This window comes from Thunnus albacares, chromosome 16, assembly GCF_914725855.1.
Source record: "Thunnus albacares chromosome 16, fThuAlb1.1, whole genome shotgun sequence".
NCBI lineage: Eukaryota > Metazoa > Chordata > Actinopteri > Scombriformes > Scombridae > Thunnus > Thunnus albacares.
In genome coordinates, this window is record NC_058121.1 from 1,194,385 (window position 1) to 1,266,473 (window position 72,089).

The 72,089-nt window shown below is 39.3% G+C and overlaps 1 protein-coding gene and 4 long non-coding RNA genes across 6 annotated transcripts in view; 3 read left to right on the plus strand and 2 right to left on the minus strand.

The window, feature by feature from the left end:
* The window catches only part of LOC123000063, a 4,124-nt gene extending 2,868 nt beyond the window's left edge, over window positions 1–1,256 (plus strand). The window contains exon 3 of the long non-coding RNA XR_006407887.1: window positions 859–1,256. This is a non-coding gene — a long non-coding RNA (uncharacterized LOC123000063). The remainder of the gene's footprint in view (window positions 1–858) is intronic.
* A 12,600-nt stretch (window positions 1,257–13,856) lies between these two features.
* Window positions 13,857–19,792, plus strand: LOC122999967. Of its 2 annotated transcripts, none has more exons than XM_044377367.1 (4): window positions 13,857–14,090; window positions 16,414–17,042; window positions 17,161–18,115; window positions 19,237–19,792. In XM_044377367.1, exons 1-4 carry the CDS (start codon window positions 14,073–14,075, stop codon window positions 19,372–19,374), a joined length of 1,740 nt encoding a protein of 579 aa, XP_044233302.1. In that variant the 5' UTR covers window positions 13,857–14,072; the 3' UTR covers window positions 19,375–19,792. The 2 variants fall into 2 exon arrangements, with proteins under 2 accessions (XP_044233302.1, XP_044233301.1); XM_044377366.1 differs by having other exon boundaries at window positions 13,858–14,090; window positions 16,411–17,042.
* On the minus strand, window positions 14,162–16,875 carry LOC122999968. Its single transcript, XR_006407862.1, has 3 exons — window positions 16,789–16,875; window positions 16,386–16,528; window positions 14,162–16,202 (listed from the first exon to the last, which is right to left on the minus strand). It is a non-coding gene; the product is annotated as an uncharacterized LOC122999968 (long non-coding RNA).
* A 7,315-nt stretch (window positions 19,793–27,107) lies between the features above and the next one.
* LOC122999995 lies at window positions 27,108–37,607 on the plus strand. The gene is made up of 3 exons (XR_006407867.1): window positions 27,108–27,637; window positions 31,437–31,439; window positions 37,596–37,607. It is a non-coding gene; the product is annotated as an uncharacterized LOC122999995 (long non-coding RNA).
* On the minus strand, window positions 28,343–30,359 carry LOC122999994. The gene is made up of 4 exons (XR_006407866.1): window positions 30,240–30,359; window positions 30,102–30,134; window positions 29,602–29,666; window positions 28,343–29,301 (listed from the first exon to the last, which is right to left on the minus strand). It is a non-coding gene; the product is annotated as an uncharacterized LOC122999994 (long non-coding RNA).
* Window positions 37,608–72,089: the final 34,482 nt, after the last annotated feature.

Sequence of the window (72,089 nt, forward strand, 5' to 3'; positions counted from 1 at the left end):
TGGCGATACTTCCCCCATCAAACAACATGCTTACCGGTGTCCTTTACCAAAGAGGGAATTGATGAAGAAAGAGGTGGAATACTTGCTTGAAAATAGCCTAGTCAAGCCCAGTCATAGCTCCTGGAGTTCTCCCTGTCTGTTGTCACCTAAGTCAGATGGTTCTCCTTATTTCTGCACTGATTTTTGCAAAGTGAATGCAGTCACTGTGCCAGACTCGTTTCCTTTGCCTCACATGGAGGACTGTGTGGATAGTATAGGTGCTGCTACCCACATTACTAAGTTGGACTTGTTGAAAGGATACTGGTAGGTTCCTCTTACTCCTAGAGCTTCTGATATCTCCGCCTTTGTCACCCCTGATCACTTCCTCCAGTATACTGTGATGGCTTTTGGGATGCGCAATGTGCCAGCCACTTTTCAACGGCTTATTAACTTAGTGTTGAGTAACATTCCTAACTGTAATGTCTACCTGGACGATGTTGTAGTGTACTCCCCCTGCTGGTCTGATCACATAACCACTCTAACAACTGTGTTTACCTGTTTAGCTCAAACCTCTCTGACCTTGAACTTGGCAAAATGTGAGTTTGGGAAGGCTGTCGTGACCTATCTGCGGACGTAAGTTGGCCATAGGCAAGCGCGCCCTGTAACCGCAAAGGTGGATGCCATTCTGTCCTACCCTGTGCCCACCACCAGATGTGAGCTTTGCCATTTCCAAGGGATGGCTGGGTATTATTGGTGTCTCTGCCAAAATTTCTCTGTGGTGGTAGCCCCCTTCACTCAGTTGTGTAGCCCAAGCCAACCTTTTTAGTGGACCAGTGATTGTCAACATGCCTTTGAATGTGCTAAGTCTCTTCTCTGTAGTGCTCCTGTGCTGGCTGCCCCTGACTTCAACAAGCCCTTCAAGGTCAAGGTGGATGCGAGTGCTACTGGAGCTGGCGCGGTGCTGCTTCAAGATGGATTGGATGACATCAGCCATCCTGTTTCCTACTTTTCAGTTAAGTTTAAGCGCCACCAGCTCAATTATTCCACCATTGAGAAAGAAACCTTAGCTATGCTCCTTGCCTTACAGCATTTTGAAGTTTATGTGGGTTCCAGTATCCCTGCTGTAGTAGTGTGCACTGACCACAACCCCTTGGTGTTCCTCAACAGAATGTACAACCACAATTAGAGGCTGATGCACTGGGCCTTACTGGTCCAGAAATATAGCCTTAACTTCAGACACAAGAAAGGTGTTGACAGGTGTTGTCATCACTGACACTTTGTCCAGGGTCCAGGGTGACCCTGATGCCTAAGTTGCTTCCTTTTTTTACTCTATCAGTCGGTTTATCTGTTAATGATCGTTTTTGTTAATAAATAGTTCTCCCTGTTACACTTTGCAATTGTTTTAGTGGCCTTTTTCTTACCATCAAAACCTAATTATATTTTCTCCTAATTGTGTTACTCCTTGTGTTCCCCCCTAGACATTAGAGGTCATAACAATGCCCATAAACGGCTGTCTGTTCCATAGCCTTTGTTGATAACATTTTTCCATGTGTTTGTGTTGTTGGCTCATCAGGAAGGTAGTCCTTAGAGACAGGTGCTAAAACATCCTGTTTCAGACAGAGGCTGAACTGAGGGGCTGCATATAGGGCCAGTATAATTTAAATATAATATAATATGTATAATAAAATATAGACCTGTAAATGTACAGAATATGTCCTCTTTAAGGATAAAAGAAATTCCTCTCAGCCAAAAACTGTACCTCACTCACTGCTAGTTGGAGGCCCTTCCCAACTGTTCTCTCATCTGAAACCATGCTGAGTCACTCCATTAACTCATGTCCTCCCCTGTTTCTCCAAACTGAAATATAAGTTATAGCTTTGATGTGAGAGTGTGTATCTTTACACACATCAACAAGCAAAGAAGTGGACATGAGGGATTGAGAAATGCCAAGACCTCCCTAAACCCACACTTCCACATATCACCAGGGCTCATCATACAGCTGTCTTAGCCCTCAGCCTCTGAACCATTGCTTCCCCACGCTGGTTTCCCATTCTCACATCAAACTTTAAAGCCAGGCGCTGAGAGGGCCACAACAGCAATCACTCCTGACTGGACTTCAGTCTGATGGCATATTTGGAACTCCCCAGGAGGTAATCTTGGCTGGGGTCACATCATATTCAGAGACACAGCAGACAGTCTGTGCTCAAACTGTGGGTCTTCTGGAATGGGCCTACAGGTCTGCTGGGCTTTTGAATGACTGATTGTAACTTACTTATAATCAGGGTTTTGGTGTAGTGGCTGAGGAGATTGCCCCGGCCACATCCTGTCGCACCTCTTGTATCCAGTGTGTGCTGGATCTGTCCCCGGGTCCCCTCTCAGTTGGACATCAGAATCCTTTCACAGCAAGGCATCCACAGTGCATCCTGATCATATGCCCAAACTAACTCAATCGGCTTTCTTTACGCTATACTCACACCCCATCCCCACAGGTGAACCCAACATAGGAAACTCATTTCATCCACATGTAAATGTACAGATCTCATGACGATAGGTGAGGTTTGGGACATCAACTGGGAAAACTGGGATCTTCAGTGTCCCTTTTCACTACCACTTACTGAGTTAATCCTGTTTGTCCCCTGTGGAATATAAAGCCAAGCATGCACACAGCACTCAGGGAAGGAGGCTGAGAGTGGTGCTAATAATGCCACCCCATCAAAAATGTATGTTCCTGAAATTTCAGCACAACAGTTAGGTACAATGCTTATCATTGAACTGTCATATGTAAGGTGGCCAGACACGTTTCGTAATGAATGCCAATGTTACTCTGTCTGCTGGATCTTTAAGCAGGCAATTGTTAGCTAGATTAGCCATATCAAATTTATAAGTCTGTGGTATGTCATTTTGTTTTGATGTTTGTTCTGACTCAAGTGGCTAAAACTTGATTAATTAATCTTTAAAGTCTAGGAAGCCTTAACTTGAGACTTTTCCTACTTGATTTGGCTCTTATTTTTGTCTTTATTGACATTAACCTTATACTTGTGAAATACATTTTCCACCTTCTCCAGTTTGAACAGTGACTTTGTCACCTTTGTGTATAAAGTATTGTGTATAAAGTATCCCACTACTCATTACGTCTCTAACCTTCCCAGGTGTAATATTTATATCTTACATTTTTATGTCAATTTACTGTAATCCATGTAATCAGTAGTGCTGAACAATACAAGCTTCCCTTCATAATATATTAGCTGATGTATACAAATTACAACTACTGATGAATTAAGAATTCATTTCATTTGTTGATTAATTGTTTAGTCTATAACATGTGAATAATGGTAATAGATGTCCTTTGCAAGGCACCAGACCAGAGTTGTCAGGCTGTTTTTTCAAAATTGCAAACTAAAAATATTGCTTGATATGAAGTTTAAATGTGTGTTAGATCAGACTTTTTATATTTGCCACTATGATAACTTTCCAAAATGTGTAAACCACTGTGCAGTGTTTGGTGTCTGATGAGCCTCCAAACCTTGCATCTGTTGCTCAAAATGGATCTGCTTGATACACCAGTGTCTGTAACAACCAATGACTATGAAAACGTGCTACTGGCTTGACAACATACTTGCTTTTTTCCAGAACCTTTAGCTACATGTCACGGTTGAAAAAGCCAGTAAGTGGACCTTGAGTTAGGATTATTTTGTCGAACAACTATTGATGGTTCCACCACACATGATAAAACAGCCCCTAGTGTTCTTGAAAGTAGTGCTACAGTATTTTTGGTCTGAACACCCACCAAAGGTTGCCAACTGTGGTTACATCAACAAATCAACAATCAACAACAAATGGAATTATTTCTGCCATTTTCACACCTGCAGCAATTGGTTCTAATCAGTGTACACAATTCCATTGTTGCATCCTTCAATATGAAGACTTTCTAACAACAGAATGGTCTTTTTTTGTAAATTACAAAACATCAGGGCAGTTGTGCCCTACTGCTTAACACGTCTTAACAAACTTCAGGTAAAAACCAATGAAAAAAACTAAAAAAGCAGGAGCACACAACAGTATGGTCTCTTTAACAAGTTGTTCCAATTTGATCTTATATGAACATTCGACTAAATAGTTAAAAAGCACAGTTGAGTTTGTCAGTCCTGCCCTTGCACTGCGAATGTTCCTCACAGGGTGCTGAGGCTTGGATGTGGTTGAATGTTGCTGTGGAGGAATACAGATTTTTATGCCTTGAGCTACAGAATGCAAAAACAGGTCAGTATGAGTAACCCAAATATTTAATGCTGCACAGTAGTTTACACGAGAGACATTCTGAGATCTTTTAACATCAGTGATCCAGTGATTACTTCAGAAAATACAGATAGCTACATAAAAATGACAGAGATTTGAGTATCTGTGTCTTAAGCAACTTGCTAGAAGTTGAATTTGTATTGAACTTTCACTGCCACACAGACTGATCCCACAAATCCAACAGTTTGTCCCAGTGCACTTCTGCTAAAACTCTGACTCAACTGAAAGCTGGACTACGCCAATATGTGATGAGATGATACTGGGTATAGAACACCTCTGATAAATAGAACATAAGGAGCCAAACTGTAATCCCTAAACAGTGGTAAACATGTGCTCCAAGCACAGACTACTGGTCTGACTAGTATTCACCATTGGCTTGTCTCGTCACAAACTTGAATTTTTAAATTAAGCAATGAGTTTAAACAGCTGAAATCTATTATCTTTTCTTTTTCATAATGCCATCCAAGAGTGCCACTGTGCAAAGTTTGACAACATTGGTCCATCTGTCCATCCATCCAACACTCTGGTCCACATCAAGATACTACAGAACTACTGCATGGTCAGATCAGCAAGACATTTATTATAAATGTTTCTTCTCTAAATAATAATTCCTGGATTTTGCGGTTGTTTGTTGTGGATACTCATATTCATGCTTTCCACCAACACTCCCATCATACGTCTATAAGAAATATGTAAATCATTTCTCACATAACTTATGTCAATATCTTTGATTCTGCTATTCATGCTTACCTGTTTTGTTTATATTATAATACTTTTTGTTCTCTCTTCGTAGCACTTAAACCACACAAACCAAGAACTCCCTCACAGTAACTTAAGCCTACCCAAAAGTTTTAGAACTTGACTCCATCCCCAGGAGAAACTTCAAGTTTTTAGCCCCATTTTGTTTTGTGTTGTTTTATTTTCTTTAATTTGGGTGAAACAGTCCTTTAACAGCACCTCTTGTATGTACACATGCACGATAAATGGCCAAAGCAACTTTATATACAGCCACAGGGACACAAGATATACTGTATGATAGACAGTGGACTATATATATTATGCTGCATATTTAACATTCAATACTTAATAAATATGTACAGCCAAAGCACAGCAACCAATATGAAAAGAAAATTATGTAAATAAATTGAAATAACAATTTCCATGATATATTTTAATTAAAATTTCAAAATCTAATGTTTTAAAATGTATAATTTTGCTAAAATTTTGCTATATTCAACTGACAAATAATAAACACTGAACAAGAATAAATTTCACTGAGTAATTGTGTGTAATGAAAATGTGCATTTTCATAATGGCAGGGTGAATTCTCCCAGGCCTCTTTTGTAAAATCTGCCTAAAAAAAACTGACTATTATGCCAACGAAAAAGGGTATTTCTGTTTCATTTCCATTAGAAAAATCATAGACATAATTTAAATTCAAATGTTAAATTCCAGTTTGCAATTTAATTTTCAACTTTAGGTTGCACATTGTCAATTCGAAAAGTCCATTTCACATTCACTTTTATGAATGATGGCAATATTATGCTTGAAGTTTACCCACAAATAGAATATGAATGAAAATGAACGATTAGTTGATTTCATTGTAATATTGGTAGCCACAAACTTCCACAGTTTGCAGGTTGTAGCTGTTTGATTATCTCACTATAGACAGGAATCACCCATGCTGTCATTATCAAGTAGTTTGTATGTGCTGATGCACACAAGCGCCTCTCTACTCTGAGCTGTAGGAACTTGCATGTCTTTGCACAACTGCATGTTATATTTTGTTAAATATAAATGGTATCTTTGCAGTTATCTTTTGCAGAAGGGGGGGGGGGGGGGCTGTGGCATATTTTGTGCTGGGACACTGCAACATACAGTGTGGATATATTGTATAGTGGGTCTCTCTCATTAAATTGCCTTGTGCTGTGAGCTGCCCTGTGTGGCTAAATTCACAGACTGAGAGCTGTGATAGGCCTGGAGAGCTTAGCATATGTGTTTGTTGCAAAAATTGCAAATTGTTCTCTTACATTCAGAGTTTCTAATAATGAAAGAAATTCAGGCCTGGACAGACCAATGTTTGACATGTCCTTGATTTTTATTTTTATTTTTTCTAATTTCAAGGTTTGCCATTTGTCTTCTGTCTCTGTAAGCTAAAAGCACAAGGGACTGCCTTGCTTGTATACTGCGGGAAATGCATTTCATATTTAGAACAAAATGAGAGCACTCTGGAGGAGTGCAGTAAATGTATCAATAATGAGGAAGAAGCCTTTGTTCTAATGTGATTGCTCTCTGCGAGTGTCTGCTCAATATTGATGGGAGGAAATACAGAGACATCTCATGAATGTTTCTCACTGTGTTAACACTGTAGATATGCGCTGCTCATTTCTTCATGAGACACAACATTGTGCTACATTGTGCTGAGTGAAGAAACTCTGATGAAACCCAGTGTTACACACAGCATACCAGCTATCACTGCTACCAACAAGAACTTTCATAAGCACATCATGGGTGAAAAAAAAGAAAAACTAATATCTCACCACTATATAGACACCTTTAGGGGTGTTAGAGTGTGGATGTGACAGCTCCAAACTGCCTCAACTGCCTTGGGTTTTTTTAATCTTCCCCTTCGAAGTTATTCCTTTAACCATGAAGACAAAGGTTCCCTAACTCTAACAAAGTAGTAATTCCATGATCTATCTCTTATCTAACCAAGTAGTGTGCCAAACTTACAGGAATAAATCAACATACCCAACACCTCTAAAGCTCACTGATTAACACACTGTATTTCTTTTCTCTAATCTTTATTTTTCACACAAATCTTTTAGCACAACATTAGGAGCACATTACAGTGCATTTCACTCCACATATTACTGTATGTAAGAAATAAACCTTTGAATAATACATTAAAAAACAAATGTAAATAAATAATTTGCAAGATTGTGGGGCATAACATATATCAGCTAGTCTAGTCTTGTTTATTGTAACAAGATTGATTCACTACAACCAAACTACAGTACTTTATTGTTTTAAACTGTATTGAAAAGGTCAAAGAGTTCTGGGTTGAGCTGATTGTTCATATGAATTTTTAGCTCTTTGTTTTCATCATCCTAATGCCCCATGAGATCTTGTTTTCCATAGTTGCTCAATTAAAGAACTATGCTGTAAGTTTCACATATTTGCACTTCAATAATATTGCAAAAATCAGGCACATCCTGCCCCAAAAAGATGCAAAAAAACTAGTCCACGCATTTGTTGTGACATGCTGAGGACTTCTAGATAAGGAACAACATTACATATTATTTTATCCTAACCAGTTAGAAAGACATTTGGGGAAAAAACAGACATTATGGACATCTTATTTCATTTTCTATATGTTTTGATTAGATTTTTTGGGGGGAAACTGTGGAAAAAAGGTGTTGGTTGCATTGAACGATGTAATAAACCTGCCAGCTGTTAATTTCACATTATATCTATCTCCATTTTTCATGCTTAATTTTAAGAATCTATAAATTAAACAGCTTCTTTATGGAAATTTTGAATACGGGCAGGGGTTAAATAGGGATTTGTAAAGTCCTTCCACATTAAAATTAATTTTCAACCCTATACTGCACAGCTTTCACAGCGTAGATATTTGAGTGCAGCACTTACGACTACACAAGGCCCTCTTCAAGAATCCACTCTGAGAATTATATCATTAAATTCTCAGATGACACAGCCATCCTTGGCCTAATGCACTGAGACAGCAGTACAACAGCTTACCACTCTGAAATAGAGAGATTTGTGCAATGGTGTGAGACTAACCATCTTGTGCCGAATATGAAGAAGATTGAGGGGATGATGTATAACCTAAAAGCAGTGGGCGACCTTAGGCTGGTGGTTCTCCACAATGTTTCCATCATTCAGGTCTGCTCTTAGAAGTACCTCGAGGTTCATATTGATAATACACTCAGCTGGAGGATCCATGTTGAAAGTCTCTGTTCTAGACTTCAACAGCGGATGTATTTTTTTACACAGAATCTATAGAGTTGATTAGAAGTTCATGTTATTAGTTTACTCTGCAGTATTAAAGAGTATTATATTAGAGATATGCTTTAGATATGGTATTACAGCCTGGTATGGTAACTTGACAGTACAGTTGAAATCACAGATCGCTCGTCTGCTATGAAAATTATGGGGATTAAAAACACTTGTCCCTTCAAACAATTTATGAGCAGTCTATTATCAGACAGATAAGAGTTCCAGCTCTTACCTTCTGGTAGATTTTGCTAGCTAACTTAGACTAGCTAGCATACTCTAGTTCAATCCGTAAATCGATGAGCGTGAACAGTGATGAGAGCAATCCATTAGCCAACATTCCTTTACTACTCAGCAAGAACAATGGTTGGATGTAATGGTAACGGGACAGAGTGCACAGTGAACTCAGCAGTCACACATTTCTCTGTTCTCTATTTCTCTGTTTTGCATCTCCAGGTTAGGCTAACCCATTGTTGCTAACTTTGGAGCTAACCCCCTTCACTTTTCCAGCACTTGGGGAAACAACAGATGTGACTTTTTAGCATTTATTAACTGTTACGCTGTAGTCTGTGCTGTACATTTACTGCCAGACTGACAACTTACTTCTAACCTTTTCCTCTGCTCCGCTCACATCCACCGTCACTTTCCTGCCGCTCACTCTTTCCCACTCGCTACACAAACATACTATGCGATGCCGTATTCCTTAATGGAGTTACCCCAGGACACACTGGATGCGTGAGCAGCGCGGGTGCGTCGCGGAACCTCTTGCTTTTCATTTCGGCGCCCATGTTAACAGGATAGAGCAGCCACACAGCCCACGTGAAACGCGAGGCTGCTGCGTCGCTTCATCTAGAGATTCAAAGTCTTGCCTATTTTCGCCACGTGATGCGTGTGGTTCTCAGCAGAAATAGATAGGGAACACAATAGAAAGATAGGGCTGCCAGTGGCAGAAGCGCCGTAGCAGACATGCTTCCAGTGTGGACGCTACAAGCTTGAGAGACGCAGCAGTTCAGCAACACACAGGCACTGCTGAGGTTCACGCATCCAGTGTGTCCCAGGTATTATACTATTATACTACCAATAGTTTCCCAGGCAACGACACAGAAGTAGACTCACGTAGTGGAACAGCGCCGCACAGAGACACCCAAATGCTATTGATTTCCAAATTAATGTTATTTTTGACTTTAAGAAATATTTTTTGGCCTGGCAGGAGTTCTTGTATAATTACAGAAGATGCACTGATTCAGTAAACGTTCAGTACGTTCAGTAAACGCTCTGTAAACGTTGCGTACAGTTAGACCTTGCAGGCTCCATTAGGTTGGGCAAGTTCAAAGTTCAGAAAACAACTAGGGTGTTTTGAACACACCCCCGTTTTCACAGGTAATTTGTTAGTCTGTCCCTCCGTCGCAGGAAATAATGGATTAATCCCGGAGGGCTGTCGATGTAGCACTTTTCTCCTTATGAAAGTAACACAGCAATTATTTGACCCATGAGAATTTGGTCGGACGAGAGCATATCGACCATCTAATCAACCAGTCGACCAGGAGACTACAGTCCTAGTAACAACCAGCCACGTAACGTGATTCACAGCTGCGGTTACAGGAGCATTAACTTAAACACAACCAAAAGCTCAATTATCAGTTAAGGGAAAACAGTACAACTATTGGCTAATAAAAATTCATGCATAGTTCGTTACGACTGTTAATCAAATTAAGTATCAGCTACATTAGCTGACGTTAGCCGAGTTAATGTTAATTTCACGTTTCTGCAGCAGACAATATAGCACATCCACAAAGAAAAAAAAGCACCAACATGCAGTTAAGTAACACCTCCACACACTGCATCTTGAAAAGCAAAAAGAGCCTGTTATTGGAACAAATTTCATCCTTTATTGCAGTCCAGATGCAGCCTGTAACCTGTAACTTTCACAGTGCATGAGGCAAACATAAGTCTAAAAACAAAGGCGCTGGTCCCTGTGTTACACATAATTCTGTGACCCAATTAGGAATTTCAACTATATTGCCACTGCAAATGGGTTTATTGTACTGTATTACATATTCTAATCCACCAAAATCACAGCTATCAAAATAAAGTATACAATAAGGTTAGATTTTTCAGATACAACTTTATTGTCATTGCACAGAGTACAAGTACTGATGCTGCATTCCAGTGGGAACTCATTTTTCTGATTATTCCACAAGAAAACAAAATGCAGTTATTTATAAAAATATGTCACAAATATTTGCAGTGGCCAAAAAAGAAAAAAAGCTGGTGTTCTTTATCAGGTCACAGATTATGATAGGTTGCAGAATTTGATGTTACACCCGATTGTTACATTGTTAAAGGCCTCTCCATCACCAGACACCAAGTAACAAGACTAAACTGTCTGACCTTTTGAAATAACATTGTTTTGCCCTGATTTAGTTGTTTATGGCTTCTCTTAATGTTTTTACCTTCAGGTGTGTCCTCCTCCTATATCATTGCAAATGTGATGCAGCAAGGTGCAGGAAAGTTTAGCAGACAATTTGTTCTTAATTCATCACATTTCTGAGAATTACATTATTTTACTTTTATTCTTAGTGTTGAAACTCAGTCTCAGATCCCAGAATCATTTAAGAGAGCTCAACAGGTTCCTATCAAGTTGGGAGTCACCAGCAGATGGTGTTACGTGAATAGAGGCAGAGGCTACACACTCTAAGAAATAAAACATATTTTGTAAATGTATTACACATGAAAAAAATCATCCAATCCAAAAAGAAACACAATGACTGTGTTGTATGTAACAGTCATAAAATTTATTTCATTTTATTCATTTCATCAGTGCAGTGCCTATCACATATATATATATATTGTTTCTAGAACGGCAATAGTAAATTTTACCTCAAAGTCATTATAAAAGCTCAATAATACCTCACTGGAAACAAATCTAGTATTCCTTAGTTCAACTGACTCACAATGTTAATACCTAGTTCAATTAAATTTTACAGCAGTCACTCGTTTTCATGGTGAAACAAGTGAACCATTGACTCAAACGGGAAGTTATGTTTCACTTCTTTTATGGAGCAGTACATACCGTATTTTCTCTGATAGTGGCTGGTATTCAATTAAAAATTGGGTCTTCAATAATGGCCAAGGGGGTGTAGTCAACACGAATAAATAAAGGCCAGCCCCAAATACAGGCCGGGGAGGGAAAAAACAAGGGTGGATTAAGGCTGTATTCAGACCAAATCAGGTGTTGCTGTGCTCCGCTGCCGGATGTGTTTATTTGTGCTCAAGAAAGTAACAGCTGTGAAACAATTAGATATTTACTTACACTTTTTCAATTATCCTGGATTTCTGAATTCTGCTTTTGTGCAATAGCCCTCAGGAGAGTTAGCTTGTTTGTCATTGTTGCTAATGATATCAGACTGGTTAACCAGCAGCCATAAAGTTCTGTTAACTAACAAACAAGATGACCAACAGTCACAAATGGATGTTATAACATGAATACTTCATCTCCATGATAGAAAGAAGAAGACGTCAGATAACATGAGTCAGATACGGCTTCTCTCTCTCTGTCTCTTTGGTCGCTAATTTCATCTCTGATGGTTAAATGTCTCTGTGTGGCTGTTGTGTGAATTTATCTCCTTAACAAGAATGCAGCAGAGATCATATAATGTTCTGTAGGTAGTTCGCTTGTTGAAGTTACAGTGAGCTGTCTGGACTCACTCATTCATTTAGAATTGATCCAGTTTTTAATTGAGTGGTTGTTCAGTCACCTGTTGATGTTGTGTGATTAGTGAATGAGTGTGTAGGAGGTCTGGCTGCTTGTTGTGTTTCATCAGTTCATTATTGAGTAATAAGCTTAAAGTAACTAGAATAACAAGTGTTAACATGTCAGCTTTGTAGACTATATATTTGTATGTGGTGCATATAGATATGCACCACACACAGTGTGTAAGTCATGTATTTGATACATGCATTAATACTTTCTGATGTGAACCTACACTTTTAGATCTGTGAATGTTTTTAGTGTTCAGCCTTTCTAGTATTCAGCACTGATCTGAACCTGTATTACATTATAAGCTTTGTGCTACTTTATATATTTCTGTATACTAAGAAAATACATAGGAAACACGTGTAAATCATGTGCCCAATCATTGCCCCCCACCCCTCCGATTTCATCGGGTGGGGGACAATGATATAGTTTGATGTGGTTTGTTGTAAGATTCCATGTTGGTTTTCCTCCTGTCCTCGCCAATTTTTTGAGTCACCAGCCACCACTGATACTGTGGTATTGCAAATGTCTCAGGTTTGATTTCAGCTTGCTACCACTGCTGCAAATCAACACCCCATAACCCCCCTGTGCTCTCGCCATCTGTCCCTTCTATCTCTCCTGTCAACATTCAAATTAAAAAAATATTTTAAAAAAGTGATAATTGTCAAATCACAGCCCAGGATGAGCCCAGGACCTCAGACAGCCAACACTGCTGTCAATTAAACAACATTTATTAATCTTTAAATTAATTTTGACTTCCATGTGGATCTTCACTCAGTTTCTTGCTATGCATGAAAAGGACTAATTATTTTAAGTTTTTATTATTATTATATTTTGGTGTGTGTGTGTGCTTGTCTGTCTATCATTGTATAACCAATTTTAGTTTGAAACCACAATTTTAAGTCTGTGTTAAAACAACAGTCAGGTGCACATTCACAGTTTTTTCTCACTGTAATCATTCCTCCTGTTCATACAAGCTTATATGAGTTAGTCATATCAAGTGGATATCTGACACATTTACAGTCTTTTTAGCATCAAATTCCCTCTTTGTGTTTCCTCGGACAGTGTTTCCCTGTTGAGCTGCGGTGGAAGTATAGTAACAAAAAGAGGGACTTTGGCACTAACAAGACTGTAATGTTGAAAGATATCTACTTGATTTGACTCATTTGGATGCTGAAGCTTCATATTAGCTTCAGATAAACTTTTAAATACATTTTTGCACAGAAGGAGGACTGTGGATTTTGTCCCCCATCACTTACATTGTAAGTGCATTATGAAGGGATCTTCTAATGGTCAGTATGAACAGGAGGAATGATTACAGTAAGAAAAACATGTTTCTCTTTTCATTTGGGCTCCAAACTTGATAAAAATTATGAACTCGTCCTTTAAGGTTATATATGGTTAGGGGCTAAAGAATGCATTATGTCAATGACCGTCCTCACAAGGAACTCTAACCACTGACTCTAAATTTCATCTCATGGTCTTCTCATATAATCTCAAATAATCTTGCTTTTAATTTGACATGCTTACATTATTCATTTTTAGTTGACATTGTGGGTGTATGTGATGTGCTATTGTGTGCAGCTTTGTATTTTGTATAATGTGTCCTGTGTGTTTTTTGCTTTGTACTGTTTGTTATTGTGCTGTTATATGTTTTAATTGTGAGGGACTGCAGATGAGAATTAGCTTTAAAGCTAACTCTGGTGCAGTAAATCAAATGTAAACAATTATGTTTAAAACTGTACATTGTCCCAATAAATACAAATACAAGGACAGAAAATGTAGAATGTATGTGTAGAATAGAACAGAATAGAACTCCTGATGTTCTGTGATGTTCTTGTGATGTCACACACTGTCCCTTGACCCAGTTTGCAAGCAGAGAATCTCCACAGATCACCTCATTTCAGTCCTGGATTCTGAACTGAGTACATTTTAACCACAAGAACATAAGTCATCACGCCAAGACCGAAACAAGAAAGAGAAGAACTTGAAAGAACAAGGAAGGGCAAAGAAAATAGAAGAGAAAATGTCTCAACACAGCAAGGTACTCAATCAATCCTTTAACTAAAGTGGTTGAGCAGTACATTACTTGAGTATTTCCATTTCATGCTACGTCACACTTCTACTCCACTACATTTCAAATTATATTATTGTGCTGTTTCTGTCACTGTGTTTATTGGAAAGCTAAGGTTACTTGTTTCTTTCAGATCAAGATTTTATACACAAAACATACAATCAGTTTATCAAATATGATGCACAGGTATTGATTAAACCACCCAACAGTATATAAAGCAGTAAAACTTAGCTCCACATCGACCATCTAAAACAGATTAGTTAGGATCCAATGATATACACTGACCAGGCCGTTCTGCATAATGAGTACTTTTAATACTTTTGTACTTTTAAGGATAGGTTCCAAGTTTTTCAAGTCTGTCTTAAAACAACAGAAGAGGGAATTTTACATCAAAAAAAAAACTTAAAAACTTAAAGCAGCTCAGTCACCAGAATAAATGTTGGCATTGTATGTTTCTGCAAACCACAGACACATTGAATCTCTACATTTCAATACATTTAATACGTAGCATATCAACATTTCTACAATACGTATCATAGGGAAAGTGACATAGTTCAGATGACATCTATATAAGCTGGCTTCCATGTTAGGAGGACGTGGGTTGGGCACTTGGCTAATTGCATAGCACAAAGTTGCAAAAGCATCAAAGCAGCAGAGACCACTGTTCGAGACCACTGCTCACTTCCTGTTTCAACGGATATTTTTAGCAAGATGTTGGGACATTTGCAGCCATTTTTCTCTTTTCCTAACCCTAACCAAGCGGTTACCAGACCTGCCTGAAATTAAACCAGACCTGAACTACAGTGTTTTCACAACATAAAACATGATTATTCAAATGATAATGGCCATTTAGTGTGTTAAATGACACACAAAAAGCTTAAAACATTGAAATGTAGAGATTCAGCATATCTGTGGTTTGCAGAAATGTACAATGCCAACGTTTTACTCTGGTGATTGGGTTTTTTGAAGATAGCCACTTAATTTGACTAATTTAGTCTGCTGCACATATTAGCTTCATATAAACTTTTGAATATGTCTTCACACAGAATGATGGCTGGATTTTGTCCTTCATTACTTACATTTAAGTGCTTTATGAAGGAATCTTGAACAGGAGGAATGATTACAACAAGAAAAACATGTTTCACTGTTCATTTAGGCTCATGATTGTTGTTTTAATACAGACCAGACTAGAAGAATTGCACAAGACAAGTTTAACTCTCAAATTGTAATTTTAAAAGAAAAATCAGAATATCACAAGATGAATTAGATTTTTCTCCCCATAAAAACAAAATATAACAAGAATAAAGTCATGGTTTTGCAAATGATTAAAGGAAAAAGGAAGGAACTTTTAATCTTCATAGGGGCTCATAGTTTAAAGACGAACTTGAAAAATTATGAACCTATCTTTTAATTAAAATTACATTTCAAATGCAGGAATTTTACTTTTGTTGTGTGGTATTGCTACTTTTACTAAAGTAAAAGTTCTGTATATTTCTCCACCACTGGAGGGTATGAAATAGTTTTGGGTGGCTGTGGCTCAGGAGGTAGAGCGGGTTGTCCATTGGCGGTTTGATTCCAAGCTCCTCCAGTCTGCATGTCGAAGTGTCCTCTGCATGCAAGTGATGGGAGTTGTTGCACCGAACACCAAAGAGACTTTTCTTTCTTTAACAACTGTTTGTTATTACCAGCAATAGTCCAGGTGATATGTGAAAATTATGTTCACTTTTTCATAAAAGCATGAAACTTGGCACACTTGTATAATTTGGGGCCCTGAACATTTTCAGAAATGGAGCCATTACAAAAACACTTTGTGGTGGCCATTTTGCTTTCCACCATAACCGAATTAGTGGTCATTGATAGTAATAATAGTAATGAATGCAATTTAAAGATACACATATGCCAGTTAAAAGCACATTCATATAGGGAAATCAGTTAGTATGGTTTGCTGGAGAATATGAGAAGACAGTGGCAATGTTTTGCGGTTGTTGTTACTCACCTGATGCTTGAGTGAAGCACAAGTCATCTGGTGTTGGCAGCTGTGTACAGATGAATGACTGATGACTGAAAATCTATTGCTACTGCCTAAAAAGTTAAAAACAAAGATCAAACGAGTTGTGAAAAGTACAAGAAAGTAGAGATGAATTGTTACTGCTTTAACAATCCACCAAATTACTAATGTGAAGTCCCCCAGCCATTTATAGTCATACTTAAAACTAGATTATGTATTTTATCACAAGTTCAACAGTAGTAGTAATTGTGTCTTACAATTTTCCCTTGTGTTTTTCTCCAGCAGAATACAGTCAAACAAAGCCCTCTGGATCAAGATATGGAGAATGAGGCAGACCAGATCGCGAACATGGTGGTCTCAGAGACATCCCGCAGTGAGAACATCAGTGACACTGCAGAGGCTGACCGGATACAAAGATTCAGTGAGTCAGACTCAAAAAATGAGAGACAGACAGGCAGAGGTACCAGTGTTCTCAAAAGAAAGAGGATGTTTGCGTACTTCTTCAGAAAGAACAAAGTTCAGCCTATTCTAGAACAGCATGAGGAAGAGGCTGCTGCATCAGGCAGTTGGAGTACACCGAGCTCTTCGCCTCCTCAAGTGGCATCCACTCCCACCTCCGTGCACTCCAGTGAGGACATGAAGACTGCTGTGAAAGCTTACCTGAGCCCTGTCCCTCTGGTACTGGTGGATGTTGACGACAAGGATGTTTCATGGAAACCATCCACCATCAGGTCATTACCACCAATCACAGAGGAAGACCTGGTCATGGACAGGGACTCCACCCCAGGACCCTCAGGCCAAGGCAAACATCCGCAACCTTCCCAGGAGGGCAGTGGGGTAACAGTACAGCTCATTGGCCTGAAAAACACCTTTTACAACATCATTAAAGAATTCTTTAACAGCCTCACTGAAAAGTAAGTTATCTAATTCTCTCACTGAAACTCCTGTTAACACTTGAGTACATATGTGACATTATTGTAAAATTTGATTTTTGTCTTACCATGTCGCCTTGTTTTCTTTTTTCTTTTTCAGACAGCTGGAGGAAATAAAGAGAGGTGTTTACAACATGGATGTGAAGGAGCAGATTATTGACATGGGTATGGAGGTGTTATGGCTTGCCGTAGAGGCCATCACAAACACTCTATCACAGGCCATCAATCAATTTGCTCCCCAGTATGGCACCATGACAAGTCCCACTTGTTCCCAGAAATGCAGTACAGAGCAGGTTGGCCAGAACTTGCCCTCAAAGCTTCTCAGGGAGAGCTTTGACATCACTGACGACGACATCCAGAAAAGTGTGAAAAGTTCCTTTGGCAAGGCTTTTTGTGATGTGATTAGTTCAGACAGGACAATTGAGATACCACCCCAACTCACTACAGTTCTTGTGAAAACGGTCACTGATGAGCTCAACTATATTTTGTCAAAGAGCATACAAGCCTCATTGGACGGAGGATACTCAAGTGTTAGTACCGTCCCCTGCTGCCTCTTTTCAAGTTGCAGAAAATGCAAGGAGATGCTGATGGGAGTTGTCACAACAATGAAATTCTGGCTCACATTTCAAGATATTGCAAGTAATCAAAGAGATTCAGATCCTCAGATTTACAATGACAGATTTGAGGCTGCAAGTAACAGCAAAGACCCCAAGAGGAATTTGCTGTGGTGGAGCTGCTTAATGAGATGGTGGAAGGGTAAAAGCAGGAAGGCTTCAAAGGAACATGTGGAGCAGGATGTCGAATTATCTGGGGATATTCGCCCTTTGACTCCTCAAGCAACATCCACCAGCTGTTCTGATGACAATGAGGACACCATGTCAGAGGAGAGCAGAAACGCCCCATCTCCATACTCCACTGGCTACTTTCCACCAGCTGATAAGCTCAAGGATAAGGCCACTGTCCCAGATTACCAAGAGAGTCCACCTGTGGCTGAAACTCAGTACAGTGACTCCAGTGCTGAGAAGAGCAACAGAATCTGCCAAATCCCCAGCAAGGTATGGATGCGTTCATATTTAAATTGAAATTGAGTAGGCTAGATTGAAACCAAACAGATAAGAACAGATAAAACACAATAAGGTTTTAGAGTTCACAGTTCAGTTATGTTGGATAGACCAGCAAAGCCTCTAAGAAGGCTTCATGGTGAGCTATGTGTTATAATTCTCAATGTAAGTCAAAGGCAACTGGACCTCTTGTTTGGTCTTGATGAAGTTTCCTTCTTCCCTTTCTCTCCTCATATAACTATAAGAATCAGGTCAAAAAGTTTGATTTAATAATTTTGGGCACTGAAGTAGATTTTACTGATAAAACAGATAACTTTTATTCCAAATTTGACTTGCTATAGAGGATTTTCACCATGTACTCCTTATATTAGTTAAAGGGGCTATATCATGCTTTTTGTGTTTTTTTATTCTTTTTATATTATTAAGATGTTGGATGTTAAACATGGTCATACTTCCAAAATGTGAACATATGTAAAAATGCTCCCTGCAATTCAAAAGCCAGGACTTCAACCTTCCTCCTCATGATGACATCAGATTGTTCACAAATGCCCTTAAACGGTTGTCCGTTCAGTAGTTTCTGTTGCTAAGATTGTTCACGTTGTCCACTCTCATATTTTGAATCAGGCTCCAACTTGTACGGATGTATTTGAGAAGTTTCCATTTTGAGTAAATTATGAGACACATAAGTGAAATCTGATTACTACAGTTTGGTTACGTAGCTTCCCAAGCATCCGGATGCCTGCCGAGGGGAAGCTACCTGGAGCAAACCAATCAAAACATAGTGGGCTTATTGGGAGAGGAGACTTAAAGAGACAGGAGCTAAAAATAAGGATTTTTTTTAAACCTGTAAATCATGCAAAGATATTCCAGCAGAGCCCCAGAATAAAAATATACATCTGGAAGTGTACAGAATGTATCCCCTTTAAGGGTCTGAGCACTTTGTGAACCAGAGCTTGTGAGGTGATGGAATTGAGAAACGATTTCATGACCAAACAAATCCACTTGACTTTAACATCTAGACATCTCTAGTTTTCTTTTTCATGAACTGTACAGGCTCATTTTGAAACCCTGAACTCACCGTTTTGTTTTTTTTTTTTCTTTAAATTTCCAAAAAGGGCAAGAACAAGAAAGAGAAAATGGCAGCTTCAGCTCAGGATGACACCGTTCGGACCAAAAAGCCTTCTCTGCTGAAGAGAATCCAGATGTTCTGCTGCCGCCTGAGCTGCTGTTGCCGTAATTATGTTCTAGAATGAATCCTTCTCCCTTTACTCCTCCAAACTGTACCAACCCCAAACCCAACTCTATACCCTCTCTCTACATTCCTACTCTCCCTCTACTCCCCCTCTTCCCTTTCTCCCCTTTTCACCCTATTTCATCACCCAACCCTACTCTTCCTCCCCTCTTTCTACCCCCTTGCTTTCCCTCTACTCCCCCATTCTCTTTCTCCCCCTTTTCACCCTACTTCAACTCTTAACCCCACTCTATCTCCTCTCTTCCTACCCCTTCCTTTCCCTCTTCCCTTTCTCTCCCTTTTCACCCTACTTCCATACCCCAACTCTACTCTATTTCCCAGTTTCTACCCCCCAACTTTCCCTCTACTCCCCCCCTTCACTTTCCTCTCCTCTCCTCTCTTTACTCTTAATTAACTACCTAAATATAATATAGATTGTATTGTTTTTTTCAGTGTTTTGTTTGTCTGGTAAATGAGTGAAGAACTGGAACATGTCTCGGACGAAACAAGATTGATGAGTGTTTATGTGAATCACGTGCTATGGCCTTTTAAATCTCAACTCAACTGAACATCTATGAGAGATTTGGCATGTGAGACAGCCTTCTCCACCACCTTCAGATCATCAAAGGAGGGAATGTTTTGAGGAAGAATGGTGTTCATCCCCCTAGAAGCACCTGAGCCAAGGAGCAGTGAAGCTGTCATGGTGGCTTGAGGGGCTCCATCGCCTCACTGAGACACTTTATGATAGTTTTTCCTTTGTCAGCACACGAAGTATATGCACGTGTTGTATATGCAGATACACGGTGCAACTGTAAGCCACATGTATGGGCAGAAATATGTTACTAGAAACTGAATTTGAATGTATTTGAATTTGAATTGCTAAACTTGAATAATTGCGTTAAAAACTGAATTTGAATCATATAATTTGAATTTGTATTGTTTAATTTGAATAATTGCATTGAAAACTGAATCTGAATAGCGTAAATTGAAATCGAATATATTAGTTCGGAAATGAATTCCAGTAAACTTGAAACTGAATATAATATAATGAAAGTGAATTCAGTTGCTCTGAAACTGTATATGATCCTCACTGAAAATTCAGCTCTCTATATATTTCCACATTCAGTTCTCACAATTCAAACAGCATAATAACAGCTCCGTTTGTTTTTAGTTTAAAGCGAAAAAATACACACAAATACACTTTTCCAAGAGCAGAGTTGATGTAACTGGTTTGAGTACAAGAATGAAATCTTGAGAGAGTCTCCTGTTTTGGACTGAAAGGGTGCTTTTCATTACGCTAACGTGTCTCCTCGCTTCCCTCACTTGCGTCTCTTCCTCACACCTTAACTCTTCCCATCAAGGATGAGAGAGAGAGATGCGAGAACAGAGGGATTTCATTTATCAAACGGGACGTCCTCGCTCACTCCAGCGTCATTTTGAGGAGACGACAAGTTGTCATGACGCACTTCATCCTAAATGTCGAATATGAATAAGTCAGCAGTAGAAATTACTAAGTAACAGTTTAAACTCTAAAGTTTGCATTTAAAATTCATGTACAATTAATGAACACTTCACACTGTTACTTAATACTTTCAACATATTGATAGCTGGAAGGAAAACACCTGATAACTGCTGTTATGTTTATCATTTGATTATAGATCCATAGCAACGTCTGGCTCTCACAGAATAAGACACAAAAAGACAATTTAAATCCGTTAAATCCGAAAGAACAGAACTGACATAAAAGAACAGAAACGTCCGACATGCTTTTCAGGCTCAGGATGATTTTATGGGAGACACGCAGCTGTGCAGCTATATATGTATTTTCCTGAAGGAGCTGAGACGCACTGAAACATTTTGGCACATGAAGAACAATAGTAGACCAATCAATACACACTTTGGATCAAAGGGGTGTTGCCTTCCGTTAAAACGCTTCCGCATAGGATACACCTGTGTATCTATAGAATTAGCATATTGAAAAGCACCCATGCCAGTCTTCTCATTTCTCAGTTTGTACATCCTCGATTCCTTTCCTCACCTCCTCTCTCTGCGTCTTAGTCCCTCCCACATGAGATGTGAGCGGGGGAGGCAAGGAAGAGACATGAGGAGAGAGGAGTCGAGGCAACAGGCATGTAACAAAATGAGACATCCTTGCTTTGGAGCCGTGTCATGTCAATTACATCTAACATGCAATCTGTCCATTGTTTTGTTACAGCCTGCTGCTGTACGTTATGATCTCTGTCAGATGAGCATAACAGTGTTCATGACAACTTATATATTTACTTTTAATTCAAATCACAACGTGGCATAATATGACAAGAATGTACAGATGTCATATATATATATATATATATATATATATATATATATATATATATATATATATATATACACATATATATCCTTTATATATTGTATTGTGTGAAGCACTACAAATGGCTTGTATATTCCAGCTGTGTGTCATGCCTCCCTCATACGTCACGGGTGCCACAAAGGATACACCTGTGCTTCTTAAATCATAGCTCCTCTGGCGAGCCTCCTCTCTCCTCACTCCTCTCTCCTCCAGATGCATTTTAGGAATTGAGACATTATTAAACATGATGCGCTGAGATCGATTTGCGGGTCACGGGCAGGAGGACGGAGGAGAGAGAAGAGGAGGAGGCAGAAAATAGAGAAATGAGAAGAACCCATGGTGTCCTCTGTCCTATGTTATGCTGTCCTCTAGTGGACACATATAGTCACTACACTGCAGAGTGTGACGCGTTTTATCTGAATGTGATGTAAACGAGCCTCCTCAACAGGAAAATCCAGCATCAGAGACTCTTACACTCATCACTGTTCAGATTCATTATTATGAATTATGAATATTTGTTTACAGCTGAAATTGAAATTAAAAACACACTGGTGGAAATTCAATGCACATGGCAATAAAGGGCAGACAAGCTTAAACACATCTAATCTAATATTAGGAAAATATACATTATATATACTACTTTAAATCTTAAATTGTACACATTGTATTTAAAGTTCTGCTTAAGATAAGTTTACATACATTAATATTTTACTTTCACATATTTTGTACTTTAAGCTGTCCAAGTACTACACTATTTCTCAAGAGTACTTCAAATACTTCAACAACCCCAATGTAAGGCAGTTCTGAGGAGCATACAAGCACCTCCTCGTAAGGCACCAGGTGAAAAAGGGCACAGGTTACTGTCTCCTTGTGTTGTCTCAAACAAACTCCAATGTCTGATATACCTATCTGAGATATGATCAATTGTTGAATATTAACTTAGAGCCTGCATAAACGGGGCCTAAGTGTATACTGAAGAAGCACTTGTATATAGACAACCCAACCGATTACCAGGATGATTTTCAGTTGGAGCCTGAGTGAACGGGGCCCAACTGACCAGGAAATCATAGGACACTGAGATGCTACACTAAACAATACATGCAAATATAACATACTAAGCTGCACATAGAGCCTTTACTTATGGAGCCTACCGTAAACCACACAGATATTGCTACTTAATGTCATAGTTTGCATGGGGTTCAATATCTCTTAGAGTCTGCATAAACAGGGCCTAAGGTGATATTGTTAACCATGTATCATGTTAAATTGTATTGTATCTTCAAGTTCAGAAACAATTAAGTGCATATTAAGAAAAAAAAAAAACATCAAAAAACATATTTAATAAAAAGCATAAAAAAAGAGTTAGTGTTTTTCTTATACTGTCATTTACTTCAGTTTCAAGCAAGTTAACGTCCATGGTTCATTTCATTTTATATCATAGATATTTCAGTTAGTAGTAGTGTAAGTAATTACAGTAATTAGTTTTGTAGGTTATGTTATAGATAATTGAGTTCAACAAATAATGGCTGTGAATCCAGTTTTTTTTTTAATTGTTTAAGTGAATTTTTTGTTGTGATTTCTGTTTTTACAGCTGGGCAGGATTACTGTTATAACAATATTGTGATACAACATTATATATCTGTGATATTGCATTAAGTATTATATTATAACACTGCCTTTCTTTCACAATTTATACATTTCTCTATCATGTTCTAGATGATAATCTCACATGGCGCTGTTGATAACAGTAACGTTAACGTAACACATAAATTTCAGTCCCCTTCAGACTTTTATCAGTGTCAAAATCATAAATAGGTGCGCTGTTTGCAATAGCAGTGTGGGTGCTAGGCTATAATCTTTAATGTCAGCCGTTATGCACACTGCGAATCCAACTCGAATTTCTTGTTTGGTATCAATAAAACATTCATGGTAAGAGAGAACACTACCGTTAAATGGCTAACATCTGACTTAACTTATTAACATTATCTTATTCAAAGTATAATCAAGTGACAAACCCAAATAAACAACTAGTAACTAAAGTTAGCTGAAAATCTAAATTAAGGTCAATTGATTTGCTTCAAATTATTCGATAAGATGGCGACGGCCAGAGCCGCCTACTTTGAGCTTCAAAACCACTTCTCAGAAACCTATGGGTGACGTCACGGTGACTACGTCCACATTTTCATGCAGTCTATGGTTAGGATTGGTTTAATTAAGCAATATTACACATGAGAGTGTGCTTTACCATCATTGTTGGCACGACAGTGATGTGGGCAAGAACAAGGCGCTTGCGCCGAGCTCCGTAAGCCGTAAGTTTACGGCTGTAAGCCATAAGCCATATTACACCCTCGAGTGTAATATTGCGATTATACAACATTTACCAACAAAATAAAAGATATAAACAAAATTTATTTATATTGTGAGGCAGTTCGCTCTAAACATAAAAAACTTTTTGCTTGTGTTATCTCCATTTCCATGGAAATACACGGGGTATGACTAATACCTGGAAAAAATCACTCACATCAGTAGAATCCTATGTAATAAAACCTAGTTAACTACTCCAGAAAGTAGGTTGACCCTTGATAACGACCTAGCAACAGAGATGATTTCTAGTCCCTGCTGACTCAGCCAGCCAACTTCAGCTGATGCTTTCTGGAGATCGTGGCATTTCCCAAACTGAATAAATACTTCACATATAAACACAAAACTGCTTTGCTAGCTCAATCTCGTTGTTACAAAAAAAAATAATTTTTCCATGGACAGGTTTAGCCACTTTGTCCACAAACTTCACAGACATTTTTAAGCTAGTTGCGCCGTAGCACCAGCACAGCTGATGGAGGATGTTGGCATGGAAGTTGAGGTATACTGTCAACTGAAGGGAAAATGGCTACGTTTTGCTGTGTATGGGTGTGCCAGGTAACGATGAAGAGTGAAAGGATTTGGGTTTTGTGTGTGTGTGAGTGTGTGCGTGTGTAACTCATCCCACAGTCTCAGAGTTCAGTCCACTCGGCAAAGGGTCTGTTTTGTTCCCCCCCCCCCACAAAACAAAACAAACCAAAGACACTAGCAAAGCAACACAGTACATAAAATAAAGCCAGCAGAAACGTCAGATAGGTCGGACCACCGTGTTTAACTATATATCTTCAAACGTTACAGTTACGGCTGAAAATGACAACAGAAAAAGACAAGTTTGCCAAGTTCACATATCTCCACAATTCAAATCAACCACCAGTTGTCTACCCAGAAATGACTGTTGTTGTCAGTGCAACATCACAGTCTGTAGTTCTAGGTTTAGCATTGTTTCAGACCGAATGCTTTTGTAACACTTTTATAATTTTCAGGGCCAAAGAAATTACATCTTGAACATGAACCAAAACAGTTTTACTAAAATAAACAATATAAAACCATAGGATCTAAGTAAAAAGTCCCAGTGTTTTAAAATCAAATCAATGTCAAAGATATACATTGAAGTACATTACTGACTGAGTACAGTTTTGCTAAAGAATTTGAACATGAACCATTTTTATGCAATAACTCATATGCTCATACCCTTGATCACTACACACACACACACACACACAAATACATGCATAGGATATAATGTATAATATAAATAATATCTATCAATATTAATGTTGTGTGTTGATGTTCAGATTACTGTTATTGTGTCCTGTCCAAATAAATATTTAGACAAATTGTGTTTTCCATTGTTCTTGAAACTTTCATGCCAATAAAGCCCCTTTGAATTGGGAAAAAAATGCTACGCTACAACAGGCAACCACCCACCGCTGTCTGAAATAATCAATAGCAAATGTACTTATAGTTTTAACTAAACTTAACTAACTGCTGGTGTTACTGCAGTTCTGGGTGTGGTTTGTCCAAGTTGTGTTGCCGTACCTAACTGTCCAGGATGCGGACCCGCTCACTCATGTGCGCACATGTACAGAAAGGATCAGGCAGCAGGTACGGACCAGGTAGTGACAACAACCACCTTTGCCATTTTATTTATAGCCTAGGATTCCTTCAGTATTCAGGAGGTTTTTATCGGGAGCCGAATTATCTGCAGAGGTCTCTCCTCCAAAACAAACACACCCGCTAATTAAAACAGGTAATAAAGCAGTTTCATTTTAAAAATAAGTGTTTCTCCGACGTTCGTCAGTAGACACAGGAAGTGAGGAGGGGCTGTGAGCCTAGCCGCCGCTAACGTTAGCTCAGCTTGTTTAGGTGCTCGGCTTGTGTTTATGTTAGGATTCCTTCATTGTTCACAAGATTCACAAGGAAAAATGTTTTTCCATATGTTGTCATATATGAAGAGACCCAAAATGAACACTGTAGGCAGACTAATTGATTTCTATAGGCAACTTATTTAAACAGCACAAATTTTGTATGTGAATGATTCTGTCTCAGAGCAACCACATCTGCCATTTTATTGTTAGCTTAGGATTCCTTCAGTGTTCAGGAGGTTTTTACCGGGAGTCAAATTATCTGCTGAGGTGTCGTCCTCTTTCAAACAAATAGACATGATGATTTAAAAAAAAGAAAGGGTGAGGGGGGGTGATTTAATGTCAGCTGGTGCTTACGGAAAACTCTAGTAGAATGCAACAGAGCTTTTCGTTTTTAATGATCAATAGAGCTGCTGTTGTTTCACAGCTCTTGTAGTCAGTCTGGCAGTGTTTCTGAAAGCAATGTGTTTTGTTTTTTTCTCCCTGGCTGTCTGTTTGTCTACCAGCAGAATCAGGTGCTGCCCCATTTCTGTCTCCACACCTGCTAACCTGTGATTTATGAATTTCTGTTTATCTCTTTCTTTTCTCTGCTGGAGTTCTTTTAAGATCTTGATGACTACATATCCAGTCATTAACTTGTATTGTTTCTCTTCATTATACCCACACACAACATCAGGTAGCTATTTTTGGTGGTCAAGCATATTATTTTTCATTGTCTCTTTATATATTTATGAAATTTCATGTTTATACATGTTAATTTCACACTATTTCTCTTGCTCCTCATACTCTCCTCTTCCTCCTCCTTGTCTTCCTCCACCCAAATACTACTTTCTGTCTAACTACTTATAGGTTTAAAGGTTTATTCCAGACAGACAAACATGTTGTCCTCATCACCCCCACTCCTCTTCCTCTTCTCCTCCTCCTTTGCATCCTTCTCTTCCTACTCATACCCTCTTCTTCCTCCGTCTCCTCTTGTCTCTTCCTCCTCCTCCTCCTCCTCCTTGTCTTCCTCCACCCAAATACTGCTTTCTATCTAGCAACTTATAGCCTGACATATAAAAAACAGGTTTGCTGCTGCCTTAAATTCATTTCAAACAAAAAAAACGTGATAATATATTACGTGGAAAACTAAATAATTAATATAGTACATGTATGTATGATAAGACAGTAGGTTTAATGATTAACTTAATGCCTGTGTCTAACAGACTCATAGACTACAGAACAATTACACTACATAAAACACAATACAGATAATAAATATAACCAGCATAATAAATACAATGAAATATATTTGTCTCCTTTGTTCCATAGAGATTGTTTTTTGTGCCATAAAATTTTAACACAACAGTACACAATAACACAATAAGAAGCCAAGATAATAAATATAATCAGCATAATAAACACAATAAATAGTATGGTGAAGGATGGGCAGGAAAGATGAAAAAATATGCGCTCAAAGAAAAGAAAGAAGTAACAGTAATAAAACACTCATAAAACAAAAGCAAATTTGAATAAATATTACATTTTCAGAAAACAAAGGCAAACAAATCATATCTCCCTACTGACTTGTTGAATGTGGGTGATTGTCTTCCTTTGAACTTTTATTTAAGTCCCCATCAAATAGCTGCCATGCCACCTCATCAATTTCTAATATTACTCCACTTTCCAGGAGAACTTCATGGATTGTCTTGCTGCTGCTGGTGCTTGTGGTCATCTCTGTCACTCCCACAATTACTACACCGCCAGATGTGCCTTTTGGCCTCTGTTGAGAGAAAGTAAACACACCTTGTTACTTAACCAGTGGTGGATGAAGTACTGCCTAGTTTTAACTTTACTTTTACCTCTGTTCAAAATGTTTTGTTCTTTGTTTATGTACTTTTATATTTTGCTGTACTGGTACAATGTTAATAAAGGTAATGAAGTGGAATTACATATATTGCAACATAATCTTCAAGTTTTAAAATCTCGTGGACTCTTCCCTCTATATAGCAAATGCTTACATGTATTGGGAGTGTGGGGAGTGTTTCAGGGAATGCCTTCTGTCAGCAGGAATGATCCGCTGTACATCTTTGGTATCTAAGATGACTATGTCGCCATTTGACAGTGTTCTAATTCCTGTCACCTCAACCTGAAATGAAAATCAGTAATTCAAGTGACAACTGAGCTTCATATTTGGAAAAAAAAAACACACAGGCACTAATGGGCCATTCTGACCCTCATGCATTTCGAATGGTTCAAGCTAAATGTGACAGGGGCAGGACATTTTTTTAAAAATTGAGTCAGCAATCTCTCTGTGGTATAATGTAAATTGAAAATAATAAAAGGTTATTTGGATAGTGTGTTAAGATGTACGTAATGATTTTTAAAATACAGAGATTTGTTCTAATCTTGTAGTCATGTGTTCTCACACAAGCAAGCACCTAAGGCAGAAAACTGCTTGTAGCAGAGCTGTGACCGCAGAGTAGGGATATCCTGATTGTAGTCCGCAACAGAACTGTTCCCTTCAAGCAGAGCCTGAGCAAACTGAAACATAAACTGACATTTATGACATTATTTGTTGAATCTATAATTGCTGAATCTATTAGCATAATATTTTCCCATTAGTGGGAATCAAAATCTACGTTGGCATCTGAAGATCAAAAAATTATCTTTAAAATTACATGGAAACCTTAATGACAACAACAAAGAAGAAGGACGTAACTAATCAGTAGCACATGGATGTGCACAAGGGTGTCCATCCTACTGACATGGTGTACATCACACCATGTCCGTGTCAGGTTGCTTCATTTTTTGTGTAATATAGAAAAATTTTGACATTACTAATACGATTTTCTCCTAATATTTACAGTTCAAGCCCAGTATATTTAAATGGACTCTGTTCACATAATTAAATGTAAAAACCATGAGCAGTAACTTAATTTTGTTATACAGATGAAACATCATATAGTTGTGATATGGCCATAGAGGTAAACAGTTTTTCAAACCTGTCAAAATACTGTCCTGTTCAATGACCAATTAATGGTATAACTTCTACAGGCCATATGTTCACTGAAACTGTATTTTTGCTCTAGTCCCTGCTAAAAGAAGAGGTCTTAAAAGCTTCTCTTTACATTTAAAAAGCTCTCACTAACTTGGCAACAGGCTTCTTAACATATATAAAGGTTTGCAATGAACAGTTGAACAGTCTGGAAAAATGTTAAAAGCACCATATACATTGATCAACCCATAACAAATATCGTGAACATTTCTAACCCCTTCTTCAATTTTATTAACTGTGAATTCACCACTTCCAGTTCAAGATTTCTTTCTTCCTTTCTTCAGTCTCTCCCAATGATTCCATGGAAGTGAGCTGCCTTTTTCATATGTCACAGAACTACAAGAAAAGAATGGTTAGTAGTGCATAATTAATTATCATGCAGGGTGTCTACAGCTATCAGATAATTAAACTTGATGCTTTTTTGGACATTTTTAAGACAAATTTAATGATGACTTTTTGGACAAATCATCTTATTAAAATAGCAGGTAAGTATAAAGATAAGTACTTTACATTTGGTCAAGTGCAGAGGTCAGATTTAGGTATGGATATGGCTGACTTCAGAAACAATTACAAGTGCTGTGGTGGATAATACAAAATAAGGTTTTCACACAATTTTGCATAGGAAAGACTACTCACAAAAAGGGTCCAGTGTTTTCATTTTCTAGGATAGCATCAATCACTGTGAAGTTTCTGAATAGGTTCTTCTCCAATGACAAGAAAGTTCATGGGACCAAAACAGAGAAAATATTAGTTTAAGGCACATTGGGTGGACATAGCTGTTAAAATGATCTTAGGAAACACTGTAATAATTCATATGATTGATACAGTAGTCAGAGTGCAGGATTCATTCTATATCCATTCAATATGGATCATATTCCGTGTACTTCAACTAGCATCAATAAGTCTGATGGGCGAATCAATTGCTTATGACTGCTAGCATTTGTTCTGTTCAATTCCTGGGTGGTATGTTGATATGTTCGGAATAATAAAAATACCCAGACATAATCTTTGTCAGAGACTGGCTACACATTGTATATACATTGGGGTAGTCCTTAGAGGAGACAGAAAGAAAGATTTTCAATACCATAAAAACAAAATAAATAATTTTGACCACGACCATTAAGGTAACTTCATACCTTACAGTTCAGAGCCACCAGTCCATCAATAACCTTTTAAAAAGATCAGTGACATTAGTTGGAATTGGGGGAATTTCAGTTCATTATGAAATGTAATGTTGATAAATATGCTGAAAGTATATCTATACACAAACTTACCACATCTGGTATGGCCTGTGGCTCAAAGAGCGCCTTTAAATCTGAGAGGCCTGCTAGCGTGGTTAGCACGGTGCATCTACAATCTATGGTTAACAGTGATAATACTGATGCTAATGCTAATTTTCGCTAGCGAAAAACAGGCCTAAAACCATTAAAAAAAAAATGTACTCACCGGAAAAACTGACTCATTGATGGGTCTTTTATTACAACCAAACGCTGAATAAGACTGTTTTTAGGCAACCACAATGTTACAATTAACTTCAGTGAACTGAAAACACACTGTGAAATAGCAGCAGCTACGCCTATATGCAATGGGTATGTTACATAGGCAATGTCATCGCCGTGGTAACGACTTGTCAATCACAATGTAGCCATGCCCTAAAGCATACGCTGCCTTATCGCCAAATTTAAATTAAATGGGGCCATAATTTACAAAATGAAAATCATGCTGTATTGAAGAAGACTTGAAACTAGCGATTGAGACCATAAACTCATTAGGAAACAGTTTACTGAGGTAATAAATCAAGAGAGAAGTAGGGTCATTTTCTCATAGACTTCCATACAGTCAGACTTCTTTTTGCAGCCAGTGGAGTTGCCCCCTGCTGGCCATTAGAAAGAATGCAGGTTCTTAGCACTCCCGCACTGGCTTCATTTTTCAGCCCCGGAGGTTGCCGCTTGGTCTGCAAGACAATGCCCATACAATACCAGTCAAAAGTTTGGACACACCCACTCAATGAAGGGTTTTTCTTTATTTTTACTATTTTCTACATTTTAGAAAAATACTGAAGACATCACATCTATAAAATAACACGTGGAATCATGCAGTAAGCAAAAAAGCTTTAAACAAACCAAAATATCTTTCATATTTTAGTTTACTCAAAGTAGCCACTGTTTGCCTTGATGACAGTTTGCACATTATTAGCAATATTTCAACCAGCTTTATGAGGTCATCATCTAGAATGTGTTATTTTGTTTGTTTGTTTGTTTTTAATTAACAGTTGTGCCTTGTCAAAAGTTAATTGGTGAAATTTCTTGCCTTCTCAAGTCAGTCAGTTGTGTTGTGCTGAGGTAGTCTTGGTATACAGCAAATAACGTAATTCCACTACTGTAGTAATCCATATTATGGCCAGAACTGCTCAACTAAGTAAAGAAAAACAACAGTCCATCATTACTTTAAAGACCACCAAGATGGCAAAGCTGGTCAGCAAAAAAAGTGGGAAGATGCATGAGAAGAACAACTCAGTCAATCTTCACATCTCCTCCTCAGTTGATTAATGGACTTTGAATGGCTTTTAGTGCAAGTCATATGCAAAAGATGAGGACTCTTCTGTTCCCCACTATCTGAACGGAAATCGTTATTTAAAAATCTTTTATTTACATCTGTTGCTTATATCTATTCCAGATTTAGGAATACACTGAAAAAATGTCATCTTTTACACAGAGCTACAATTATTGGAATCATTAAAGGCTGATTTAGTTGAGGGTTTTTTGGACTGAACTGTCAAAAAATGTGGAATGAAAATGCAATTTAACGGTTAAATCTGTGCCTGCCCCAACTTGCTATAAATTACAAACACATCCAGCGTTAAAGTGGTAGTTTGGATTCTTACCCCTATAGTGGTATTTGATGGTCCATGCAAGTGTAATACATCCACCAAGTCTGGTCTATTAACTCCTTCCCTGTCGTGAGAACAGACCAAATGGACCAAACTGGGTGGATGTATTACACATCCAAATACCACTATATGAGTAAGAATCTGAACTATCACTTTAAAGTCAGCTGGTTATTGTTTTATGTGATTTTAATTGCAGCTTTACAAAGGGTAAGAAGTCATTGTCGTATTGTTGTTTAATGTGACATTTTGTTAATCAACATGACAATATATGATCAGTATAATTTAAGCATTGAGATGTAGCTTAAATATTCCATTAGTTTCAAATATACATGTTCATCTGTTCAAAGTAATGACATTTTTCTAGTTAATGTCACCTTCTTCCTGCGTAATAGATTTCTACCTCATGTCCTGATATCAGATTGGGCCTCTAAGCCTAGTATATGATTAGTTTTAGTAATGCTTGACTTTGTTGCAACTCTGACTAACTTGAATTCCACTGTCTGACAGATATATATATTCAAGTTAACATCATCTTTCCTGTTAATGTGAGTTTATTCTGAGTAGATCTCTATCTCAGGCTCTGATTTGAGGAGTTGTTCAGAAAAAAAGTCATTTCAGGTTCTGACAGCTATTTATTGTAAAACTGTATTGAGTTTTAATAAAAGTTTTGTTTTGTTGCAGCTCTGACTGGTTTTATAAAAATGTTATTGCTGTAATTTATATACAACAAAAGCCTGTAAAAGCTATCCTGTAATATACTAAAATTGTTTTTACTGTAATTAACAGCAATTTTACAATACTTTACTGTCAACTTTTTTGCCAGGTATTTACTGTAAATTCTAGAGACAATTCTTTACAGTGTGTATGTCTTTAAAAAGCTCAGCGGCAGCAGTGGAAGACCCCAAGTGGAAATAGAGTCAATTTACACTATTACATTTGATTCAGCATAGTGCAATCCTTCATAATTACCATAATTATCATAATCAGACCTGGATCCTGATAAAGATGGTGGAATCAGTCATTAATCAATCAGTCATTAAATCTGTGAGTAAAAGGTTTTTTTTTAGACGTATAATTTACAAATTAATCTTATCTCAACATCATTCAATGAATATATTTTAACCTGTTGTAGATGTAAATAGGCTGCTGTACATGTCATATATTCCAAAGAACATGCTTCTCAACTACATTTAGTCCAGTTTTAAAATCTTACATACCGTACGTACACATGCATAGAATGTATTCTGAGATGAGAGATCATGTCTAATATTTAGAAGGGCAGAAATCACTGATCAGCCACATATAAAAGTAATAATGTTAGCACACAGTCCACAGGGCCTAAAATCTCATATAAATCCCAGCGTGTCTGACAGCTGCTTCAGGCTCGGCAGGAGGATGGAGACAGGCAGAAACTCAGGGTTTGTTAAAGAAAATCTGCCGGTGAGCAGGTTAGGTTCACAGAGTAAGTAACTGATCCACAGTTCAAGTGATTTGGGGCTTCTGGAACAGAAAATTCAGTTTCCTTCAACTCAGGGTTAACAAGCTCACTAAACCTGCTTCCTGGAAGGGACTGCAGATGGTAGGTTCCAGTTACTCCTGCTGATATGCTGCTTTTTCATCAGTATCCTTACAGTACCACACAACAGCTACAGCCCTTTACATAAGGTGGTGGTACTGCATGTGGTGCCAGCAGTGGGATGTTTTGTCTTCATGGACACTGGAGATCAAGCAAGCAGGCCAGGGCCACACACTCATAATGACCCAAGAGTTCCTCCAGGGAGCCACCAGGCTACAGGTGCAGCAGCTGATGGAGGTCCCAGGAGCACTGCTAATGAAGCTGATAGAGAGGCATACACACAGGAGCACGATGAAGAAGTTGAACCAGGCACATTTTTTGCATAAACTCCTTTTTACAGTGCTTCAACATCCCTGTTTCTCTTCTAGTGCCAACAATGTATGGCTGTAGGGAGATCAGCACATTAGCAGAGCAGCAGCGTCAGTGCTCCATCTACACCACATCTATAGTCCATAATGTATCAGGAGTCTATTTGCACACATTAAAGACACAAGTAGATCTAATTTCTAAAAATTTGAGCTTTCTTCTGACTTCTGTTTTACTTTGGAAAATAGAAACGTGTTCCACTCATGCCTTCCTCTCAGCTCTGATTGATGATGCCTGACTGCACACATTTATTTTCAGCTAAGAGTACATTTACTGTCCATTATCTCTGAGGGTCAGACTGTGAATACAGTGTTCACAGAGGGAAGAGGCTTTGCACGAGATGTTTCACCATCTCATCAGCAGGTGGCAATAGATGCCCACTGATTTAATGTTGCATCTTCTCTTCACTGCCTGATGATTTACAGAACAGCTAGCTCCTTTTCAAATGTTAAGCACCTGCTGTTGTTTCTTTCCACATCCTTTTAAAATAAAAAAAAGGATTATTAATATAAATATCTTAAAATATTTGGAACTTAGACATATCTGCTTTTAAATGTCATAACTTACAGCTATGCAGCGTTTAGGGTTCATAGATGGTACAGTACTGAGCAGTATGTCTTTAGGAATAATAAAATAATAAAACTCAAATATAATGAAATTGTAAGACAATCCTATAAAACAAAGAATTTTCTTTTAACTTTTTCTATTTTCACTTATCTAGAAGGTCTTTGTTGCTCAGTTCAGAGCTGGCGTTCTTCTGGCTACTGAGGCTGGCAGATTAAAATTATTCAGGAGGAAAATAGATTGTGTGAGCTGTGTGATCTGGGTGACATGAAAACAGTCCTATTATTTTTCTGAATTGTACAGACCACGATGATTTAAAGGGTTACTTAATATTGTACTTTGCAAATTCACATAAGACAGATTTTAAAAAAGAAGGTCAAAATCTGTACAGCAGTGGTTGAGATATCCTGACTTGTCAGCCCTATTGTAGTAAAGGTTAAGCCCCAACAGCACCAGATCCTACATTCTTCATAGAGTCCGGCCTTGTAATATAGTGATATATTTTACTTACACAGAATGTTGAGAAATTAAACTTCCTATGACATGCACGAGAGATGTGCATTAGAGGAGACACATAACTGAGTTCTGTAGTATAATAATATTGTAAAACTGTTCTGCAGCATCTCTGTTGTCTCTGTTCTATACTAGTAACATTGAGGTTGGTGAGCAAAGAAGTTTTTTTTTTTCTTGATACAATCTCTTATCTGAAAGTACAAAGGTCCTTTTGTACAGTATATATCATATTTCTGTACTATCTGATTTCAAGGCCATAATTACACTTCTCAAAGAACTCCCCTTATACCTAGATGTGTTATAAGAGTTGCTGTTATCCTGGATCATAGATGGACTTTTTTATAGTATTTTTGTTTTTATTTCACAGCTTTAGAGATTTGTGGATGTTGTGGTTATATGTACAGCTTGAAATGAACACCTGCCCACACACCAAATGTTGGTAAAAATAAACTGTGGTGGGTAATATTGTAAAGTTACTGGCCTCATCACTAGCCAAGGCTAATGACTTTGATAAGGCTGATGATAAAAATGAAAGAGGGGAGAAGACGACATTTGACATTCAGTGCCAAATGGTGATCGGGTTGTGATTGGTTTGTATTTGAGCCATACAAATAACATAATGTACTGTCAGGATTGCATGACAAACCATTCTGTGGTTGGAGGCTGTCAAAGACATATATTCTGCTATATTTTTTATTTTTACTAATACTTGTGTTTATGTAGCCAGGTGAAAATTGGTGGAGAGTGTTTTTGGCTATATGCTGTTTCTTTTTGTTGAGGCAATGCTGTCACTTTAAGACCAGCTTAAGGGTAGATCTTGCAAGAGTACAGAGCTCTGTGGGACGTTAGGTACAAGGAAGCAGCAGTGCCAGGAAACTAATGCCTGCTGAAGTGTGTCTTTTTGCCTATGTGGAGGAAAAATATCCCTATAAACATTGTTCTAATACAAAAATGGTTACCAGCATCAGGAGAGGAGAGTATAATTAATCTGCCTAATTTAGCGGGGAGATAGAGTGCCATGTTGTGTTCCAGATGTGTGTTTGTGTGTCTTAGCGTGCGGGTTGCACACTGGAGTGCAACTGAGTTCATGTATATTTCCCAGTGAACTAATGTACTTTACTGAAAGGTAACTATACAAGTTGTGTGGTTGAACAAATGTATTTCTATTTTCTTTATCAAGAAACAGATGCACAATGTCTAGAGTTCATTAGATTGAGTTTTCTGTAGGAGATATTGAGTTAGAGTCTGTCTACTGTAATCGTTAATGTTATATTTTGTGTTCTTTATTGAGTGCAGTTGGGGAATAAAATATCCACTAAAAGAATTTTGCTGCGTGTCCGGTCCCATCATTTATAACCAGGCTACAATTAAACTGATTGAGTGGCTCTCAAGAAAAACATTTTGGCGGGTGGAAATTCTGATTGACTGGTAACTTTAGAATCTAGTAACCATATTGGCTGGTGATAAAAAAGAAGTTATTTTTAAGCCCTGGTTATATGATATGTGTCTTTATCAGTAGGCTACCAGGGTGCCCCTTGGATGGGCTAGTTAGTCTTTAGTTTCTGTCTTTTGATTATAATTAGAGACTGTCCACACACACACAAACATACAAAAGAAAAAAAAAGGTGCAGTTATAATAAAGTTAGTTAAAGCATCTAGCTTTCTCTAGATGAAAGGGCTCTATTACTTTTAATAGGACTAGTAAGGCAAATGGTAAAGGCTCATTTATACATTCCTTAAAATTTGTTTAAATCAAACTTGTTTTGCATTTACATTTTGTTAACTTGCAGTTACATTTCACATCAAGATGGCCTACTGTATAAATATAAAAATACATTTTCAAAAAAGCAGCTGTCCTGTTCTTTTCAATTTTCTTGGAGTCCTCCCTCCTTGTGATCTGTCAGGTAAAATAAAATACATGGGCTTTAGCAAGGCCTCAATGCGCAATATGTAATTTTCTGCTGTGAGGGATCCCTCAGTCAAAACAATAACACAATACGGAGTCTGATGATGTTGTGAAGTACTGTAGGATCATGGAAGTTGTTGTCCTCATTGTTAAAAAAAAACAGAAGCTGGTCTATTTTTAGGTTAGGATTCTTTCAGTGTTCATTGTTCAGGATGTTTTTAGCGTGAGCAGAATTATCTGCAGAAGTCTCCTCCTCTCCTAAACAAACAGACCCAGCTGATTAAAACTGGTAAGAACACCGAATAAAGAAGTTTTCACATTGTTGGAAACATTAGGGATAATGTAAGAACACAACAAAACAAAACATATAACATAGGTCTAGTTTCTTTGAGACATTACAATGCAGGAAAGTTACATATTGTACCTTTCAGTGACTTATCGTTAAAACAACACTCCACATCAATAAATCAGCCTGAAAAGCAACTCACAATAACAAAAAGCCCTATGTTTTTTTTTTTTGTTTACCAGAAAGAAGCAGAAAACCACTTGGACTTAAGTTGGCAAACCCCACAAATTCATGGCCTCATTACCTGTCCTGCCTACTCTTCATCTGACTGACAAGCACTTACACACAAACAAGCAGTGAGAGACAGTTTAGATTTCGCTTTCATGACGTAGGATCCACTCAGTTGGATGCAAGGCACCTTACATCAACAGGGCGAAAAGCAACTTGCTATGAAAAAACAAAACAAATACAAAAACAGCAAGAAAGTAGAGGCTGGCAATGTTTTAATGTCTGGCTATCCAGCCGACAGCTGGTGCTTATGCAAAACTCTGTGGCAGTAGGTGAGTACAATATTAAGGTACTTGTACTTTACATTAAGTACTGTTTTTCCATTGGATGCTACTTTATACCTTGTAGCCCACTAAATTACAGAGGGTTGAGACTTGTTGACAACATCCTTCCATGTCATGAACTAACTCTTGTTAGTTTGTTTGTGCTAAATGTAGTGCCTTTTTTCAGCTTTTTTATACTTGGCAAGTTTTGAGTATGTGATGATGGTCTTTTTAAAAGATGCAGTTCAGATGATGTAAATATAAGGTGACTTCCTTCTTAGGTGGAGGTGGGTAGGGGGGCGTGGCTACATAGATTAGTCACATAGCAGAAAAGCAAAAACTGGACATAGTTGCATGAGACCACTGTTCACTTCCCATTTCCAACTGCAAGTGTTATGTTTCTAGTTGGAAGTCATGACATTTTGAACCTTAAACTGTGATGTAGTGTTTACTTTTGCCATGACAACGAAGGTTGCTTAACTTAAGGAAGTACTAACCATGTTTCAAGTGATCATTTTAACCCAAACCATGATCTCTCTCTGACCCTAACCAAGCGGTTTTGTGCATAATCCTAACCAGACTTCAACCACATCATAAAACATAGTTATTTTTTAACAGTGATTTGTAATGGTTTTGGAAAGTGGTATATTACTGTTACACTCCTTTGGTCATTTTGAAAACGCCATCTGTCTTATGGAAGGCGCTGAAAACGCTCATATATATCATTTCAGAAGTCATTGGAAATAGACCTACTGTTGTTTCAGTATGAGGTTTAGTATTAGTTAACCTGTCCTTTTAACTTTATACACTAATAAGTGTAGAAGCTGTAACCCTAACAACTACATCATGAAATTTTCAGATGGTACTGCCATCTTAGGTTGAATAAAGAAGGAAAGCGACATTTCAGAGTATTATTTAGATAACCACCTGGTGTTGAATGTTAGAAAGACAGAGGAGATGGTGTTTGACCCGAGTGGGTGACCACAGGCCTGCGGTCACCCACATGATGAGACCATTTCACAGGTGTCATCGTACAAATACCTCAGTGTTTTTATTAATAGCTGGCTGACCTGGAGCATGCATGTTGATGGTCTCTGTAGCAGACTACAACAACATCTGCACCTCTTGCGAGTTCATGATGTTGATCAGAAGTTTACAGGAGTCATTAGGTGGTGTTTGAGAGCCTAATTAGATATGGCAACACAATTTCGTTGGGACTTAGTAAGGATGTGACAGCGAGATTTGATGAGAGGCTGTGGTTAAATGGCGACCGCCAGTGAACATGTGCCTCTGATCACTATAATGGCGTCGGACAAAGCTGAGCATCTCTGCTGCTTAGCAACAAGTATCTGACTACAGAATACCGTGTGTGAGCATCTAAATGTGTATGTGTACATGCAAGTGGATTAGTAGAGAGGACAGGGTGAAAACACCAAAGAACAAAACATCTCAGTGATCGTGAGGAGAAGTGGCGCTTACTTTTATTTACGCAGAGACGCGGTGTGCAAACATACTTAAATGTCGGCCACAGTCTGATTTCAGCAAATAAAACGCAACCCACAGTCTCACACATGATGGTGAGCTAACACAAAGCAGTCCAAGCAGTTGGACAAACACAATTCAGTTTAGCGTGATGAACACAACCAAAATAAGTGGAGTCGACTCAATTAAAGATGAGCAGGTCACAGAGGTTATCCTTCATCGTTCTTCTGCAGGAAAGGGTGACAGTGCTGGGTTGCACAGCAGTCTTCTTTGGATCCGCTAACGTGCTCGGTTGAACACAGAGAAATCCAGCGAGGCTGAGATTGTTGAGATGCAGTAGGGGCAAATAATATAGATATCACAATCAAAGTGAAAAACAAGTTGTTCTCTGGTTTTGGTATAATTTATATATATTTAATGCATTGTATATTTGTTTATCCTCTTAGCAAACAAGTCGAACACAGTAGTGCATACACAGCAGTATACAGTAGTAGATTTGGAGGTCTATCATGTTATGCCTACCTTGCATACATTTAATAATTGGGATTCAGGAGGGTGAGTGTGAGCAAGCATTCTCAATGTGACAATTTTGTTTCAGTTTTGTGACTGGTAGCCTGTATTCTTTTTTTTTTAAATTCAATTCTTACCTTGGTAACGAAGTAATATTTTTCACTGTGGTGTCCACATTAATATAGCCTGCATGAAAGATGCGCTATTTGGAGTCCATCTTCAGAACATTGTAGTTTCACCACAGCAGACCTACGTCAAATTACGTAGCCCAGTGTAAGTACAGTTGGATTCTCTCAGCACTGCGGTTGTCTTTTCTTAAGTCCTTATGAATTCTCCTTCACATCTTTCCTTGACCTTGTGACGTTTTCCATCAAGGTCAAGGGAACATGGTTAGAAAAAGACTATAGGAGGTACTTTTCGACCGCAGCCTTTGACTCTGCCGGATTTCACACCTCGGTGTGAGTTGAGTAGAGCATGATGGGAGTTGAAGTCCGTTTGGAGTCCTTTTGTTTGACTTGGTACCTTTCTTTGTTATTAGGACTGCATGCAGACCTGCCTTTGTCTCATGCACATGGCGTATGAGGCCCAGCAGTTTGGTTTGGTAACCTCTCTGTGCAATTGAAGTCCAAACCGTCCAAATGGAAGTCCGAATCATGCAGACTGTTTGAAAGAACTTTCTGCAAAACAACTACTTTTACTTTAGATACTTTACGTACATTTTGCTGATGATGCTTATGCACTTTTACTTTTAGGGTGCTGTAATGTTACTTCTTCCACCATTGGTAACTCTAAATATGTCTCATTTACATGCTGTGTGTTACATTCACCTGATTTTCTTCAGAGTTGGAAGGTGTGTGAACCAAAATGCTGCTGCATTTAGCCACAGGGGCTAAGGTAGTTTTGGATGGTCTGTAAATATCTCCAAACTGTAGGCTGGATGCTAGTGCAACAATAATACCACAATTTGTTTCTACACACATTAACTGATGATGATGTGATATGTGGGTGTGGAGGCTTTGCAGTTGTTTAAAGACACCTTTTAAGGAACTGGGATGAGTAATGTAAGTAATGTCATATGTACTGGCAATAACTGGCAAACTACCTATTTTGTTGTAGACATGAGGGCCCAAGAAATCTGTCAATATAAGCTATGTGAACTTTTTTTTGTATTATAATTTGAAGATAAATGTTCTGTTTTCTGGATCAGTTTATATTAATGTGTGGTGGCTGAGCATTATTGCATGACACAATAAAACAAGCTTCATCATCATCCAGTAAGACTGTTGAAATCAGCGTGTGCGCTTGAGAACCAGAGCAGACCTGCACATACGGTACATCTCATAGTTATTCAGTCTTTCTCTTATTATCTGCTGCTCTGCCAGCCTCTCACTTGTCTCTGCCTGCTATCTCCTCAGCTTGGCCACACGCAAGCTGCCCTCCACAGCTCTTTGCCCTCCAAAGCCCCACGGCAGCTGTGATACAGGAAGCCATGCATCAAGCAGTTCTGGAACAGCTCGGCCTGGAGATACGCAGCAGTGTTTTTCTGTTGGCTAGGCGCTGAGAGGCAGTGTGGCTCTCCCGCTGACTCCCCCCCCTCCCTGTGCGAGCGTGGGGCGATGGGCACAGTAGCAGTGTGCTGATGAGTCAGAGCGACCAAACAGCAGGCAGTGAGGCATGCTGCAGCACTGTCTGACACACAGCAGATGTACTTACTCTCTGTGGGCACAACACTCACATTCAATCTCAGGCTAAAGGCCAGTCATGTTTGGGTCTGAGAACAGCTCGCGATCTCTGCTGTGTTGAGCTCCATATTACATACATTATAGCATATGTACTGGATGGATGATATACTGTAGGCTATATATAATTTGGTTTCTATTCCAACATGGTGATGTGAGCATTCATAGCACATGTAGGAAATATGTGATGACACATGTAATGACTCTTAAAGAGACATCATTTTATCATTATCTCTGTATGACAGCCTCCTCTGTGTCTCTGATATGTCTCCAGAAGTGTGCTGACAGGCGGCAGGAAGTGAATGCAGAAAACGACAGTATTCTGGGTTTTAGTGAGGCCTTGTGCAGAAATACTCTAGTTGTAGATGAGACAACGATCTCACAAGTGTCACGAACTGGCTCAGAGTCAGTGACAAAGAAGAGAATCACACATGAGTAAAGCTTCTAAAAATTAGAGTTATTGTCAACCTAATATAAAATATAATATATAATAATGTTAGTCAGCTAAATCAGTCATGAATGCAATGTGTGGATGAGTGAAGTATTTGAACAAAACCAAAGTCCAACCCGTCTGGTGGAGGCCTGGAAGGAAGAGAGAAAGAGGTCAACAAGAAGACACCTAAATAGGCTGGAGGCCTAAACTACCCAAGTACAGGTAGTTCCCTGCTCCTCTCCATCCCCACCCACTGGCTCCTGAGCCAAGAAGCCAAAGCAACCTCTTAAGCAAAAGGCAGAGAGAGGGACATCACACAAGGTCTATTTAATGGCTATTCAGGATCTTTTAATCATACCACATGATGCAGATGGAGTTCACCCAGTTGTGGAATTGTAGATGTTCACATTTCTTTTCTTTTTTTTTTTTTAGCACTTTTTAAGGACTTCTTGTCCTTAATGGCTTAGAAGCTGAAGTTCATTCTTGACCACAGCAACTGACAACACAATCTCAAATAAAGGTCCATCTAATGAAGATCCTGTGATATGAGTGAAAAGCTCCAAAGCAGCGATTAAATGGACTTTGCTTTGAGATTGTTTTGTTTTGTTTGAAATTAATGTTTCAAATGAACCTCAGCTGTATATTCAGAGAAAGCAGAAGAAATGGAACAGAGCCTCATTTCATGCTTGTCATGTCATTATTTTTGGTTGAAAATTAAAATAAATGTAAAACAGAAGAACACCCAACACATTATCACTGTTTTGAAGATAATTCTGAAAAACTTAAGGGATGATTATGGTTTATTACAATGTGGACCTTATTCCTGAGGTTTTGACCAAAAACTAATATAAGCTGAAGCTTCATATTAGCTTCTGCTTCACTTAAATGCATTTTTACAGAGGACGGTGGATTTTTTCCCCTATTACATTAAATGGCTTTAGGAAAGGATCTCTTAGCAGCCAGTATGGACAGGAGGAAAGATTACAGCGACCAATAACTTTTCAACGTACATATGGGCATGTAAGTACTGTATATGTAAAACACACCTGAAAAAATGTGAACCTATCCTATAACCTAAATGATCTGAAACCTACACCAAGCTGTGAGCCATCAGGACACTGGGCCAGTCGTTAGGTGATATAATTAATTTATTCCCCTACGTAACAACAAAATATGTGCTGTGACACAAGCTACACCATGTAGTGGCTAAAGCAAAATAAAGGAACTGAAACCGAACAAAAAATAGATAAGGGTTAAAGGGTATGGCAACTAACATGTATTGTGTGTTTATCAAAGAATTCATCAAGGAATTTGGTGAAAGTTTAATAAGAAAGATCTCTATCATCACACTCTGCCTTTAAATGTCATGGGTGAACACTGCTGTTTCCTTCCATTCTATTTCTCCGTCTGCTGTCAAAATCCTTTCATTCTCAATTCTGACCTCACCATGCCTGATGGTGAGTGTGATGATAGAAAGTGTGATGTTAGAGATCTTCCTTATTAAACTTAAAAACAAATCAATGACATGTTCCTTCATTACCATGAACACACACATTGTAGTTTATTTTGATTCAAACCCACACACACACTGTCCTGCTACTAGAAATTCTCACTTAGAGCACAAAATGTAGATTCATCCGCCACTGAAAATAGTCCCCCAAAAATTAACTATTTCTTCCTGTTTGAGTAATATCTTGTTAAAAATTATAGTTATATAGCACCCTGATACCCGAATGGTTACTGAAATGTCCCTGGCTAGATTCCAGCTAGGGACCCTTGTTGCATGTCACATCCATCTCCCTCCTCCAATGTCCCCTGTCCGGCCCCCCACCGCCTACCATCCAACAAAGGCATAAATGCCAAAAAGCTTCAAATAGATTTCAAAGACTGACATCTTTAGTGGGAACCAATGGACTTGGAGCTGAGAGCCACAGACATGGTAGAGAAGCCAGAGAAGCAAGGAAGCAAGCAAAGTTTATTTATATAGCACCTTTCACAGACACCAGTCACAAAGTGCTTTACAGTCAAAGAAAGTAAAATCAAATACAACCAAAATAAATAAAAACAAAGACACCAGATAAAATATACAAGGAGACAAAATAGACAAATAAAAAATATAAAATACCACATACTACCCAAATGCCTGTCTGAACAGATGGGTTTTTAGCTGCTTTTTAAAAGAGTCCACAGTATCCAAGGACCTAACCAGAGAAGCCAGCCATGTATTGATAGACAGACTAACACATTGGTTTTTGTCTTTTCATGGGAATTGTCGGTGGAATGGTGGTGGTGGAATCCCTGGTTATCTAACTGCTTGTGTTTCTTCTCCTGTATGACCCTGGTATATTTCCACTGGGTACACATGCCACAGTACAGGGGCCTATCAAGTGGCTGCTTGAAAATATTGTGAGCAAAAAAAAAAAAAAAAAAAAAAAAAAAAGAATGATTTTGGAGCAAAGCTTGCTGAAGATAGGGAATGGGTATGCACACATTATGATAATCCAGTCAAGCTCATTTGCATTTGAAATTGTTTTATTTGCATGAATGAAATTACAGAAAAATTACACATAATTAGGATAATATAAAATATTTTCTCACTGCCTGATCTACTTTTCATCATGCACATTTGGTAATAATGTTGAGTGTGAGGGTCAGCTGAGGTCTCATTTTCTCTCTGATGTGGCAACACAACAGGCCCAGCTGACAATGAGGTGTTGGAGGCTAATGAAGTGAAGTTTTCTCATGTGGCAGTGAGAGCCCAAAGTTTAGGGAAGGAGGGTTTTTAAATAAGATATTTACTGGTTTAAATTTGTATTCACTATGAATGTATTGTTGATAAGGGAAAAAAAAAACAAACTCCACCTCCCTCAGCATCTGACCTCGCTGAGTACAAGTGTTTATCGGGATGGTTTCTAAATTAGTGAACTGACCTTTAAGACCTGAGATGAAGAGCAGGTGAAGTTGTCAAACTGCTAAAGAAAGAAGCTGCAGGGCTTTGTGCTCAGATATGTAATTACCCATTGTTTCCAGTGAGCATCTTTGTTTGGGTCACAGAACAAACAAATAAAAGTCAACCTCTGTACACCTGAAAGAATATTCTTAGTATATATATATATATATATATATATATATATATATATATATATATATATATATATACTAAGAATTATTATATTACTATATCATTACTATATATAATAATAGTATAATACTCAAGTTAATAACTGAGATCTGGAAACATGATGACACCACTAAAAAGAAGTCTGATGGGTAAAGAAACATGAGCAGTAAGGCGATCACACAAACCTCCATGTAGCACTGTAGGTATTTACCAGTGGAGGCTGGTCCATAGAGGCAGAGGAGGTTGATCTTCCTCTATTTTTTGAGAGGCAAAAGGGAGATCAAAATATAAAAAAGAATATTTGGTTGAAATAAACCATTACCAAATCTCAGTATTTATAAAGTATTTTTTCTCTCTTCTTTGGAAATAATCCATTACTGAAATTCTGTTTAAAATGTTTCAACAGCAACACCTGCAGGGCGGGAGGAGAAAGGGCAGTGTGTGTGAAGTGGAGGAGGGGAGCAATTGGTGGAGGTGGAGTGGGGGACAGAGGAGGACGGGTGCCTGCTGTCCTCTGCAGGGCGGGATCTCTTACATTGGACTTAATGTATTTCATTTTTTTTCATGCTAATCTGTGATTGGCCATGACACATAAAATGACGCTACAAGGGAGGACGTCCTCCCTTACCAATCAACAAGCAGAATGCAATATTGACATTGAGTTGGTCCAATGATAGTTTCCAGATTTCATCTTCAATTCTAATGTTGTGTTGTGTAATGTTGTGTTCACACCAAACGCAATTTTCACCTCACTTTACTCATGTGAGTTTGACCGCTGGATCTTTTTTTTTTTCATTCACGTCATTCGCACGACTTTTTTTCCCCTGCGAATATTCACTAGAGAAGAGGAGATTTATTTCCGCCATTTCTTTCCATCATCAACCATGACTGAAGTTACAACCATTGCTGCCTTGTACCTGTGGTGGAAGTCCCAGATACGGCGGAAAACCAAACGCCGCCGTATCTGAATCCATGACATTATCCGGAGGTGCACACAGCTGGGTGAATTTCACTGCCTTCTCCAGGAACTGCGCCTGGATGATGGCGGTTTCCAGCGGTACCTCAGGCTGACCAGGGCCCAGTTTGATGACCTGTTGGCGAGGATCGGTGCCAGGATATCATGGATGGATACCAACTACAGGAATGCCACAGTGAAATATAAAATTTTCCCATGGGCACTTGGCTACTGTTCTAACCTCTTGACTAGGAGTAGGGATTGCCATTGTGCACTTAGTAAAAAAGTCAGTGATCACAAAGACATCTTTTGTACTGCTTTAGTCTGGCTCTGTCAGTAGAAATTCTGTACAGACTAACTCAAGAGGTCTGGTAACCTAAATGTTTACTAGAGGCGCCGTCTTCTCTGGCAGTGCTTTTCGACAGACACAGCAGCTGTAACTTTAATCTCTCTTCAGTATCCATTATTGGCAAAAAGAATTGAGCTCATGTGAGGTCAAGGGTCCGGTCGATACCCAAATGACCTATGTCGTCATGAAGACTTCACATAACCATGCCTCTCAACTCCTCTGGTAGAACTAGCTGATAGTGAGTTTCCTCACCAACTTGCCTCTTCCTATAGAGAATTCTGTTCTTCAGCTCAAGTTTATTTCTTGCAGAAGGATGGGAAACTCTGTCAGTTCTCTCCTCTCAGCTGGAGGACAGAAATGGAGGAGGAGAGTATACCCAGTTTTCAACTGACGGATGACTTCACACATAGGAGGATCGGCTCTGCTTTTGTTTCAAATCCTCTTCTGATATGCTTGAAATTACAGGAAACCTGTCATATTGCTCAAGCTGTCTGGAATAGCTTTAGTCAACATAGCAAGAGATGTTACAAGAGGAATAATAGGACCATTGTTATTGGTGTTCACAGGTGGGCAGACTAGGTGTTTCTCACAGACTGCACTAACAGCGTTATGGGGGACATGAATGAAATTGTCAGACTCAGAGGCAGATGGTGTTGTATGAATTGGTTAATTCACTCCTCCTCTTTCTGGGAAACCAGATTGTTGACAGGTTCTGCACAGGGATATTGTGAAAGACCAATCCAGATCTATGTTGCATCTCCCTGCTCAGTACTGAAGCTGGAACTTGAAGGGCAGACAACCAGTGGTAGCTTGTTGCATCTAACTTAGCTGTGGTCAGAATGGAAGTTAGTGGGTTGCTGTCTGTGACCACTGTAAAAGAGCTTCCGAACAAATAGTCACAAAACTTCTCAGTTACAGCCCACTTGAGTGCCAGAAACTCAAGTAGTGAGATTTGCTTTTGGACAATCCACAGCTGGTGAATGCAATAACACACATCTCCCCTTCCTGCTCTTGATAGAGCTCTGCTCCAAGGCTAGTTGTGCTTGCATTTGTATGTTTGCTATGTTTATTATCTGCTTTTGGTTGGAAAAACATAACACTGGGGCTGTGGTGAGCTTGTCAATGAGCTTGTCGACAGCTGTCTGTCCACCTTCCTTCAAAAGGCTCTTTTGGCTGGAAGTACTGACCACTGTTTTCTTTGAATCCACCACTTCTAAATGGTGGGTACCTAGCATTGAGGTTGTTCAGCAGCTTCACAATCTTGGAGTAATCCTGGATGAACTGCCTGTAATAACCTGCGAACCCCGAGAACAAGCACAGCTCTTTGAGGTTTCTTGGACTTGGCCCTCAACTTCAGTTCAGCTTGAGAATTCAGTGATTAATATTTGTTTGTACAGTACATGTACTGTCTTTAATGAGCCACTGTTTGAGGTGTGCTCTTGTGTTTTCTAGGTAAAGTGGCATGCAGCTGGTAGAGTCGTGGGTGGAGCTGAGCAAAAGGAAAATACCCTGCACACCTTTTCTCCTGCAGTGAAGAGCGTGTTGCTCTGTGCCCTAGGGCCTTCTTGTTGCTATAATGTGGATAATTATTTTACATTTATCTTTTGTGTTTTATCCTGGAAGACGTTTGATCTGTTTTACAGACAAAACATGTAGAGTATGAAGTAGCAATGAGCTTTCAACAGCAGTTTCCAGTTGTTTCTGAGGTGTCCCTAGCCTGTTGGCGTTGCAGACCTCATTAGGCTCAGCCTGATTGTTGCTGAACCCTCTGCTGGCCAGTGCTGGCTATCATGTTGCCAGCACAGTGACTCAAGAGATAATGAGCAGGCCTGCCCCCTTGTTTTCAGGCAAACAGAGACAGAGTGACTATGATATGTATTCCACAGCTGCAGTTAGTCTACAGTCACCACAGCCTGTAGCCATGCTCTGGGACATGACAGATGTGACCACATCTGTACTCATCTGCAGCCCCAGGTTCTCATTAGTGCCAGGGCTTGGCTGAGAGCCACTAGCATCATTTCTTTTCAAATTAGATGTCTGACATATGTCAGATAGAAATGCATGGGGATGTTTGTGTTTGTTTATTACTTAGAATATATACTTAAGGAATTTGGGATTCCATGATGTATCCTGTCTGTCTTACTGGGGGTCCACTTTTCTCAAAAATCATCTTCTTTGGGGCATTAACTGACAATTTATCAAGAGAACAGTACACATACTACTATAGGCCGCAAATAAGTGTACTGTTGGCCCTGATGATGGCCAAGATGACAAAATGATTGGTAACATGATAACTTCCATAAATATATCTGAAAGTATTATATTTTGGCCTCTGATGAGTCTTCAAGCTCAGGTAACTTTTACAGAAACAGCAGTTTTTCAAACGTATTTAATCATCTGACTGCTACTTGTAGCAGCAAACCCACAGCAACACAGCCCCTTGCATTTGCACAGATCTCTACACCCACTAACTTACACTCATCTAACCAGGTAGGAAAATAATCCCACCCCCCCTGCTGACCACAGGCAGTTCAAACAACACTGAAACACAACACCTGAAGTCAATGAGAGGCTCCACAGCTTCTTAGATGACATGTTCACTAGTTTCATGGACTGTACTGTAACTTCTTTGAACTACCATTTGTAACATAATGTTATAATAACTCTGCTGTGTCACTGCCAGTCTGTTGCATTACGCTGTGCTGATTAACAAATAAGTATTAATGGCTAATCATTGATGAAGCCTCTTGGATGAGCAGAGAAACATCTTTAAAGGATAGGTTCACATATTTTCAATTCAAAACATTCCCATATGCACAGTGGTTGTTGTAATCATTCCTCCTTTCAGAGTGAAGAGATCCCTTCCTAATGTGTTTTCAATAGGGGACAAAATCTACAGTGTTCTTTTAGTGCAGAAATACATTATAAAGTTCAGCTGAAGCTAATATGAGGTTTCAGCAGTCTAAGGGGGATATTTGCTAAGCTTGTCACAAATCATCATCAGGGGCGCAAACTGCTGCGTCACCGCAATGTTTTAATTTAGCGTGGTATTTACTAAGGCTACAGATGTAAATGAGCCCATCTGTAGTTCATCTGATTTGAAGATCTGATGCCAGGCTGTTTTGATGCGCGTTGAGTAATGTCTGGAAAGGAATGGAGCACACAAGTGCCGTTGAACTTGCAATACTGGTTGAAGAGAAGACACTTTTGGAACTACAATTCATCCCCTGAGAGAAATGTTACTGCATATATTACTGTAAGGAATGCTACTGTATATGTGAGGAAATATGATCAGTGATTGAATGATTTGTGGAAAATCAGTGGGAGATTTTTGGTAAAATTATTAAACTCCTTTCACAAGATTGTAAGCACATAATGTAACGTTTAATGACTATAACTGGCTGCTTCAGTAATATCACACTGGACTGGAGTTGATGAGCCAATAAAGTCAGGAAAAATATGCAGGAAGGACCTAAGGGAAACAGAAAAATAACTGACTGACTGTTGCTTCCTGCTCTTTTGTCTTGTGTTGTGTGGCTGAGCAGAGAGCTCTAAAGTTACTTTGTAATACATTTTTTTAAACTGCGTCTCTCTCTGTTTATCTCTGCTGTAGTCTCTCTTCCTCTGTGTGTGTTTGCTAAAATGATGCCACAGATTTTAAACCTGATTTACTCAGATGTTAAATTTCAGACACAGGAACTATATAAAAATACATTTAGCATGAGTCCAATTTTCAGTGGTGGTGAAGTAGCAGTAGCTAGCAAGTCCTCCTGAACAAATGATGCATGTCCGTGGCATCATTTCTCTTGACCTTGGACGTGGCATGTTTGCTGACAAGTCTGCCAGCCCTGCCTATTAAATTTGCATATTGACTTATAATCACAATACAGGTAAAATCAAGATCCAGATAATATATCCAGACACAGATGATGTGAATACTAGGTGGAAATGGGGCCTTGACACAGACTGTAGTAAACTGCCTCTCTCTTCTTCATTTGGTCAGTTTGCCATACAGGAGGTAAAGCAGGTCGTCCTCTAATCGGAAGATCGGTGGTTCGATTCCCTGCTCCTCCAGTCCACATGTTAAAGTGTCTTTGGACAAGATACTGAACCCCAAATTGATGTGTGAATGTGTGTGCGAATGACTAGTTCCTACTTATGCACAGGTTGGCACCTTGCATGGCAGCCCTGGCCATCAGCGTATGAATGGGTGAATGTGGCTTGTAGTGTAAAAGTGCTTTGAGTGGTCAGAAGACTAGAAAGACGCTATATAGGTGCAGTCCATTTACCATTTTACCATTAGTTTCATACATCAATACAATACTACATATCATGATGGTATCTATATGATCTATATGATATGTGAGTGTGGATTTTTCCCTGTTTGTTGCACAGTCTAAAGCTTTCACTATAAATGATGAGAGGGCCACCTACTGCTATGATCCATGCATGTGCTGTGTGAACAAGCTATACATTTTCTGTTTTTTACATTATCACATCTCACCCAGGAGGTTTAATCTTCCTCCATTTCATTTCTTTCTCTGTTTCTGTGTCAGTGATATCTCAAAAAGGTTGTCAATGATGTTGGTGCATGTGGGGCTTTAGGCAGAGGACAGTTGATGAGATTTTAGTGATGATCTGGATAAGGGACCTTACTATGAACCTATTAGAGATAGAGAGTCGATTCCTGAAACTGAGGTTTAGAGGGCATGAAACCTATTGAACTGAAAATTGAAATAACAGCAATGATGTAATTTTAATAATGCAGCGTTAGTATCTGGGAAGGACTGTGTGGTTTTGTAGAAGCCACAAATCTTTAATGTGTTGGATTACAGATCAAAATAGTGGTACAAATACAACATGTCCAATCCTTTGATCTTCACCATGTGGATATAATATAATGGAAGCAAAAAGAGCTTTCAGCACATGAAGGACAATGTTAATAGACTGAATGAAACAGACAGTCTGACTAGCTGAGTTTTTGGAGCACTCAGCCTTTTAATGAGCAGCGATGGCGAACAGCCGGTGACTGAGAGGGCCTGAGCAGTGACACCCACCAGGGCAAATTTTCACTGCGAAGAGAGGCAGGGAAATTAAAGACATCAAATAAATCTCTGATAAAGGTTTTTACCAGCCTGCTGAAGCAAAGGAAAAATATCAAAAAAGATGCTGGACTGTGTGTGGACTCACCCATCAGTAGATAAGTCTATCCCCTCTCACAGCTCATAGTCACAGCTTATGGAAGTCCAGGGCTGCCAATGTTGACAGATTTCACTGTAGAGGCCCAGGAGAATGCTTCCATACTGAAAATGAAAATGAGCATTTCCAGTCCATTTTCACCAAAAATGAGCTAAAATTAACACATAGTTCAATTCTAATTTAAGTGAGGTTTGCGCTGATGCTGAACTGCTAAAATCTGTCTACAAAACAAGACAGTTTTTGAACTTTGAACTTTTTTATCTTCATTTTGTCATACACACTGTAATGCACACTCAGATGGAAAATAAAATTAAAATTTTATCAAATAATGTCATTTTATTATATTTTTGAATTTTTGAACTTTTTATTGATGTCATACAATCTGCACATTCTCTTATACTGTCTATCTTCACATATAAATTTCATGGGATAGAGACAAACAAACAAAAAAACAAACAGAAAACAAGCATGGTATAACTGAACAAAATATTAAACAAACAGTAAAATAATAATGAAAAAAGATCATAAAAAATAAAAAGTACACCAGAGGCAGTTTTCTATATTCTAGGTCTTTCTGACATAGCTTATATCCTTGGTGACCATATATCCATAAAAATGTCCATTTTCAGCTGTATTTTAGCTGTGACCTTTTCCATAGTAAACACCTCATTAACCTTTTCTTGACTTTGTTTTATGTTTGGGGGCCATGGCTGCTGAAATGATTTCATTTTAATATGGCAGCCCTGGACTTACACTGGAGCTATCCCCAATGCACAGCACTATCAGTTTTACTATAGAGGTTGATGTCTCGTTCTCTCCAGTACACACAGTAAGGATTGGAGTTTTCTGCCAGATGGATGCTAGCTCTTGCAAAAGGACTGAGGTGAATGAGGGAGTCAACTTTCTTCTTTAGCTCATTAGTTTTAATGTGAAGGTGGTTCTCAAGTGTTGCCTGTGGCCACCCTCTGCGCAGTCGTATGCTTTCAGTCCAGCTCAGGCTTAGATGTCTAAATCACTTTAATTAGTGGACTAATTGGTGAATCTCACAGCTGTTTTCTTCCAAAAAAATATTACATTGGTCTTAGTTCAGTATTTCATGCCAATATGGTCACTGAAAAGTCATGATAAAAAGGAAAGGGTACGATTTTGTTCCTTGATGATGATATCTTGAGTTTCAGCAGGATTTGTAACTAATGTGGACAGTTCTACAGCGGGGAACTACACGTGGTTTGGTTGGTGAGTGCTTTGTTGCTCAGGCCTGACACCCCGTCTAGTTAATTCCACAGCAGATGTAGGGATATGGCTTCACACCTCTGTGCCAGGCAGATACAAGAAGCTTTCTGTCATTCCCTGCGGTGATACTGTGTAAGAGGATGGGCTTCCTCCAGCACACCTCTGCTGCACTGTCAGCCATCTCTTCCTGATAGCCCCACCACATCTGACACTGTAGTCATCTGAGGAGCACAGAATGAGCCAGAGAAAAGCCGCTCACAAACACAACACGTTCCCCTTGGACAGCATTAAGACCCTCTCATCAGCCCAGAAAGCTACACATTGGTATTACCACGTTGATTACACAGAGCTCAGTCTCACACAGGCTCACTGTACCTACAGTGACTGATTCATACGCTGCTAAAGAAATCCTGAGGGCCAGTCACTTTGATCAAGAACCCAACTCAGTAATATGTTAATAGGGCCAATTTTTCCAATCCATCATAGTGTTTTGCATTGGAACAATACAAAAAACACACCTACAAAAGCTATATTCTGAACTGAAGAAATGCATAACATCACTTTAACAGTTTATACAGGCCTGCACAGACTGAAAACGTATGGCCAAAAGTTGAAATTTCTGTATCTTTTTATGGTTTGAGATTCCACACATTTTGGAAAGGTTATGAAAAAGATCAATGCAATTTCCTGATTGATATACAGCTGTTGGTATGCTGTTGTTTTGCATCCATTATATCATACATATAGAGATTCTGACAGCTATAGTTCCATTGCAGACTAAGATTTTACATTCAAAATGTGATCAGTTCTTAAAAATAAATTTTTTGTAGTGTATATATAATCACACAGATTCTTCTTGGTGTATTATGTTAATATACAGCTGACTTTTTGCAATACACATATTGGACCTCATTCACTAATATGTGCATAGAAATGTTCTTACTTTGCGTGCAAAATAAGTAAACACCTAAAATTACCATCAGATTCATGACACGTGAACACCACCCAATTTTGTTCTTACCACCGTGTGTATGTTAGTGAATCAGAATCATTTAAAATTGACAGGCACGTGCCTGATATTGGTAATTAGGATACTGTCACGCCCCCATTTCTCCATATAAGGAAAGCTCTGTTGGAGCGGTGCAGTAGTGGAGAGAGCTGTCACTCATTGTAAAGAGGGCCGTGATGGTAAAACTGTAGAAAAACTTTACTGCTAGTGAAATGCAAACACTAGTTTCAGAAGTAGAAGCCAATAAAGGCAGATTTGGCTGGTAAACATGTCATTGGCATTGGCTGTGAATCCTGTATACAGCCTGCATACCTGTTGCACCACTACCACACAGTACCTCTGTAAGAAAATAAAAAGTTGTTACAATGTGTAGATTTGTAGAATTGATCTAAATAAATCTCTACCGCTGCACCAGGTGTGCATCGTGTTTCATCCACAACAGGCTGTGATGTAGCGACAGCAGAGCGTCCCTCCCTGAGCCTCTACTGAACTGTCAGGCTGTGAGGACACTAAACAGGCTGCTGGTTAACCAGCTGCATATATCACAAACAAAGCTGGTGCTGCACATTCCAATATGGAAATTCCAATATATAAGTTGTTGTCATCTAAAAGTGGGAACAGGACAATTTTAATATAATAATTTAATTACATTTATGATGATGGTTTATGAATGACATCTTAGCTATTCATTTTATAATTAGTAAATTGTATATTATTAGCAATTTCACATTTTTAAATGTTGTATATTTAGGTCCAATCATTTCTTAAATAAGTGTGGTTCTAATATACATTGAATGAATATTCACTATATATTTTTTTAAGACCATGGGATGTTTATCATTTGTGCATGCATGGTCTAAGGCAGTTCTAAATTTGTTTGCTGAATAAAAACAAATTTGGGTAAGAACATATTGATGAATCCCAGATTTATGTTTAAGACATTCATACACATGGTTTAAGATGAAGATTTGTGCGTACACACTGTTTGTGACACTTTTGCTGCTCAAAGCCTATAAGCATCTACCCAAACATAATGAAATAGACAAGGTTCTGAGGTATATTTTGTTTGTTTGTGGATGCCATCTAGAGTAGTATAAAAAACAGAACATTCACTGACCAGCTCTTTCCCGCAGAGAATATGACAAAGCTTCCTCTCAGCCACTGAGAGGACATATTGCAGGGAAACTTTTCCAATGCCACAGTGTCAGCAGGGTAACCTTGCAGGACAAATAGGGAAGTTGATGACTAATTGTTATCATCGTCTTTGTGAGATATGCAAGACAAACAAGCATGAGGTTAACGAGTGCATGTGATCTGCTGCTCGGCTGAAGGAAAATACAAACAGCACACTTCCAGTACAAGACAGTCCATATTATTCTCCATCTTTATAGCAACTATACCACCAACTGTGCATGGGGAAGAAAATAAACTTAAACCAAGGCACATGTCCAAACTCTAGGCTCTCAGCAGCTCTTTGTGTGATCACTGACTCTACTCTTTCGCACTTCTGCAGGGCTCAACTGTAAGTTCTTGATACACACATCTTTAAAACACAGAACCTGACTGGTACTGCCAGTATTTATCTAACATATAAGTATTTAAGAACTCAAGACTCCTCTAAACTCATATGCATTCTGAATCTGCTTCAGCTAAAAAATTAATAACATCTAGGTATGTGATCCAGCTTAACAGATCTCTGGAGCTCTCTTAAATTTAAGAGCATTTTAAGTTGTAAGAAATATGATGTAGCCTATAGTTTTTATTCTAAGTTTGTGAGTAGTAGTAACAGTGAAGGATTTTTACCTTTATCTTTCATGTAAGTCCAAGATTTTATATTTCGATAAATATGGATCCCCACCCCAAGATCTGAAGCTATAGTCTACTTACTCACTTCTTTTATCCCTTACTGACCGTTAGCTCGCTAGGCTAATGCAAGACATTGGCTACAACTCTAGACCAGATTTACTAAAGAAATGATGGGTCAGCTCTTTGACAGACCCTGGCACTGACCTCCAATCTGCTGGTAAAGAACTCAGCTGTTCAATGGTGGCATTTGTCCAAGATCACCAAGTTAAGCAAAGAAATGACGTAGTGATCTTAGTGAAAACATTTCCTTCATCCAAACTTCAGAGAAACTACTTCCCATAAAATTATAATAATACAATCTAGTTTTAATTTAATATTATTAAAAGAGCACTCCACCAATTTAGCATTGTACTGCAATACAGCAGTCATAGATTTGGATTTGTTATACTTGCAGCAGCTAATGTAGCCTGGAGCAGCTAGCCTCCAGCAGAGACGAGGAGCGGGCTACAGAGGTCTGGTAACCTAACTTCTTTCTTATTCTTAGTCTTCCCAACCGATGCTGACTCAAGTGGCATCACTTGAGGCAATTTATCAGATTTCACACAGCTCCATCTGGACAAACAAAAGACTTTTTACACATAAAACAAGTGGAAACTTGTGCTGATGTGCAAAATCAGTTTAATTCCCCTTTAAAGGATAGGTTTACAATTTTTAGAAAATCTCAAAACAACAGTCAGGTGCCCATATGAACACTGAAAAAGGTTTTGCTCGCTGTAATCATTCCCTCTGTTATTACTGAACATTAGAGGATCTCTCCAAATGTGATTAAGATGCTAAATCCACAGTCCTTGTTTTGAGAAAAAATCTTTTCAAAAGTTTATCTGAAGCTTATATGAGGCTTTAACAGTCATATCAGTTAGTCATATCAAGCGGATATCTGCCACATTTAGTCCTTTTTAGCATCAAATCCCCTCTTTGTGTTTCCTTAGACAGTGTTTCTCTGCCAAACGGGCCTGTTTGAGGGAAAAGTGCAGGGTCACTCATCATTCCCATAAGCATAGAGTATGCTGTAATTGAGAGTATGAATTCCCTTATATTTGTTTCATGGTGTATGTATTTTAATATACAGTATGTCTGAAGGATACATACACCTGGGCATGAACTCCATCATCACCATTCACTATCACTTCCATAGAACAGGTATAAAATAAACAAATGGACTGATTGATACAAACTGCAAATGTTCTGTAAATGCACACATGCCTCTTTACTGTAAGTGTGCCAAGTAAAGACGGTCGCTCCACTTTAATATGGATGGCCATATGTTCTGTCCTGTGGCAGCTGCCTCGCTGTAGAGTCAGGTGTGTTTATCTGGAGATGTGTAATGGATGTGCTCAGGTAGCACTCACCGGGTAATCATCATCACTTCTCCCTCTTAACCATCCATCTGCAGCTGGAATCTCTCAGCGTCTGGCCTGGCTGCAGCACAAAACACATCCACTGTTTTTTTGTTTTTTTTTGAGTTCATGAAATTTTCTAGGATTATCAAAAGCTCTTTTGTTCAGATCAATAGAATTTGAAATCCATTATTATTTGTGCAACAGTATGCAGCAATTTTTAAAATATGTTAATGCACACAATAATAATCCTTCTCATTGTAATCCTTTTATTTTAAATCTTGTGCATGTTTGTGCACTGCTGCGCATCCGTGTGTGTAACAAACAGAGTGTACACGTGTTGTGTACCCGCCTATGTTGGCACATAATTATTATCTTGATAATGTGCCTTTAAAATAAAAGTGAAATACTGTGCCATTGACTTCAGACCAGGTTTTTGTTGGTCAATCGCACAATTGCTTTCTGCTGCGTTAAGATAGCAATGCGCCAACAATGCACCTCAATTAAGACCCTGGGTGCTGAGATGGGTGCAGGTGTACTTGCTATTTAAACATTGTGGACACTAGACGGAAAATGACAACTGTGCTGGTCTTAGACTAGCAAAGGCACTTGCGTTGCGCTTGGCCCCATGTTTGTAAAGCATCGTAAGCTCCAAAATGCAAATACACAACACCTCAAATATCAATGTTGCCCCAAACAGTCGAATAAACAGGCAATTGATGTATATTGGTGACAGCATTTCCAGTTATAACTGTGCAAAATATTAATAAAGGCCGATATATATTTAAATTCTGTGATTCTGCTTCTGCTCTGCATATTTGAAAAACTAATTTATGTCTTTACTAACTATCATCACTTATTAACCAATGGGAAACAAATTAAAAGCATCCTCAGATCTTTACACAGATACAAAATGGGGTTTGGGGATTTGCTGGTTAGTGTTTAGAATAATGCAGTCAGTGGTGTCTTGACAAAAGATTTTCATTGGTGAAGGAAAGTATCCATGTTCTGCCAGCAGGGTTTTTCTTCCTCCACAATCTCCATGTATCAGAGCGTTTCTTGATTTATTTATTTTTATCATTGATTTATTTCCTCTGACTGTTGTGTGCCTCAGTATGCTGCACTCTAAGCTTTTCCCTGCACTGTCCGGAAGCAGCTGAGAGTTTATATCTGATGACAGGGAAGGTCAGGTCTTATTTTAACCATAGACTGTAAAGAATGATGGACATAGCCACTGTGGCATCACTCATTGGTTTGTGGACTCCTGTTCTGAAGCCTTGAGTTTGCATTTTGACTGTCGCCAACTTGGATTTTTTGGAGCTAGAAGCGACCATATTTGGACGACAGGGTGGACCTGACCATAGCGCTAGCTGCTAGTTTGGTTAGCATGGTGCATTTACAATCTATGGTTAACAGGCCTGAAACCGTTAAAACAAAATGTACTCAATGGAAAAACTGATCATCCGACTCATTAGTGGGTCTTTTATTACAACCAAACACTGAGCAAGACTTTTTTTAGGTGACCAAAATGTTACAGTTAACTTTGATGAACTGAAAACACACTGTGAAATAGCAGCAGCTACGCCTATATGCCATGGTTACGTTACATAAGCAACGTTGTCGCTGTGGTAGCAACATGTCAATCACAACGTAGCCACATCCTAAAGCATATGCTGCTTTATCATCTATTTTACTCTACATGGGGCCATATTTTACAAAATGACATCATGCTGTATTGAAGAAGAATTGATACTAGTGATTGAGACCATAAACTCATTAGGAAACAGTTTACTGAGGTAATAAAGCAAGAGGGTCTAGACAAGGGTCATTTTCTCATAGACTTCCATACAATCAGACTTCTTTTTGCAGCCAGTGGAGTCGCCCCCTGTTGGCTGTTAGATAGAATGCAGGTTTTTGGCACTTCTGCATTATCTTCATTTTTCTGCCACTTGGTTGGAAAGTGTGACTGATGTAGGCCTATTCTGTTTAGGAAGGAATTGCACAGAACAGTACCCCTGGCTGTCAGAGGGTATTTTACACAATGATTATATGGATACACTTGTGCAGAACCAATCTGGGTATAAAATAATGCACAGCCTCTCACTCAAATCAGTGACTATGTGCTGCTGTGTGATGACTACAGGTGTTTAATCAATTCCACATGAAAGATCTGACATTCTGCAAGTTGTTGAGTGAAATTCACTCACCAAAGAGAACATTAGTATTGATGTTTCTTTGGAACTCTGGTTTACCAGATTATGCTCATGTGGATATTACTGGTAAGAATTGTCCACAGTCACATTAAAAATGTATATTTTGATGCACATATCAAACTGCAGTAGATGAAAAAAAATGCATAGCAAACTGAAAAAGGAAAAACTGTACCAACCAACTGCCCTTTCACAGCTCAGCTGCACCTCTCCTCCAACTTCAACATAAGCATATTGGTCTGAAAACAGGTGCAGTTGCAAAAGAATAGACTAGCGTCTGAGGAAATTTGCATGAGAAATGTGTTTTGCCTGCTGCTGACTTTGCACCTGTAGGAAAGTCGTGCCCATTGTTTACAGACAATGGAAAATCTAACAGGTATAGGGTTATAAGAAAGCAAATCATTAATATTCATTCTGTGGAGTACCTTGAATATCAACACCACATTGGCAATGGCAGTCTTAGATATCTTGCTGTGCATCAAAAATTGCCATCTCAGGCCCCACCACTAGCAAGACCAAGCTAGCACCTCACCACATTTGGCCTCACTGCTGTGAACCTATTGTTTTTGGTGATGATAAAATCAGACATGTTTGAAAACTGTTGTAGCGTCTGGAATAACATGATGTGTCTCAGAAATGCTCAAACTAAATGAACAATCATGGAACAAAGGACATGTATTCTGTGTCAACTCAAAGGTTTTTGTTGTAGATCTCATATTTGCCTGGAAAAGGAAAATCATGGCAAAACTAAGCTTTATCCCCAAACCTCATAAGAGGTAAATTTCTAAACAAATAGTGTTTAAACACATCAGCTGAGGTCACATCAATTATGCGAGACTGCAGTGAGAAGTGAAACAAGTTGCTGACTTGTTATACACACAGAGTGTGTCACCAGGATACTGTTCCCCTCCTCCCTTCACACCCAGGATAAGGCAGTATTGACTGGGGAGCAGCGAGTGCACTCAGACAAGAGACACAACATTTCTGTGGCTCTCAGCCGAAAGAGCATGACAAAACACAAACTTTAAACGCAACATTAGCTACTGTTCACTGTCAATGGCATTCAGTTCAGCAGCTCTGTCCTTGTCAGTCCTGCTAGATCGCAGACATCATTGACACAAGCTCTTCACTCGCACTGAAAAGTTTGTCCGATGCACTCTGTGTCCATACGAGTAGCAGACAGAATGAGCAGTGGTGAGGGAAACAGTGCATAAAAGGAGGGAGTGAATGTTTGAGCAGTTCTCTGCATTGAATAACAGCGAGGAGCAGGCTTAGAGGCTGTCTGTCTCTCTCTGGATCTCTGTACACAGGATGTGGTAGATAATCAGCCAGGGTGAGCAGGCAGGCAGCTCAGTAGGCTCTCACTGTGAATCCTAATGTGCATCAGTGTCACTGCCTGCCAGGCCTGCCAACCACTTTATAAAGTTCAATAACACTGGGTGGCTCTCAACCAGCCCACTTGTTGAGTAGGATGTGAATTGATCAGTCAGTCAGAAACCTCATCAGTTGTCCTCTGAGCTGGGCAGCATTAGTGAGGAGGGCACCAGGCCAAAAGTGAGCTGCAGGTCCCAGTTAACTGCCCTTTCCTAATCTGTACAGTTTATCTGAGATAGAATACTTCCTGGCACCATATTTTGCTATGTGGTAGTTTGACTAAACACACTAGCACAAAAATATGCATCATGTAAGTGTTGCATACGTTGATTGATGACAGGATTCAGGTGCCACATATTTTAATAGTTCAGCAAGCAACAAATAAAATTATGTTATAGTTGGCCGCAGAACTGTTCTAATGCTTTCATTCACTAGTGCAGCTGGCTTATATGCAAGGCTTACAGCGCATGTGAATGGCTTCCCTGTATGGCTACTGCCCTCTGCTGGCTAAAACAAATGTACCACATCCATGGCGCCACACCCTACTCCACAAAAAAGTCTTCAACATTTTATCACATTTCCACAACAGCTGATTTATAGTTGGTGCATTCCTGATTAATGAAATGGTTTTGATTGCCAAAGGCATTCACTCTGTCCAGTAGAAACTTCCATCTTACACCTTCTAAATTAAATGCATTTAAAGACCAAAGTAGAAATTGTTTGTGTTTAACTGTAACACAGTGCCATTTTATCTGAACAAACCATTTTTCTCTTTTCCAGGCTCCATAAACATTTTCACCTTATTTGGATGAACTCATCAATGTAATGGATGGATCCCACTGGGTGCAAGTACACCACATTCCGGCTCCATCGCAACTGTCGGAGCTGATCACAACCACTCTATTGTGATCCCACCGGGTGCGCCGCGGCACGTTTCAGAAGCATCCCAGAAGCTGCTCTCCGCTCCATTGCGCTATAGATACGCACCCCATCTATTTTTGATGGAAGCCATGTCAAGCTGCACAGAACCATGTATATATAGCGGCCAAACCACGTAATTACAATGTCATGTGATGCACACTGGCCCAAAAAGACTTTTTCCCATAGACTTACATTGTGAAAGAGACATCTGTAAATCAGTGGATACATTTTTTTGAGCGTCACAACTCCCGCGAAATGACTTGTCTCACTATCAGAATTTGGTCCGATCACATTTCAAAAGCCTAGAAGAGCCACACGATTGAATTGTTTCATCCCCATTCAAGTTAGCCGGAGGGCTAAACTTTTTTGGCTTCATGCGCCACTGAGCAACTTTCACAGGAATGAATGGGGCCCCGCCTCCGACACTGTATCCAGGTGTCTTTATACATCCATGTACAAAACAGATCAAGCTGGGCAGGAAGTCAAACACAGAAACAGCAAAGAACATCCAGTTAATTTTCAAAATAAAACACCCCATGCAGACACCTGATTGTATATCAATAATAAACACAATTAAAACAGACAAATAAAGAAACCATTTATTTACATAGCCTACTCAACCATAGTAGAAGCACAAAAACCAAGGAAAATGACCAATCAATGAAATCTGAGCAAGTTAACAAAATCAGGCAGTTTAGTTGCCCTGCTACTGCATTAATTATGGTAGCCTTAAGGCACTTTTTCAGCTTTGACTAGGCTGCCATAATTACCATAGTAGGAGTGTGACTGAATTTAAAAGGCGGATGACTTCCCCGCAGTCAAGACGCTCTGCTTCTGAAACACTCCTGGTGGGATAGGACGCCTTTGATGAGTCAAAAATTTAGATTAAATTGTTAAACTTACACTTAGTCCTATTGAGACAGACAAAAACTAGGTGACCAGCATTTTAGCCACTCTGGCGGCATGGCTCTAGGGATGGCAATGTCTGTCTGCTCACCACTTTGGTCCGAACTAAAATATCTCAACAATTAATATCTTGGCAAAAAGAGAATTCTCATTGAATTATTTGACACATAGAGATGCTAACTTGCAACTAGGTGTTCAATGCAATGTTTCTTTAAAAAGATGTATTTGGTGTGATTTTGGCCCTTGTGCTATTGTAACTGGCTTACAAAGCATTGTAAGTCCCCGAATAACAACAAACTTGAGACTTGGATTGAACTAAAACTTGCTCAGGGTTAGGGATAGACCATGGCCATGGTTAACTTGACTTGTTATTTGTTTAAAGGACTAGTTCAATAATTTGAGTGATACACATATTTTTTTTATTTCTGAGAGTGAGATGAGAGGACTGATATCAGTGTCATGTCTGGTATTAATGTCATGTACAGAGCTGGAGTCAGGACATGGTTAGCATACTGTAGCATAAAGAATGGAAGCAGTGGAAAACAGCTAACTTGGCTCTGTCCAAAATTTAAAAAATGACACCTAAATTACCCATGATTAATTAATAAAACAGGAATCTGAACCATGTCCAGGTTTTAAATAACATAGCAGTGATGGAAATTGTACAGGTTTAGTATCTGATTGTAGAGCTCATGAGACAGCAAGTGGAACACGAGATGGGGATTTTGGTTCAACAGGGGTGTTATTTTAATTAGACATAAAAAAAGTGACTAAAAGACTTAATTAATAGTGTGGGTCTCATATGCATTCACCACATGAATGACTCTGTGGTATCTCGTAATCAGGGAAGGATGGCATGGCATTGCCAGTGGCCTGCCCTCACAGCAAGACACATGAAAACAAGTTTTGACTGCAGCCAGCCTGTATTATGCTTCCCAGGGTTTCTGTAGCTAGCAGCAGGATGTGAAGATGTCTAATGTTGCAGTCGACGGGAAACTGATACATGTCTCCACTGTAGTGACCCCAGGGAAACGTCTCCCCTTCAATTAGTTTGCTGTGCTCTGCGTGTTCCTCTCCTGTAGCAGTGGGAGGATTTAGTTTGGGTAATTATTTCCCACTGTGATGCCTGTTTATCATTTATAATAACCACTTACATTCTCACGGAGAGATCCATTGTTTTTCTCACCACAAATAACCAGGGCCTGTTTCACCAAGGAGGGAATTAGCATTTGATTTGCAGGGGAGGATAGTGTCCTATATATCTTAAATGCTGTTTTGTCCTGGCTGAGGGTAGAAGATGAACTGTCCTGCCAGTCTGGTGACCATTATCAATTAAGTGCACTTACAAAGACAAAGTGTGTGTACAGTGAACACAACATAAAAAGCTATGGTCCTCAATAGATGAATCCTAAACATTTTGGTGACTCACTAACCTTTCCTATTGCTCCACCTTTACCATCACCACTTTGCCTTTTCCACTCAAATCTCTAAATGTAGTGGGCACATTACTATAAAGAGGAACACAAGGGATTTTACCAACTAGTGACTAGTGGACTTGTAAAACAACTAGTTAGCACTGTGGGCGGTAGCTGACTACTCGTAAATAATAAGATTTTAGCCAAACTCCATTTTTATCTAATATTACTGTGAAGCAGCCATCATGTCTGGCTTATTCACTATGTAACAGATGACAGTTTCTCATGTAGGATTACCCGTCTGTTTAATACACACACTCTCTTTGGTACATTTAAGTCTGGCATATTTCCCATAAATGTGTCCATTGTGACTCTATTTGTCATGCTAACTTTGTGCCTGCCAGCTTGGTTATAGAGATTCAGGGAAACAAAATGACGCATGTCAGAGCAAGCTGTGCACGCCTCCTTAAGCTTTCCAAATACACATGATTTTCACATGAATCAACAGTTTGTCTCTGAGTAAAACACAGAAACTAGCCACCTGTAGCAGCCATTATGCATAGGGATCTACATACGGGGCAACTTGCCAGCTGACATAACCACCCTTTTCCTTACCATATGACTATTTGGTCCAACTGGCAAGTGAAAGGTTAGCGTAATCCATTTAGTCACAGTGGTCACATTTATGGGAAAAAAGTCAAGTTGAAATACACCAGAATTTTCCTTTAACATACCTCACAAACAGGCACATTGCTCTTTGTAATGTTAACACTGTGTCTATACAGAAAGCTATTCAGCTGCATTTGTCAGTCATCCATCTCACACGTCTGATGGAACAGATACGCTCCTATTTTAATCAGCTGTCTACATAGGTTTGATGGCTTGCATTTCACATAACCATGACCCAAAGTGTAGAACCCTAGCTGCTGCTGCTGTTGCTGCTCTGCCAACATGCCGCTCACACTATGCCTCCTGTGTTCACACGGTGTTAGACCACAGGACTGGTGCTTAAGGGAGGAGTGTTGCTCAGGCTTCAGAACCTACATCTAAACACTTCACCTGTGCGTGGATCCATCTTTTTCTTATTTTTGCTCATGGGCCAAAACCAAACTATATTACGATTTCTTTTTTATTTCAGTTAAAGTTCATTGTTGTTAGTTCTCTCTGTCTCTGTCTCTCTGCCTTGCTCTCCCTCATGATGCTTTGTCAAAGATGTGATGAGAATTTGTTTCATCGGTGCAGTGTTTTAAAATGTAGGCCCAACAAGAAGTGCTCAAAAATGTCAACATGCAAATGGATAGTGCATAACAGAAAGCAACTGCTCTTGCTGTGTCAATTTTGGTCAGTACCGATAAATGAGACATATTATGCAGAGGAAATTAAGTAAATACCTACATGTACTGGTGACACATTAACTATTGTAAATCTGATGATGGTTGCTAAAATCACATTTTCCACCAACAGTTGTCTACTGGCCACAACGTTGACAGCTGGTTTCACCTGAATAGTCGAGCAGCTGCAAAAACACCTGGGGTCCGTTTCACAAAGCAGGTTCAACAAACTCTGAGTCTAATCCTGAACTCTGAGTTGATCTACTCTGAGATAAGAAACTCTGAGTTTCCGGTTCCAGAACAGCTGATTTGAGTCAGTTTATTCAACTCGGAGTAGTTTCACTTGGAGTTAAGCGCGTGCACCACAACTATAAAAAGCCAGCATCAATGGAGCCCCGATTCAACGAGTCACCATGGCAACGGGGAAGAGGACGGCTGCGTTTTTCGCCCCACTAGAACTAGACATCTTAATGCGATAATACGGCGAGTTTGAACATGTTTTCAAAAAGAAGTGCAACACCGCTGCAGCTGCAAAAGAGAGGGAGACGGCGTGGGAGAACATTGCTGCTCGGGTCAGTGCGTAAGTTTAAATGTAGTCCTTTGTAATCACAATAATATTACAGAGGAAAACTGCTTGATTGGTCGCCTATTAATTTATTTCATTTAGGTCCAATCCCGCGAGGGAGAAGCGCACTTGGCAGCAGTTTAGGATGAAATATAAAAACATTGTTCAAACAGGTGAAACCTCGGCATAATCTCATGGGGGTACCTCATTTTGATCATGTTTTAAATTGTAAAGTAAATATTAAGTGGCTGTTTGACTGTGCAGTTGTTTTATCCCCAACATAATGCTGGTTTCACACACATAAATGTCTTCTCATCTACATCATGTTCTGTTAAATAATTAAGCCTATTTAAACTAACACAGACTTCTACTCAGCCAACAGAAAGAAGGCAGATGTCCGTAAAACGGGTGGTGGTCCAGCACCGCCACCTCTAACGGACAGAGGAGCTGGCCATAAACCAGACTATAGGAAGGCCAGTGGCTGGCCCCGACACTGTACAAAAAATGACTACGATTGGTAATGTTACAAATGTAAGGACGGATTAGGTTTTGTATGTAGATGATGTGACGTGAAACGGTACCGCTCAGAAAGATAATTGTCTGGAAATGCTAGAACATTTATGCGCGGTCTGATAATCATCTCTCAACGAATATTTAATTCTCTGCGCAGTAATGCTGCACCTTCATCCACGGGATCGTTATCAAAAGGACATGCCATGTTAGTGAAAAAGTCGCCACTTACTGTGCCTAATGGACTTCTAATATACTGACTCTGATTTTTTTAATGATTTTTTAAATGACAGACGGCAGAACTAGGCTACGCCAAAACTCGCCTGCTGACTGAATGAATGAGGAAATCAAATGGAGTGTGTGGCTCTGAAAGAGGGCGGAGACTGAGAGAAACTCGAGGTTCATTGAGAAAAACCTGGTCCCGACCAGGTTAGGTTCATAGAGTCTGTTGCTACGGTAACTGACCGAGAGCTTAAGTTACCCTTCTCTGTGAAACAGGCTAGAGTTATCCCTCTTTCTCTGGTTTGAGTTACCTCCCTTTTTGAAACGGAAAACTCAGAGTTTCCCTCATTTCAGGGTTAACAAACTCTGAGTTTTCACTAAACCTGCTTTGTGAAACGGACCCCTGGTGCGTCCTTCAATTGCCAAACCCAACACCACCATATCCCTCAAAATACCCACAGTCCCGCCAGTGGAACATCACACAAAGCCCAGATGTGAGCCTCACAACTGGACGCTTTTTGTCCAAACTAAATCAAAATCCCTTCTATAGACAAGCAATTTGCAGCCTTCGTTCTGCTGTGCACTTCTCACGTGTATGGTCTTGAATGACAATAAAGTCTACTTTGAGCTATACATATAACTGATTATGAATTATGAGTAAACATGCCTTCGTCAGTATATGGTTAACCAGAAAAGAGAACAAAACTCACACGATTAAACAAAATTACCAAAAATACATAAAAAGGTTATGGACTCCAACAAGCATTAACTGCAAACAATCTTGCATTGAAGAATAGAATCAAAGCGGCAGAATAAAGCACCACCAAGGCAGGCAACATAAAGTGACTCATTATCACCTCTTGAGGTACAAAGACAGGATTACAAGACAGGACAGGCCAGGGCTGCTCTTACATATAGCACCTTTAATAGTTGTTATATATGTTAATAATTTTCATGATCAGAATGAGCACTCAGCTGTTACAACTGTGTGTATCAAAACCAGCAGAAAGGCCAACACGTAATGCAATGGGACGACCCAAACCGTGTGGACATGCGTATGGACCCACTTTTCATTCAAGATTTAAACATGGAGATCTCCAGGCACAAGACTCGTGGAGGTGACAGGACTTAGTCCGCTAAGGTGAGGAGACGAGGGAAAAGAGGAGGCATCCAACTATGACTAAAATGTTGCAAACGTTCAGTCACTCAGAAACAAGACTGACGAGTTGCAGGCAAACACAAACCACCTACACGAGTACAGAGATGCTTGCATGATGGCCTTCAGTGAGACATTTCTCACGACTACAGACACTGACTCGGATCTGACAATCAGCAGCTTTGGAGCGCCTGTCAAGCTGGATAGAGACATGAATGCTACGGGGAAATCCCAAGGTGGTGGAGTCTGTATATATATAAATCAGCAGTGGTGCAATAATGTCACCATCAGGGAGTCCATGCATACAACGCCTCTTCTAGGCCCCCTCTTGGTTTGTCTGACCACAACACCATCTATCTCACCCCTGTATATGGGCCAACGCTTAAGAGGGAGAAGGTGAAGACTTAGAGAAGTCAAGGTTCGGAGTGAAGATGCTATTTCTAAACTACAGGGATGCTTTGATTGCACTGATTGGTTTCTGTTCAAGGACTCTGCCTCAGATACTGATGAACTCACTGACACTGTATGCAGTTATATCACATTTTGTGAGGATACTGTCATTCCTAAGAAGCATGTTAAAGTGTACCCTAATAACCATCCTTGGATTACTAAATCCTTGAAAAATGTACTTGATAGAAAACAAAGCGCGTTCCTTAAAGGCGATGAGACAGATAAAAGAGAGGCAAGGAGGGAGGTTCGAGCGGAAATTAAGAGGGCTAAGGCACTACATAAAAATAAGTTAGAGGAAAATTCAAGCAGCAATAACTTGAAGGCAGTGTGGGACGGAATGAGGAAAATGGCAGGGCAGCAAAAAAACTAAAACAAGCAGGTTAGCATTGCAGGCTGTGATAGCAGCAAAAACCTAGCTGAAGTACTAAATTCTTTTTATTTAAGATTTGATATCCATGACTTTGCAGATGAACTTAAGGAATTATGCAAAGAGTTCCCCCCAAACCAGATGTTCGATGCTCATGATGTTAAGGCAGTATTCCAGAAAAATAAGATATATATGAGCCAAGGGCCGGATTGTATCACAGGAAGACTGCTTAAGTATTGCTCAGAGCAGATCTGCGAGGTGTTCTGTCATATATTTAAGATGTCCCTGGAGCAGCGAAGGGTTCCAAAGTTATGGAAGGAGTCCATTGTTGTCTCGGTGGCTAAACCTCTAAAGAGCTAAATGACTTCAGACCTGTGGCATTGACATCACTGGTCATGAAGTCATTTGAAAGGCTGGTCAAAAGGGAACTGCTGGATATGGTGGGGTAGACTCTGGACCTCATGCAGTTTGCATATAGTGTGGGGAGGGGAGTAGAGGATGCCTGAATCACATTACTTTCTGTATAAACACCTAGAAGGTACTGGAACCCATGCCAGACTTTTATTTTTGGATTTCTCATCTGTGTTTAATACTATCCATGACATCACCGCCCCTTTAAAAACTGAACGTGCTCTGAAGTACACTCCTTTCCCATGTCGCTGAGCTAGGGGTAACCTCTGTTCCTCTGTGAGTCAGCTTGACTAAAGGGGGTATCCCACGCACGTGTTTTCCCCTCATCGAAGACTACCCTCACCGGACGAGACGAGACTTCGCCCGTGTTCACCCGAACACATTCCTGGATCCGAGAGAGACCGCTGCTGCAACCAGCATCCTCAAATTCCCTCGAGACGGTAGAAACGCTCCGCTCTTCTTCACCGAGTCGACTCTGCTGACGTGGGGTAGTCGACTATTTGTACTTGTGTGCTTTATTATGTGCCCCTGACTGCAAGTCAAGTTTCCCATTTAGGATAATAAAGTGACTGAACTGAACCTTAATAAAGGCAGAAGCATCACTGTAGAACCCACCAGCAGCATGTACAATAGCATGGGTGTGCTTGACTTGGGTCACTCAGTGTGCTCATTGTGGTGCATTTAACCAGTGAGTAATTCAGGCAGGTGCGATCTTTGTTGTTATCTGTAATTTTATTGTATTGTTGTTCCTTTTTCAGTCCTGTTCACTGTACACTCTTGTACAGCTGTCATGCAATCACTCATCCCTGATTTAGCCTGAGATTCAGCTGACTTTTTCACAGCACATTTTATCAATAAGCCATCAGTGTGCTAAAAATATTATATATTGCTCTTGTAGAGAAGATAACATAAGCAAAGATTTTCTGGAGATTGTTCCCTCCAGTGCCGCCGCTCCGCATACGCAGAGTATGCAGAGCGCATGGGGCCTCAAGTACCAGGCGGGGGCCCCCATAATTAATAAAAATGTTATGATAATTATCACATTATTACATTTTAACACAAATTGAAAAAATATATAGTTATGGACAGGCCCACTGTTGTTTTTTTCAATGTATGTATCCTATCACTCAATTCAATCCCCCCCCCTCCTCGAAATAGTACAACCTTCAAAGCCCTCGTCTGTTCACTTCAGAGTTTGCTTCGGTTCGCTTGGAACCTACCACCTGCCTCTTGCCTGAAGTTTGCCATATTAGCCTGCTTTATCAAGCTGTTTGTGAATGAGGCATAATGGCGAGTAAGAGACAACATGAATCTGGCGCTGAGAAACAGAGAAAACTGAGAGATGAAGCCCGTGCATCCCTTGCTGCTATGTCCATGTTTTATCATTCTGAAAAAGATCTAATTGGTTTGGTGCTGAGCGCAATTTTTCTAAACTGAAACTAAATAAAACTCATCTGCGGTCATCAATGGGGCAAGAACGCTTAAGTGGCCTTGCTGCCATTAGCATCAATGCTGAGGTGGCACATAGAGTGTCTCATGATGACTTGATTAGTGATTTTGCTGCCAGGAAATCTCATCGTGCACCTTCGTAAAGCCTCCTGCAGCTGCTGAGAATGCACACGCAATTTAGTATTGCACACTATCCAACAATAATACAGTTCTGCATTGTATACAGTATATAGCTTAGGGAAAATATTTTGATTAAGAAACAACTGCACTTTAAGGTATTTTTTGGGTGTGTGAAAAATATTTTGTCTGTGTGTGTGTGTGTGTGTGTGTGTGTTTGTTTTGATGAGGCTACTTCCTTTTATTCCTTTTTCATGTGCATAGTTCTTTTTGTTCATCTTTGGAGCCTGCAGTTGTTGACCAATCATGCTTAGGGCCTCCAAATGGTTAGCAGCAGCTCTTGTTCTCTCTCATATTAGATGAAAGTGGCCTAAATGTACCATCTCAAATCCAAAATCTGACAGCACTGACATAAAATACAGATGGCAGCTTGGCCTTTATGGTGTTTGACACATTGTTAATATACTGTGATGAAGTTAAGCATGAAAGTTCATTGTTGACCTTGGCTCCCTATACTCGTTGTTGATGTAAGTTAGGCTTGAAAAGCTCAATTTGCACAAATACACTGTGGAGAAGGGTAGCAGAATTGCAATGGTGGCGCTAGTTGAAACAATTGGGTACTCCTTCTCAAGTGATACCCAAATATGTCCAAAGCTGTGTCTTGAAATTTCATTTTTAATGTGCAATCTTCCGTGATTCCTGCCAGTTGCTCCTGTGCCAGCAGTGGCAAGTCTTTTGAGCTTTCCAGTGCACATGAACTCAAAGGGTCACGGACCCAGTCAAACTGGGCAAAAGACTCCAATTGAAAATAATGGCTACATCTCTCCTCAAGAATTTTCAGATGCAGAGAGATATGTTCACTGCACAAGGGAAACATCTCAAGCCTACCCTGTTCCACAAAGGAGCGCCAGGAGTATGAGCTTAGATATGAAGCTATGCAATTTGTCAGACGAGGTGAGAAGATTTTCTTCTTTGCCTTGCATTTTGGCCTTTGGTTCATTAAGATTACATTAAGAAGATGTTCTCCTATCAGGAATGAGTTCCCTCAACTCGTATAGACAGCTGTGTGCAACAACAAGGTATGATGTTCTGAAATCGAATCTGAAAACAGACGGGTCTTTTAGGGCCACACCTTGATGAAATTACCAATGTCCACCGCTCTGTTCAGTACATCTGAAAGTTCTTTTGGCCACATCATTCTGACCAGTGCCTCCTGTGATGGAACCAGTGAGTGGTTCACAATGACATGTCAAAGCAGATGGCCGCCCACCAAGAGCCGGGGTCTGCTTGAGGTTTCTACCTGTTAAAGGGGAGTTTTTCCTTACCGCTGTTGCCAAGTGCTTGCTCATGGGGGAATTGTTGGGTCTCTGTATATTAAAGAGTACGGTCTTGACCTGCTCTATGTGAAAAGTGCCTTGAGATGACTTCTGTTGTGATATGGCGCTATATAAATAAAAATTGATTGATTGATTGATTGACATTACCTTCAGTGTCCCCAGGTGTTCAGCCCCAATGTCCCCTCTCAGCACTGTAACGTAACCGTTTAAGGGCAAATTAACACAGCAGAGTGAGTAAAGGTGCTGACTCTGCGTGTGTAAAGATACAGGACCTGTCCATGGTCCTGCGCATTTGACTCCTGTCCATTACACATTGTTGCAGAGTGCAGGATTTAATAATCAAATACTCAGTACTGCTTACAGAACTGTACTGTGAGGAAAGAACAAGCTTTTCCCTTTTATAAGCAATTTATTTTTTCTAACAAAGCATTTCAATACAGAGCGATACAAATTGCGTCAGCTGTGTATACATGTTATATGTGTATACATAAACGTCAG

Excerpts from the sequence above, each read along its gene's own strand:
- LOC122999967 (XM_044377366.1), top strand. Across the intron at positions 17,043-17,160 it reads TTTAACAGCCTCACTGAAAA|ACAGCTGGAGGAAATAAAGA; the intron begins GTAAGTTATCTA and ends TTTCTTTTTCAG. Across the intron at positions 18,116-19,236 it reads TCTGCCAAATCCCCAGCAAG|GGCAAGAACAAGAAAGAGAA; the intron begins GTATGGATGCGT and ends ATTTCCAAAAAG.